Source organism: Clarias gariepinus, chromosome 5 (genome assembly GCF_024256425.1).
Source record: "Clarias gariepinus isolate MV-2021 ecotype Netherlands chromosome 5, CGAR_prim_01v2, whole genome shotgun sequence".
Taxonomy (NCBI): Eukaryota; Metazoa; Chordata; class Actinopteri; order Siluriformes; family Clariidae; genus Clarias; species Clarias gariepinus.
The window spans coordinates 3,974,174-4,046,262 of NC_071104.1; the positions used below are offsets into that span (position 1 = coordinate 3,974,174).

Here is a 72,089-nt window from a genome sequence, read left to right on the forward strand (position 1 = left end):
TGTAGCATCAAAGACAATGTCTAGTTTATACCTTATGAGAAAATAAATGTTTTTATGTAACCGGACGTTTACTGATTTTTAACCCAGCACTAGGTGGCGAGATAGAGCAATGAAACTTCATCAGTGAGAAAGTGCTAATGAGAAGGTTTTTATTTAAAATGTGAGAAGAAGGTGTGTCCAGACTTTTGACTGGTACGGTAACTGTACTGGTTCTATTATTATGCTTGATGCATTCTAGCTTTTTTCCTTACTATCTTTTAAAGTGTCCTTGAGAGCTTTGCAAGGTGCCCTTATTATTATTATACACCTGTATCCAACTGTATGCTTTAAAAATGAACATGTCTGATTTCTCACAGCTAAAATGATAGATGAGATCAGATGTGGAATCAGACTAGGAACTGCTCATGAAGCTTTGAGTCCCCCTTGTTACTGTCATGAAACAGGACTGCAGGTGTACGTGCTGATGTGAGAGGGATTTAAGTAGAAATAAATAATAACTAATTAAACTAAACACTTCTGTAATGCAAACGGACGCAATAGCCACATAAACGTCCCAGGCACCAAGCACAAAAAACACAAATCATGGGCATGGAGTGGCGTCCCGGAGTTATCTCTGGCAGTTAGATCTGAAAAAAAAAAAAAAAATACAGATTGGTATTAAAACCTTCTTAGGACTACTGTGAAATATTGATGAAAATGATAAAGTAAAAATATGTGGCACAAGCCAGAATTGACAAGATCAGGCCAAGTGCAGCACTCGGGCAAGAAGGGCCGTAATTAGAGACGTATCCAAGACTCCAATTACAGCACCGACAGGGTTACAGAACTCACCGGATGAAATATGAGAACGTGTGCTGACTTCAGGAATATAATGAGCTTTTCACAGATCCAGAGACTGTAGGTGAGTGGGCAGAGGGAAGCCACTCCCAGGAAAGGTGAGATTGTAAAACCTGAGAGCTTTTGGGAAAAAACCCAAAACAAATTGTGATCTGATGCAACTAAAGTTCAGCCATTTGATCTAAAGCCAAAGCATAATGTCTGTTAGAAACCAAACTCTGCCCAACACACAGGTAGTCTCAATTTATGGGAAGAGGGGGATTGTAACCACTCGATAATCAAAACCCGCCATTACATCATCTCCTCCCCAAATATCATTTTAAAGGAATGAATAAGAATTACTAACTGACATAATACATGATGTGTGTGTGTGTGTGTGTGTGTGTGTGTGTGTGTGTGTGTTGAGCTCAACCCCTCAGTGTTGAACCCAGGTTCTCCTGTGGCTGCGCTCGAGCATGGTGGTGGTAGTATCATGCTTGGAGGGGGGCCTAGAAATGAGTAGATCCCATTTCAGTCAGCCATGCAACAACTTCCACATAACGTGACTGAGTGGGAGAAAATCAAAATGGGAGTAAATACTCCAAAATAAACTGTTTGATTTGTAATATTTCTTTATCTCATTCTGCATAAACTCGATGTTGCAATGCAAGCAAAACAGAAAAAAAAATCACTGTGTGTGTGTGTGTGTGTGTGTGTGGAGGTGCTCTGTACATGCTGTACCTTTGCTGCCGGCACACACTTTGCAGGCCACAGAAAAGCAGTGACACAACAGCATTTAGAGAAATGAAGTATTTCTGCATCTCTCTTCCACATGACATTGTGACACCTTTCTCTTTATCTTAAGTTAACCTTAGTTTCTTTAATTGAAGCTCTTTCTCTGTTTTGTTTTAAAGCTTACAGATACAGGTGTGTCTCAATTAATTAGAATATTATCGAAAAATTGATTCATTTCAGAAATTTAATTCAAAATGTGATGCTCATACACTACCATTTAAAATATTTAGAACACTTTCGAACTCCGTGATGATTCCTGATGTTTATTTCTTTCTACATTGTAAAGGAATGCTGAAAAAAATCCAAAAAATGCATTAATCTCCTTTGAACAGTTAATGGTGAGATGTTTCTGCTAACTGTTGTTTTTCTTGTTGTTATGTAATTACCTAATTCCATATGTGTTATTTTAAAGTTTTGAAATCCTCAGTATTGTTGTGGAATGTAGAAAATAAATCACTAAACAAAAACAAAGAAATTTGCAAGTGTTCTAAAACTTTTGAACGGTAGTGTATATTATAAAGAAGCTAATGAAAACCCAAAATTCAGTATCTCAGAAAATGTTTAAATTATTTAAGACCAATAAAAGAAAGATTTGAACCCAGAAATGTTGGACTACAGAAAAGTATGAACATGTACGGCACTCAACACTTGGTCAGGGCTCCCTTTGCATGAATTACTGCAGCAGTGCGGTGTGGAATGGAGGTGATCAGTCTGTGGCACTGCTGAGATGTTATGGAAGCCCAGGTTGCTCTGATAGCGTTGTTGGGTCTGGTGTCTCGCATGTAACTCTTTACAAGACTGCATATATTCTCCATGCTGGTCCATCAAGCACAGGGATATCATGGTCTTAAACCAGGTATTAGTACTTTTGGTAGTCTGGGCAGGTGCCAAGTCCTGCCGGAAAATGAAATCAGCATCTCCATAAAGCTGGTCAGCAGAGGGAAGCATGAAGTGCTCAAAAAATTCCTGGTAGACGGCTGCACTGACCTTCGATCTAATAAAACACAGTGGAACAACACCAGCAGATGACACGGCTCCACAAACCACCACCGACTGCAAACTTTACACTGGATCTCAAGCAACTTGAATTCTGTGCCTCTCCTCTCTTCCTCCAGACACAGGGACCTTGATGTCCAAATGTAATGCACAGTTTACTTTCATCTAAGAAGAGGACTTTGGCCCACTGAGCAACAGTCCAGTCCTTTCTGTTTTATCCCAGGTAAGACACCTCTGATGTTCTCTCTGGTTCATGAGTGGCTTGACACAAGGAATGAGACATTTGTAGCCCATGTCCTGGATACGTCTCTGTGTGGTGGCTCTTAAAGCACTGACTCCAGCTGCTGTCCACGCCTGGTGAATCTCCCACAAATTCTTGAATGGGCGGCTTCGTTTCACAATTTACTTACTAAATTCCTTTGGGGTTAAACAAAATATAAATGGATCAACTCACCGCTGTAATCATACACTAGATTTAATTATATCTCATGGTATAGATGTTTCTAATATAGAGATTTCACCTCAAAGTGGTGATATCACAGATCATCACCTCCTGATATATACTCTACCCGTAGAACAGATTAGCTGTGTCTCTCCACGTTATCGATTTGTTAGAAATATGAATCCGACTACTAAAGACAGATTTACAAGTAATCTACCGGATCTGTCCCAAATTCTTATTAGACCCCTAAATGCAGACGATCTAGACGAAGTGACCAGCAGCATGGGTACTATTTTTACCAGTACATTAGACACTGTTGCTCCCATCAGATTAAAAAAAGTCAGAGATAAAACACTTGCTCCTTGGTACAATAGTCATACTCGCGCCCTAAAGAGAGCAACCCGTAACCTTGAGCGAAAATGGAGAAAAACTAAATTAGAAGTTTTTCGAATTGCGTTTAAAGACAGTATGTGCAGCTATAGACGGGCTCTAAAAACCGCTAGGACCGAGCATCTTCGCCAACTGATAGCAAGAAACCAAAACAATCCCAAGTTCTTATTTAGTACAGTAGCCTGCCTAACAAAACCTAAGATGCCTGCAAAGAGTACTCCACAACATTTTAGTAGTGAAGATTTTATGGACTTTTTTAATGAAAAAATCGATAGCATAAGGAAGAAAATAACAGAGGTTCAACCTCTAATAGCATCTCATGATCTAGTTCAGCCTAGAGCTTCACATTTAGATTTTCAGTGCTTTACAGGTATAGGACAGGAAGAGCTGTATAAACTTATCACCTCAGCTAAATCAACAACGTGCCTGTTAGACCCAATACCAACCAGATTTTTAAAAGAAGTAATGCTTACAGTTGGAGAGCCACTTCTAAACATTATTAATTCTTCATTATATCTAGGTCACGTCCCTAAACCTTTGAAGCTGGCAGTTATTAAGCCGCTTCTTAAAAAATCTAATTTGGACGCGAATGAAATAACAAATTACAGACCGATTTCAAACCTTCTGTTCATATCAAAAATATTAGAAAAAGTAGTATCAGCTCAAATATGCACATTCTTGCAGGAAAACAACATCTTAAAAGAATTTCAGTCAGGTTTCAGGCCCCATCATAGTACTTAAACTGCACTAGTTAAGATTGCAAACAACTTGTTTTTAGCCTCAGACCAAGGCTGCATCTCAATACTAGTCTTACTTGATCTAAGTGCTGCATTCGACACCATAGATCATAATATTCTCATAGACCGCCTACAAAATCATATAGGTATTCAGGGGCAGGCATTAAAATGGTTTAGATCATACCTGTCTGATCGATACCATTTTGTAGATCTAAATGGAGTACCATCTGATGTAATGCCAGTGAAATATGGGGTCCCACAAGTGTCAGTTTTAGGACCTCTCCTGTTCTTAATTTACATGCTTCCCCTGGGAAACATCATTAGAAGGCATGGGATTAGTTTCCATTGTTATGCTGATGATACCCAATTATACATCTCAACAAAACCAGATGAAATACCCAAGTTGTCTAGATTAACCGAGTGTGTCCAGGACATAAAAGATTGGATGACCAATAACTTTCTTTTACTAAATTCAGATAAGACAGAGATATTGCTCATCGGCCCAAAAACCAGCACACAACAGCTTTTACAATTTAGCCTGCGTTTAGAAGTACGTACTGTTACTACCAGCTCAACAGTAAAAGACCTGGGCGTGATATTAGACAGTAACTTGTCTTTTGAAAATCATATTTCCAATATCACAAAAACAGCCTTTTTCCATCTTAGAAATATTGCCAAACTTAGGAGTATCCTATCCGTATCTGATGCAGAAAAGCTAGTTCATGCATTCATGACCTCCAGACTGGACTATTGTAATGCATTACTAGGTGGTTGTCCTGCATCCTCAATAAACAAGCTACAGTTAGTCCAAAATGCAGCCGCCAGGGTTCTCACTAGATCCAGAAAATATGATCATATAACACCCATATTATCATCCCTGCACTGGCTACCTGTTCAATTTAGAATTAATTACAAAATAGTACTACTTACATACAAGGCTTTAAATGGTTTAGCTCCCTCATACCTAACCAGTCTTTTGATACGCTATAATCCACCACGTCCCTTAAGATCACAAAACTCCGGACTTCTGGTATTTCCCAGTATTTTAAAATCTACAAAAGGGGGCAGGGCATTTTCATATTTGGCTCCAAAGCTTTGGAATAGCCTTCCAGACACTGTTCGGGGAGCAGACACGGTTTCCCAATTCAAAAGTAGACTCAAGACGCATCTCTTTAATCTGGCATACGCGTAACTCATCCCATAACCTCATACTCCAGTACACCTATCCTGAATGGCAACTACGCTAATTCTCTCCATCCTTTCTGTATTTTTCTACCCATCCCGAGGCATCTGGAGATTGTGCCAGCTTTAGTAGACAAAGGCCAACCCTGCGAGGTTTCTAAGGCATCTTGAGAAGGACCAGCTCCAGCTAGATTCTGCTTCATGATGGCTGGAGCTACCATCCTGCTCCTGTGCTTCCAGTGATCCAGACCCCATCTGCCCTCTGCACCTACTGCTGAACTGAATCTACACAACTTCTGTTATATTGAACTTTCACCTGCACAACACACATGATGTTATTTCTATCTGTTATCACCCAGATGAGGATGGGTTCCCTGTTGAGTCTGGTTCCTCTCAAGGTTTCTTCCTATTGCCATCTCAGGGAGTTTTTCCTTGCCACTGTCGCCGTCACCCTTGGCTTGCTCATCAGAGACATTTCATTCATTTTCATTCATCATTCATTCATCATTCATTTCATTATTATCTAGACACATTTTTCTCACACATACACACTTCCAAATATTTTCTTTTCTTTTCTAGAAAAAAAAAAAATCTTTAATTTTTTTTTTTTCTTTGTGAAGCTGCTTTGAGACAATGACCATTGTTAAAAGCGCTATATAAATAAAATTGAATTGAATTGAATCACAATCCTCTCAGGGCTGCGGTTATACCTGTTGCTTGTGCACCTTCTTCCACCACATGAAAGCAACCTGGGCTTCCATAACACCTCACAATTTTTTTTATTGATAATAAAGTATCAACTATTATGGTATCAATTATTTTATTTATTGAAGTAATATTCTGAGATACTACATTTAAGGTTTTTATTAGCTGTAAGCCAAAATCATTAAAATAAAAAGAAATTAACCCTTGAAATATATCAGTCTGTGTGTAATGAATCTATACAATATATGATTATATATAATAAAATGAATATATGATATAATTAAATTACTGAAATAAATCAACTTAATAATGATATTCTAATTTACTGTGATGCGCCTGTCTATGCCTGTCAATATCAAGCTCAACTGGTTTCTTCTGCACAGCTTATTCTTTCCGTTTTAAGTCATTGGCTTTGCTAGACAAAGAACACAAGGTCTCAGGAGTACCCGGCTCTTCTACCTATTAGACTGATAAAGAAGAATGTCAGAGTCTTATCGAGGACAGTCTGTCAATAGTATAACCCTGTGTTACTGCTATTGCTAATGCATTAATGCTCTATGAAACACTGTGTTACTGTATGTATGCAAAATCTAAAACCACAAATGTCTACATGCAAAAAAATAAAACACTCGAATGAAGGACAGCTGAGACTAAGAACCTGCTTAACAACGTCCTTGGGTTAAAAGCTTGTCTTTAGAGCTCAGATTACTCAACATTGTTCATATAAGGAGTAAAAATTGCTGATGTGTTCAAGGGATTTCAGGCAATTCAGGAGGACGGTGGGGAAAAGTGACATGAAGGAAAGTGTACAACCAGAACATCACATACTGTATATGTATGTACGCCTGACGCTCACTACATCCCTGTGCCAGTAAAGACAAGGTTTACCCTTCTTTCCCTCTCTCAAAATCCTTCTTTTTTTTCAACTCTTTTATACAGAGCAGTGGTCATTTTTAACTTTTAGTGACCTTTCATGTACTACTAGCACTGCCATAAATCTGGTCACATTTAAATTAAATAGTGATGATTTCAGCAGAGGTGGTTATACATTTCCTCATTGAATAAATTTTAAGGGTTACCACGTCTTCCGCCTCCAGGGTTGAAGTTTTGAGTCTCGCCTCAGGTCTATGTGTCGGGAGTTTGCATGTTCGAGATCCTTGGGTGGTTTTTATCCCACAGTCCAAAGACATGTAGATTAATCTGTATTGCCCGTAGTGTGTGAGTGAGTGTGTGAGTGCTTGTGCCCCGCGATGGACTGGCCTCCTGAGACCCTGTGCAGGAGGAGAAGTGCTACCTCACAAAGTCTGTATACAGTAAGTCCCCTACATATGAACAAATTCCGTTTCGAGAGCTCTTTCATAAATCCAATTTAACCTCATTATTGTCGACATCATCGGCAGAGCAGACTTCACATGTTCCATGATCTTGTCCTGGTTCCTTAGAACAGCGCAGGTGGTTGAACGGTTCTTGTTAGAAGAACGAGCATCGTTTCTCGTCGCTACAATCTCTCAATTATTGCCCTGCGCTTCTTAACAGTAACAGCTTCATCGCCACTGCTTTACCCGGACATCCTGGGATGCATGTGACGCATGTGACAATGTAACTTCCGGGATTGAGATATGCCTGTTCGTATCTTCGAAAGTTTGCAACTCGAATGTTCATATGTAGGGGACTTGCTGTATATTAAACCGATATTCTGTTGTTGTTGTTTTTTTTGTATAGGCAGAGACATCATCAATCTTGACGTCATACTCTGAGCGTGTCACATCGGAGCAGCTGCGAGTTGCCCTCAGACGCTGACGGGTGAGTGGGTGGGTGGGTCAGGTGTCGGGATCTGCACGCGGACGGAGCTGAAGGAAAACCTCTTCTAGTACCTCATGAAGCAGGATGAGATGTGCTTGTGACACTGGAATGGAATGAGTTGCACACTTGTAGAGATGCTGATTTTTATTTATTTTTTTTTATAAAAAAAAAGCAGTGATCTCTTATTTATTTATTTATTTCCAGAGCTGTGTGAAGTAAATATTACTTTTGATATTTATATAAACTTGTAAGTGCGCCCTCTGCCGACCAGCCATGAGCCACAGTCGGATTTTTATCTCCAACTTCCGCGTGTGTGTGTGTGTGTGTGTGTGTGTGTGTTTATACCTGCGTCACACAGCCGAGCCTTGTCGTTGAGCGAAGCCGAGAGCAGCGGAGGTGAAACGCGGTGTTATTGTTTCTTTTCTCTCGTCTTTAATCTTGTTATTTTCCCGAGTAAACAACAAACACTCCGTCATGGTGAAAGTGAGCTTTAATTCCGCTCTGTCTCAGAAGGAGGTGAAGAAGGACAGCGAGACGCTCATCCCCGGTGACAAGGTAACGATCTGCGGCTCGCACAACAAACGTTTTCACGCGCAAACATCAAAGACAGGCGCAGACTAAACAATAAGCTCGCGAGGTTCTCATCTCTGCCCCTTTGATCTCCGGATCTAAGCGTTAACTCTGGAACTCTGGAACTGTAACACTGGACTTTGATCCTGTTGGGGGTTTGATCTCATTCGGCTTCTCTCTCTGTAGGGTGCTTTCACTTCACAGCCTATCTAGTGCAGGTGTACAGGGAGGAGGTGTGATTTGGGAAGCTGCCTGTCAGACTTCTCTCTCTCTCTCTCTCTTATTTATTTCTTTGTTGTTGTTGTTGCTTCACTAATTGCAGGCTGAATGGTTCTCTAGTTAAAATGGCAGACTGGTGAAGGACGGCTTGTCCTCTCAAAAAGACAGGAAGGAAGGGCACTACACACTGGAGTACTTTGCTTGTTACTAAGGATATACTGTATATCTTCGATGCCTTTTATTCTGATTATCTTTTACAGTAATCAGATGAGTTCCACCCCAGCAACACGGACAGTACAACACTCTAGAACCTTGGCCCTGGTAGTGTAAGGAGAAACTCAGAACCCTTTATAGACGCGGCCCGGCGTGGAACCAGACTTTTTAAAGATCTATTCAGGAAGCTATCTATTATCCTGAATTATACAAAGAAGCGTCGAGGAACATTAATGAAAGATTAACACAAAGTAAACGCTCCTTATTTAACAGTTAGGAGTGGGACTCATAGATTTATATCATTAAAAAAGGGTTCTGGCTTTCAGAATTTCTCTTTCTTAGAAATGTTACTGAAAAAAAACCCCACAAAAATCTTTTAATAAGAGTGTTTAAAACTAACGCTTTATCCACTAAAGTTCTTGCTTTATAAAGTTCTTTCTTTTTTTCCTTTGGTACTTTACTTTAAAAGAAAACACTTTACTTTCTGGGTTTTTTTTTTTGTTTTTGTAAAGAAAAGCCTTTAAATCTACCTTTTTAAAGCTAAGCTTTCACAATTAATTTTAATAATAATAATAATAATAGCCTTTCAACTTAATATTAACTTTTGGTAAAAAAAAAAAGTTTTTAGTCATGATCATATTAACGAGTCTCATAGAAAGGAGTTCTACACTGGTTCTGTTTTTCTGAAGGAGTCTGTAAGTTTTAGGAACTTTAAATAAATCACATTTTAGAATCTTGACTTTTAAACCTAGTCTGTTTATAAAAATAAAAAAAAACTTTTTTGTATGTTTTTAGACCTGAGTGTTTTTATATTTGTTAGATTTTTTTAATAAAAAATTAAAATATATATTACATTACAGTACATTAGATTAATTTTTTTAGACATTTTTAAAATATTTTTTAGACTTCGGTAAAAGAGTGTGTGTGGTATAGTAAGTTCTTAGAAGAAAAGGTTTGAGTTCTCTAAGTCTCACACACACACACACACACACACACACAGTTTTTGAGGCAGGTTTAATGTGTGATTTAACATTCTCTTATCTGGGTGTTAATGTTTAACGAAATTCCGTCAGGAAGTTTCTGGATTGAGTTTCTGGATCCTGATTTCAATCCGGATTATTTTTTATGGTATGAGTGTGTAAGATTGTTGTTTCATTACAGCTGTGTGTGAGTGTGTGTGTGTGGAGTTAGGGGTAAAATAAAATAGATACATTTATTGTCTATTAATTCCTGAAACCGCCATTTTGACGTGTGTGTGTGCGTGCGTCTGTAAGGGAGCACTGTTTATACACACACAGCAGTTTCAGTTACATGCAAAGCAGCCGCGAGAAATACCGAGGTGAATACAAAACCTGTTAGGGCAAGTTTTTCATGCACATACAGTATCTCTCTCTCTCTCCTTATCTCTCTCCATCTCTCTCTCTCTCTCTCTCACACACTCATAAACACAAATGATGTAACACTTTTTCTGAAACAGTAGAGAAGAATGCTGATGGTATTTGCATATGTTTCTGTTTTAAACTTTGAAGTTTGAGTGTAATTAACCATCAGAATAAACACTCGCAGTTAAAGATAAAGTGAAGTTAAAGCAGCTGTGAGGAGAAGCCTGTGAAAGGATATTTATGAGAACGTTTTACAAAATAAAATGTCTGCTTCTGTTCACACACTGATTTGAGTCACTATAGCAAAAAGTTCAAATCTAGAACAAAAATATATAGTTACAAACACTATTGTGAGTTACACAACACAAATATCCTGTACACGTTTATGTACAGTTCCATTGTGGTTTCCTCCACATGTCCTTCCAGAAAAGACCATAAAATATGTACAAGACCTTTAAAACAACAAATCATTGTCTCTGTGCAGCTTCTCAGGCAAGAAATGTTCTTCCAGCCACTGACCATCCTGACTTACAGCTAACTAATTTCTGTTTCGGTAATCAGTAGACGCCGTCGAACTTTATCTAAGTAATAATTACAGACAGTTTCATTGCACGTGACTTAGGTGTTATCTGACATGATGATATCGAGGTGTAACAGTTCATAACCAGCTGCATTGTGCAGGAACGGGGTTTAGATTCATTACAATGTTTAATTACAATGTTAGCCTGATGCTAAGCATTCACTTTATAACGCTATAAATAATTGATTATAGACACATGTATTGTGTAGTGAGTAAAAAATTAAGCTGTTTTTTTTTTAAATATCTGAAACGCGATTTGTAACTCAAGTGTACAGTTTTAAATAGAGGAACTAAGTAATTGTACTTGGACACTCCCACCTTTAACACATCACGCATGAGAGAAGCACACACACGGTGTGATATCAGTGAATTATTCTATTCTGTTTAACGTACTGTATTTTTTTAACATTACGCAAAAAGTTACTCATCTGCTAATACTGACATGACCAGAGTAGGGTTTATTCTTTTACTACTGGATGATGCTTCATCAAATCAAGTGTAGTTTAATCAGAAGTTTTATTTGGTTAAAAAAAAAAAAATGAAATCATTTAAACAGTTTTGGGGCAAAACAGAAGCTAAAATACAACTTGTTTATTATCTTTAATATACATGTTTTCCTAAAGAAAAATTTACTTCTATAATGTGTTAAAAAAAATACACCCTAAAACTCAGACAGCTATAGAGCCATGTGTGTTTGTTTGAAATTTATTAAAATATTAGATATTTAGTTTTTAGCTGCATTTAGCATTGGCACTGCATTTGATTGCATATGTTAATATAATAATGCACAGATTGGCATCGTGTTTAGGAAAATAATCAACAAAGAGCATGGTTAAATGGTTAAAATAATTCATTTTCTTTCGGCATATCTGAAAAATACTGTTAAAAAAAAAGTCAAATAAACAACATTAAATATAGTTGCAAGCAGCGATGAGCGGGCCCAAGCACCCTGCGCCATTGCCACCCGGAGCACCAGAAAGACAGTGGGCACAGTGGGAAGATGCATTTAATAACCTACCAATACCATAATGACGTAATTTTATAAAAGTGGGAATTTTATGTTGAGACCTCCAAAACGCCTCAGATGCTGGAAAAAGCCTCACACTATGATGTCACTTATTATGATGTCACTCGGAAAGTCACTTTTCAGCATTAGTTTAAGGCGTCGTCATGGCTGACTTATTTAACATATCAAAAATCCCTCTAACATTTCGCATCCACAATGTCTTGAGATCACATCGGACCGGTTTCCTGGCGATCGTATAAAGTCCCTAGTAGGAGTAAATAAAAATCCATAGGGTGCGTTTTGTCAAATGACCCAAAATAACTGACTTTCTGTTGAGTTGAGCCCAGGACATGCATCGCAAAAGTTGTTCAGTTCAATGAGCTCTAAATGTGTATAATATACATACAGCAGATTCCAACATGTCTGCTGATTTTCATGATTTTTTTGAGCATGGTAAAACACACTAAAGGCCCTGGATGCTGGGGGGAGAAATACATTGATTATTAGATTATTAGACAAGAGGGCCCTTCACACACTGTGACGACATTGGGCTGATGTCATTGTGCTTGGGGCCTAATAACATGCATGAAAGGGTTAATAGACAGTACTTTGCGTGTTTAGTCCTTTATAGGTTTGTTACACTGTGGGATTTTGAGACACAAGTTCCGTGTATTATAGCAACCGCGTAAAGTCGTTGCCTCATCTGCTCTGCTCTTCTCTATTTTCTTACTTTTGAAGTTAATGAACGGGAGATTGTGTAGTGTTGTTTAGAGTTTAGTGTGTGTGTGTGCAAGCTGTACTCCGCCCTATTCTCAGGAATAGTCTCCAGGATGCGTGACCCTACTCAGTATAAGCAGTATAGGATGGCACGCTGCAGGCAGTCCGGATTGTGACAGGAAGGGCATCCGGCATCAAACCTGTGCATCAAAGATCAGATGAGGCTAAGTGGAATCCCCTCAGGTTAAAGGGACAAAGAAATTCTAAACAACAGTGTCCACCTGGATGCCCTAAAGATTAAAACAAAAGCATCCCTAAATCTTAAGACTCACTCGTTCTTCTCTATTTATAAAAAAAACTCCGGATGCTCAGATGGAACATCCTTTAAACACATTAGTGTTCTCTACCATCATGCGTAATATGTTAAAGGGGCAACAATTTATAATCACATTCACGTAAGATTCCTCCTCACGCAATCTCAGGGAGTTTTTCCTTCCCAGTGTCACCTCTGGTTTGTTCATTAGGGATTAAAATCCAGTCATTTGCATCACATTATCGATTATGAAGGGAGTAAACTAACAACATGGACGGAATTATCATGCATGTACGTTTTTGGAACATTTTGTTTCCTTTGCTAATAAAATGAACACACTAGTTTTTTAAGTCTGATGTTGCAACACACTGTATTGAGATGATCCTGAACATCTCTATTATCAACTATAGGTATGTTAGATAACCAGGGATGACAATATCTGTTTTTTCCAGTATTAAAAAAAAAGGACAAATGTGTTATAATAGTTATGCATAAAACATACGAAAAAGAGAGAGCGATTTAAATCTTAAAAAAAGCTACAAATAATGTATTAACTACTGAAGCACTCACAGATACAGTACCTCATGCATCTGAACAGGACGTGTGTATATGTGTGTGTGTGTGTGTGTGTGTGAGAGATTAGGTTGGGTTTTCTGAAGGATGTGCTCCGTTAGGTTCCCCATGTACAGACACGCTTTCTGTACAGATTGCAAAATGATCATCGAGCGCTTTAATGCAGATTCCACAGGGACACATAATTACTCATTGTTTTTAATCCAGCCTGTTTACGGGCGTGTCATCCTGTTCTGCCAAACAAAGCTTCCTTTTTCAGCCTCTCGTCCTGGAGCCTACACACACACACACTGTTATATAACCACTAGAACACTTTTATTCTACATGCACTACTTATGTTTTCTTTAATAAATAGATCAACTGTATAACGTTCAGTGAGTTTCAGGTGCGAGTGAGCTCTACACCCTGGCACCAGACCTACAGGAATGTGTTGTGTGTGTGTTTATGTCTCCAGGACCCCGAGGCGGCGCAGGTTGTGGGCCAGCCTTCACGGGCGTGGTGCTGGTGCTTCTACCTGGGATTGGCTCTCATGCTGTCGGGCGTGATCGTGGGCGGAGCTTACCTGTACAGATACTACGTGCTGGAGGTGAGGACACTGTGTGAGACTTTTAATATTCTCAGAAAAGAGAGAGAGAGTATGGCTATATTTTTTTAAGCACAAGTTTGTCATTTTGGTCTGTCTACACTATAAAAAAAATATAAAGAAATAAAGAAAGTAAAGAAGAAGCTGGCTCAAGATCTCTCGGGATACTGGATGTGTGCCCGCAGATTGCTGGTGGTTGTGAAATGTCTGATCTATTATTCATTTAAAACGGTATTGTTGTCTGTGTATCTGATGAGTAACTCTGAATAACGAAATATCACATACACAACAGTCGAGATGATAAAATGTGTGGCAGCTTTAATCGTTTAAAGGCTGATTCATGATTCTGCTTCAAGTCCACACAGAGCCGACGCCATCGGCCTCTGCAACTGGCCTACAGCGTTGTGAGCATTCATACGTGTGCAATGGTGTGTTTGTGTCGCTCTGCAATTACCTCACCAAACGGCTAGTACAATCCAACTCAATTGAGTTTTAAGCAGCTTCACACAATCAAAAGAAAATGATGGAAATGTGTATGAATCAAAAAACCTTGAGAGGAGCCAGGAACCCATCCTCATCTGGGTGATAACGGATGGCAGGGATTGATCTGCACTCATAGTGTGTGTTAGGAGGCTGGAAGTTCAGTAGAACAGGAGATGTGGAGAAGTTCATATGGAGTCTAGTTCGTTATTGGAGGTTCAGGTAGACTGTAGGAAATTCCAGTCCTGAACTATTGAGCGTCTGCAGGCACGAGTCCTCGGAGACACAGCTGTCTGTATCAGCCGAGGACAGGACCGTCTTCATGGAAAAGTGGAACCGTCCCCAGTCACCACACGCATCCCAGACAGACCACATGGGGCGTCCATGTGACGAGATCTCCAACCAGGAGCGGGACACCAGGACAAATCAGACAGGTCCAGAGAACATCTTCGACTTCCTCCATGTTCGGTTCGGATTTCAACTCGTTGGAAACACGTTGCTACCATGGAGACCGATCACAGTCCAGTGTTTGGGGAGGTGCACATCAGGCTACGCAAGACCCCTGGCATTTATTGAAACAATTCTGAAACAAAGTCTTGTTGATGCACCATGTGTGTTGTTAATGTAGATCTCACTTAAATTGAACACAAAGCACGTCTCCTAACATGTTGCTCCAAGAGTGCTGCAACTTTTTAACACATTACACCACTGTATTGTTAAATTCATAATTCTAGGTTTTTTTTTTTTTATAACAGCAGCTCTGACAGCGGCTCACGCTCTACTTCAACTTCAACTTGTCAAAATGTTTCCAGAGTACAGAATAAAACAGAAACAATGCCATGCTTGTGCACGAGTGTGCTGTAGCGCCCGTCCACTTAACACAGCATCTATTCAATAAACCAACAGAGACGGCGCGCACGACAGGGACATAAAGGGACACAAAGCGGTTGCACAAAGAGGGAGAACAGCACAAAGTGAACGATAAGAAAAGCAAACCGTGATGGTGTAGGTGTACGAGGACGAGCAAGACCCAACTAGAAAAATAGTTTGTTTAAACAGAAGTATGCAAGATTTAAGTCTAATATTAACGCTTTTATTTTAATATTGTTATTGTTTTTGTAGTAACAACTCAGTCATATTTTCACATATATATTATTTACCATAATGTGATACAGATTTGACTTTAAGATCTGTCTGTGTGTCTGAGCGCACAAGTCTGATGTTTCATCTGATCGGATCTGAGTCACTCTCATATGCATGCGGTGCTACTGTAGATCTGATACGTGGTCATGTGACTCAACCACGCAGATCTGATTTTATACGACTGTCTCTGCACACGTGCGCGGCGCTCGCTGACATTGCTGACGGGATTCATAGAAAACGTCTCTAAAACGGCTAAAGCACTGCGTTTGGGTTTCTTCCTCAATCTGGACCTCGGCGGATACAACCGACTGACTGCTCGCCGTCCTCCAGAGCAGAAAGCAGGTTTTTGCTAAAATCATATCCGTTATTTGAAACGAATAGGCGTTCACACAAACCTTCTGAAGAGGTGTTTGATTAGCATTTATGGAAGGAGTCTCCAGTGTCAAAACTTTACTGTTACAGTCTGTAATTTTTCACCATGGGAGCGTCTCCAGGACCGAAGAGTCAGTCACAAGACGAGTCGTGTGTTTCTTTAACGTCGAGAGAGAAGCAGATGACTGTTTATAGATGTGATAATGTAAGTGAGAACAGAAACTCAGTACAGTGTGACGATAGTTAAAATTAGTAATGACTGGGAAGGAGGCGTTAAGGGTTTAAGAGGAAATAAAACACTTTCTTTATTTTGGTGTGCTGTTACAGGACGATAACCAGAGTAACAGTCCCTCACTACAGAATCATTGATTATTTTCCTAAAACAGTATGCCCACAGACGTGTTCCTTGCATATGTTTTATTATCACATTATTACGTCTTACACGTTGTGTGTGTGTGTGTGTGTAGGAAGGCCAGGTGTTTGTGTGCGGTGTGAAGTACACTGAGGAGAACTACAGGATCCAGGAGGAGAACGATTACATAGTGGAGGAACCTGCAGTGGGTCTGCGTAGGATTGATGAGATCGTGCGCGTGCTGCAGGATGAGGAGGTGGCGCTCATCAACGTCCCGGTGCCCAACTTCAGCGACAGCGACCCGGCCGTCATCGTGCACGACTTCAAACGGGTGAGGAACATCTGCATGCGATAACACGCTTCAATGTTTTATTCAAATTATTTATTATTCTTTTTTTTTTTATTATTAACTACTACAGTGTTTTTTGGTGCGATGAAAAGTGATTGTGTTTTTAACATTTTATTACGCCATAGATTGTCATAACATAATGCAATAGAGAAACAATAGACATATGAAACATTGGCAAATATAATGTATACCTATTATAATTGTTTTAAATTAAAATTGTAAATTTATTCAAATATGTTTTGATTATGAATTAATCAGATTATAAAATATTAATAATTGATTAGCACTATAAGAATTATACTATTAATATTATTATTAATATACCCAGAATTCTATTATACTGTATGTTATACTGTAGTGTCATTCATTTAAAATACACAGTCATTTCTCATAATAATGTCCTGAAAAAAAAAGGATTTCTATGAATGAATCTTTAATCATCTAATTGGTGTTAAGAATGAACCTGATTATAATTTATTAACGGAATATGTTTGTTTTGCATCATATTTCTTTGTAGTTTGTGTCTGTTAATGTGTACACCACACGTACAGTTAAATGTTAATGTGTTTAACTATGGGATTTATCAATTCTAACCCTAATATACTGTGTGTGTGTGTGTGTGTGTGTGTGTGTGTGTGTGTGTGTTCTCAGAGGCTGACTGCATATCTGGATTTGAGTCTGGATAAATGCTACGTGATCACTCTGAACACATCCGTGGTCATGCCTCCTCATGACTTAATGGATCTTCTGGCCAAGCTCAAGGTGAGAAACTAGTTACCTCCCGTTTGTTTCTTCTCATTCTCTGTGTATTTCCTGGATTGCACTGCCACCAGCATGTCTGGGGAAAAAAAAAAAAGTTAATAAAAGTGAGCATGCGCTGTAATTTCTGGTTTACTAAAGAAGTGGAAGGGAACTTGGGCAAACTATGAAGACGGATTTTATGCTCTTTTTCATGATTTTATATTTCAACAAAGAGCATGACGTTCCCACTGCCTCCTGAAATATCACGGAACACAGCGTGAGTGCTGTCCAAATGGAAAATGTTCATTTATCAAGTTCATACTCCTTCCTGGCCGCGTCCTTGTCAGGTTCTCAATGCGTCCATCACGTAATCACGTGCTCACCAGGTCCGGTCAGACGGAGCCGAGGTACTCAGTTATTGGATACTAAGTTCTCTGGACGTGACAGAGATGCGCTGATAACCTGCTGCATCAGGAGCACGTAGTATGAACGTGATAGAGTCCTCTGTAACGTTGCACGAGCCTGAAGAGGTCGTTGTGAGAACTTCATAGACGTGGCAACAACGCAGTGGCGTCCCGATGACAACTCGGTCTTTCCCGTCTGCTGTGTGCTTGTAGTGCGTTAGTGAAGTCCCTAAGAGGCGTTAGTTACACAGTTTTTTTTAAACTTACAGTGGAACTCGTTGCGGAAGCGTAAAATTACGCGCGCACACACAACACACACACTCTGCAGTGCAAGAGAAAGAAACACACACACACACACACACACACACACACACACACACAGAGATATTAATTATACCAGTAAGAGATGAGCACTAAGACCCAGCAGGGGAGATGAATACCCGCAGTGCTAGAGAGAGAAAAACCTTTGGCTCAGTTTTGATCATGAGACGTTCGGCTTTAAATCAAGAAGCGCATGCGTGATACATGATCCTCGGTGCTTGTAAACCAAGACAATGCTTGTTTTCCAAGTCAAAATTTATTAAAAATCTTCGCTTGTCTTGCGGAACACTCGTAAACTGCGTTACTCGTAATCCAAGGTTTCACTGTATTTTGGGGGGACCTCCAAGGGAGACAATACTGCGTCCTTACCGGTTCCTACTTTGTTTCTGCCAAGTTATACAAGTTCCTACTGCGTTCACTCAATTGTTTGACGATGCAGGAAGACCATGGCTGAGTATGATGGGGTTTATAATATAAAAACATGTAACTTTGGGTGATTTGACCTAAAGTGTAAATGATGTTATGGTATTAAATTGATTAACTTGAGTCCCTGCAGTGTGTTTTAGTTCCACTTCCAAGGACGGGTACTAAACAAATAACGTTGCAATTATATTTAAAGTGCAGTAAGCAGTAGTGAATGTAGGTTTATATGTGTGTGTGTGTGTGTGTGTGTGTGTGTTTCCAGGCGGGCACCTACCTGCCTCAGACGTATCTGGTTCACGAGCAGATGATTGTGACGGAGAAACTGGATGACATCGAGCCCCTGGGGACCTACATCTACAAAGTGTGCAGAAACAAAGAGACGTACAGACTGCAGCGCCGAGACACCATACTGGGTAGGAACACACACACACACATACACACACACGATATGACTATATAAACCACAACACTCCTACATTCTTGCATTTCCCAATTTCCTGAGAGTCCACCACCTCCGCGCTAACGTTGTTGATAACGCACTCAGAACGCGGTGGAGTAAACACACTGTTATGTGCGACCATGACGTGTTCGCCGTGACGTTCAGCTACAGATAACACTGTGTCTTAGTGGAGATTTGTAAATGACTATATACACTTTATATACACTAACGACATTAGCATCACGTCATCACGACGGCTCACAGACGTCAGGACGGAGCCCGTAAAGCTCACAGCAGTTCAGACGGTAATACACGTGTATGGAGCTCAGGTTTGTTCACTACAGACTGATGTATCTCGCTTTTTTAGCACAAAAAGGCAACATGATGATGATGAACATGAGGATTTTAGCTCATCTTAACCAACTGTGAAAAACAAATTTGAAACTGGGTCACACGGGACAAAGAACCAGCGAGATCCACACGGTCTCGTGTTCTTATGGTTGTTTTCAGGTTGTTGCTTTGGCCCAAAAATGATAATAATCTGATTATTATAAATTCTACATGATTTCATCTTGCAATAATGAGAATTTGTTTCTGATAGTAAAGAAAATTTCTCTTTAGAGTTTTTTTTTCCCCTTTTGTAACAAACGTTGATCCACATAGTTGAAAAAAAAACTTTTTTTCCCCGATTTCTTTCTCGTAGTAAAGTTTTTTTTATCTTGTAGTAACAAGAGTTTTTTTTTCTTTCTCATAGTAGAGTTAGCAGTAGAGTTTTATTCTTATACTGAGGACAATTCTTTCTTTTGTATAGTAACCAGTGTTTTTGCTCATAGTAACAAAATTTGTCAATGCTTTTCTTTATAAGCCCATCAGCAATGATCATTTTTTTCTTAGTAACAAGATTTTAAAAAAATTGAGACTTTTTTGCAGTATTGAGATTCTCTTGTCTTAGAGTAATATGTGTGTTTTTGTTAACAATAAATTGTTACTCATGTCATGACGTGCTAAAGGGATTTAATTTTTTAAAGAATTAATTCTAAGTTGCTTTACGTCTTGTTTTTTTTTTTATTTATTACTCGAGCAACGTGATCCTCTTCATTCATTCAGCATGGTTTGAGTTCAGATTTCATTGCAAACAGCGATCACAGTGACGCACAGCGACAGGACGAAACTCAGCCCGGTCCTCCTGGAGGAAACCATCTGATGTCCAGTTAAAGGCAGAGACAGAAACTGCTTTGAAAGAAACTCACGCGGGTCATTACACAACATGTGTGTGCTAAACTTCTTAGAAAAAAAAGGAGAGACGTGTGTGTGTGTGTCTGGAACACGCCAGCGATACCAGTCAACCTGTGTCTCTAGCAGTAAACACTTCAAAAGTATATCAAAGTAATACAGAGTTATTTGCATGTCTTTTTCTGGTAGAAACACACGCGCAGACAAAAAAACACACACACACACACGTACAGTATGATACCTGTGGTTTCTGTTTCTGATGAACAGGTCTGCAGAAACGTGAAGCTCTGAACTGTCGCACCATCCGGCATTTCGAGAACAGCTTCGCCATGGAGACTCAGATCTGTGAGCTGTGAGAGAGAAACCGGCGGAGAGAGAGAGAGAGATACAGGGAGAGAAAGAGAGAGAGAGAGAGTGGTGTTTATTTTTCATGACACTTTCATTTTTGTCCCTTTTCTGATGTTCATGTTATGGGCTGTTTAAGATTTGCTTCAGTTTCCATTTCACTTTAAGCTTCTCTATTCATGGGTCACATGGTAGAAAATAATGTGTGTGTGTGTGTGTGTGTGTGTGTGTGTGGATAAAGAGAGCGAGCATGCATGTTCCATCAGGATAATATAATCTTCATAATTTTATCATTTGTTTATTGTTTTTCGCTGTTGATTTTTTCCTCTTTGCTCTGTAACAAGTTTAATGTTTTAGGAATTAGAGAAGAAAAAAGTAACTTTGTAGAAATCTATATTCATATACAAAACTCTAGATCAAATGTATATGTATATTTTCAAATTAACAAAGAATATTCTATCATGAAGGTTGACAAGAAAGTGATTTTGTACATCACTGTAACCTGTGGCTTTAACAGATGAAATAATGATGAATTATTTTAAAGCAGAATCAATTCTAGATTTGTTAAAAACATTATAAACACATTAATAATCAGGAAGTAAAAGAATTAAACGTGTGTAATTAAACTCAAAGTGTAACCATAATTTATAGTAGCCTTTCTGTAACATTAATAACAACAATAATAAAGACTTTAAACTGTCTTCAGGCTGTGTGTGTGTGTGTGTGTGTGTGTGTGAGAGAGAGAGATAAAAGAGTTGTAACTTCCTTCTTTTTATCAGAGAGCGTGCACATGTTCACATGTTTATATCAAATATATAAAGAGCAAATACACTCACCGGCCACTTTATTAGGAACACTCAGGCAGTTACCATACCATACCAACTTTATTTATAAAGCACTTTACAAACCCACACTGGACCAAAGTGCTGTACAGAATCAAATAAAAGACATAATAAAAAATAATAATAATAATAATAATAATAATAATAATATTAAAAAAAGAAAAAACAGCAACTATATAATAAGAACAAATGACACAAAGTAGAGTAAATAAGATAAGTAAAGTAAACAAATAAATCAAATGTCAGCATCTCGCACGTCATCAAAGGCTATGGAAAAAAAATGGGTTTTGAGAAGAGATTTAAAAACAGCAAGGGAAGAAGCCTGTCTAATGTGCAAAGGCAATTTATTCCACATTGTTGGAGCTGCAACAGCGAAAGCCCGATCCCCTCTAAGCTTACGCTTAGTTTTCGGCACACACAGGAGCAGCTGATCAGCTGACCTAAGAGAGCGGTAGGGCGAATATGGGTGAAGCAGCTCAGACAGGTAGGTCGGGGCTAGACCATTTAATGCTTTAAAAGCAAACAGGAGAATTTTATGAATATAAATGAATATAAATGAATCCTCAAATATACAGGGAGCCAGTGAAGTGAGGCTAAAATTGGGGAAATGTGCTCATACTTCCGTGTGCCAGTTAAAAGACGTGCGGCAGCATTTTGTACTCGCTGAAGTTGAGCATTGGAGGAAGCATTAACCCCCACATAGAGTGCATTACAGTAATCAATTCGAGTGGTGACAAAAGCATGAATTACTGTCTCAAAATGCTCCCTAGGGATAGCAGATTTTATTTTAGCCAGATTTCTCAATTGAAAGAAGCTTGATTTAACAACATCCCTAATCTGACTGTCAAACCTAAGATCCGCATCCACTTTGACACCTAAATTTGAGATGACTGGTTTCACATACTGGGACAAAGAACCCAGATCCACAAAAGGGTTCTCAGAAGATCCCCCAAAGACCATCACCTCTGTCTTTTTTTCATTAAGTTGTAAAAAAATTGAGGGTCAACCAGGACTTTATTTCCTCAAAACACCTAAGTAAAGGTCTCACCGAGTAGGCATCTTTCTTTTTAAGAGGAAAATAGATCTGACTATCATCAGCGTAACAGTGGAATGAGAGAATGAGTTAATCTAGTTTAAATGTTCTCACACACACACACAACCATACATGGTATGACATGGAGTAAAATGCTTGTTTTGACTTGAAAAATTTAGTTATATTTATCAAAAAAAAAAAAGTACAGAAGTGTAGATTATATTAGATTTCTGTATAACGTTATGAGACAGTAGTGTAAGTACACTCTGGGACGGCCGTGTACATCCATATATGATGATCTGTCCTCAAATAAGTTATAGTATTACCTCAGAGTATGTCATGAAAGATGATGATGATGCCTTCGATGAGGAACTGCCAGTTCTTTAGCCAGTGTTCCTATCTCAGATGCTTCCAGAAATGTGTTATGTACCCATTTATGTCAACACGAATAATGCTTTAAAAAATCTGAATATGTTTAGCTTTATATATTGTATTATGTTATAATATCTCCCTGATGCAGTTTCAGCATGACAGAGTGCCTCGAATTGATCAAGAAAACAAATGCACAAACCAGCAGCTGTGTAAACACATGTTAAAATAGAAACCTGTCTGTCAGTAAAGAATGAAAACTACACTTCCGTAAATTAAAATAAGATGAATCTTTATTAATTCCAGTGGAAATTACGGCTCTGACGAAAACACGCGCGCACACACATTCTTGTAATTATTGTGTGGACAGGAGTCCATCCCCATCAGTTTTGGGAACACCCCTTTCCAGTGAACCTTTGGGTGTGAAAAAAATCAGGCATGTACAATTAAATTCTCTAAACACAAATATCACTTTACAGTAAAAAAAAAAATGTGCTTGGTTTAACAACTTATGAGGACATATCAAGAACCAGTCATTAGTGGGGACCAAATTTGCATACACAGAAAATTAACTGGTTTTCATAATGTTGTAACCTAATTTGCATATAAACATATAGCTGATGTTAATGATGAGGGAACATCACTAAATAGCTAACTTGCATACACATTTATAATGTATATTGTATACACTTATAGTGTATAATATATACACACACACCTAGCCAAACCTGCTTTATGGGGACTCTGTATAAAAAGTATTAATAGACCAGATGGAAACACAAAGAAGAGTCTGTTTGCACTTTAAATGTCTTATAGGTAATAACATTTCTCTTTTGCATTTGCTCTCATGTACACTGGAGATGTATTGACATTATAGAGGGTGTTCATAACCCAGTCAGCAGGTGATTAAGGGGATGAAACATACTACTGAGAACAACAAACAATACTGTTGAGATGATGGAGATTTACCTGTTCAGCTGCTGATGATTGTGTAGCACTGTTGGCCTTTTGATGGTTGGTTGGTGCTGTGTCCTCTGGATGTTGTTAGCATGTTGTTGTTCCATATTCTGTAAATGTATTGGACAATTAAGAACATTTAGTGCGCTAAAAGTTAAACATACAACACAAGAATGTGCAATTCCTTATAAGAAGAAACATTGATTGTAATGATTAGGTTAGACACAGGTGCCTTTGAAGAAGCAGTGAGGACCAGCTAGTGAGGCGTTGGTGTGGTGCCATTATCCGCTTGCTTAGGCATTATACTAGACCGCAAAGTTTGTTGGTCCCTGGTCAAGCTGTCTGTGCGTTACAGAGGTTTAAGGTTTTTGCCTAAGATCAGGCCATGCAAGTCAAGCGGTGACTCCGAGTGTGTGTGGGGGCTGGGCGTGTTCTGGTCCTGGTGAAATGGCCACCTAATACAACAGCTTACCCTCGCTATTAAAATACATAGGAAGCACTGCGTCAATCCAGGCATTCTGTCTTGAGATCCGTAATCCGAGAGCTTAGCTTTTTTTGTCATCAAGGGGAATGTTTAATCTTACTAGATATTAAGCTTTGTGTGTACTCCTAAAATTGTGGTTTTAGAAAAATACTCTAAAGTATATTCATTTCAATAGGAATTTTGATTTCCTGTCAGGTCCAGAACAAACTTTTAATAACAATCTGACCAATCCGCTCCATTCTTACTTTCCCAGGAGTCAGGAGACCTCTCCATTATGACACAGGTTAGAGTGGTGTGTGCAAAAATAAAGAGGGATTGTGAGAGAGGTACAAAGGTGTTTTTTTTTTTTTGTTGTTGTTTTTTTTTGCAAAATACTTCTCCCTTAGGACACCCATTCATTTTCAACAGGCCATGCATTTTTTTTTAATGGACATGATTCTTTTTGAATTAGTTGAGATTTTTGGCCAGTTTTCAAAATAGCGTCTCATTTTCTGATGCAACACAAAAAGCCAAGCCATGGTGCTTGAAAATTTTGTCCCTATTCATTATGAGAAAAATAGGTCCAAAATCTTTATTTATTCATTTTTTTAATCAGTAGGAAATTATTACAGATTTTGAATATTTTTGTTTTCTTTTATTCAACAGATTATTTGACTTTCAAAACTGCAACCCTGATGTTAAAACAACTAAGGATGAACCATAACTATGATTCTAAAAACCAAACTAAAAAAGAGTGAAAATTAAGAGATGATTTAGGAAAGTAAAAAAAAATCAGTTAGACTGAGATGCATGAATCAACACACACTGCTCACACACACCTTTATCTGGACCGATGTGTTCCAGCTGTGATGTCTCGTCACTCTGAGAAGTTCCACACTGCACGGCGTCTGTGAGACGGCTGATCATTCGTGGCATTTTACCTTCACAAGAAAATATTCATATATTAATGTTAATGTTCAGTTGAGGTTTCTTGAGAATATTCTGTGTAAAACCCGTCGACGGACAGAAAACAAGTGAGCCTGATCTTAAAAACAGTGTGATGTCCACCAGGCCAGCCCTTTAGAGATGATAATAAAGGTCAGTATAAAAGCTGCTCTACTGAGCTGTGATGCTCCTCTCCGGCCCTGAGCTCCATCTCACAGACTTTAAACTCAACTCACAGCTCAAATCCTCCACTACAGACTTAATTCACAAACATTCTGCTGCTGGTTATCACCTGACATTAACTGTATGACGAGGAATAACCAGTGTTACATTAAACAGTAACTAATTCCAACTACAGGAGCCAATTTAATAGATTTAATCTGTTTTAAGAGTTTAACTCACCCTGTTACAAGTGTATACTAAACTGTCTCAGTTTGTCTGCTAGCATAAGTCACTCTAACATCGCCATTACTTTTATAAATCACACAAAAACAAACCTTAATACATGTAAATACTGACAATCACAGCTGTTTCCGTGGGTCTTCCGCGTTGACTAGGTGGGCGGGAACATCCGGGGCAGATGGGAAATGTAGTTCATGTCTAAATCCCACTCGATGTTTCCAAACCAGGTTGTTATCGAAAAAGACTACAAATCCGCCATGACACCGCTTATGGGTTTTATTCCACCGTCTAACAATAAAAAAACAATTTAAGGATTAAAGTTTGAATTTCCGTTAAGATAAATAATTAATAAATAAAACACGATAATTATCTGTTTTAACTTATCACTCTTTACCTTAATTTAATTATAATTTAATTATCTTTTTTGACAACATTACTGGTCTATGTGACTGGTCAATAAAAGTGACTTTTATTTGCACACCTACAGTTTCTGTTTATTTTTAACTTAACTTTAAAAACGTTAATATCTTACTAAACACATTTAAAATTAATAGACTCATCACATCACTGTGAGGGGAGCAAGTCCGCCGGCATGCGCGTGCACGCGTTTATTATATACTATACCTACTGCGCATGTGCTGATCACCCAGAGGGCTCGAAGTAAACGCCCGTAATGCGCGTGCGCAGTGCCGTAATTTGCATAAATTAGGTTCGCAAAGTGTGTGAAGCGGGTGTAAGCCCCGCCCCCTCGAAAAATACTGGTTCAAGGGGGGGCGACGTGGAGCAAACGATCACACAAACACACCTGTCGAGTCCAGAGGGTCATTTAATAAACATATACATATAATAAACATATACATAGGTTTATTAAGAGAATAAAGGACCTTGCTCAAGGGCAAGGGGATCTGGGGATCAAACCGCCGATCTTCCGATCAGTAACTCAGTGCCTTAGCCCTTTGAGCTACCACTGCCCCTCAGACCTATTTAATTAAAACTCTGAAAAATATTATAGTTAATAATTCCAAACTTTAGAATCATACAATTCACAATGTTTTATTTATTTATTTATTTATTTTTATTGCTGAACTGCAGGTGTTCCACTTTCTGTTGAGGTGACTGTTGGAGGACCTCCATCCAAAAAGTAAAAGCGGCATATGATTTAAAAAAGAAGTCCTGGCACTGTCCCTGTGCCAAAGCATGTCTTCATAAATTAATCGCAAAATGGCATCTTTTTAGTACTGACCGACATCTGTTCATGACTGCAGTAGTGACATCAGGCCAGATCCAGCTGTGAATAATCAAGAGACAGATTGTGCATCCAAGGCAAAGCCAGGTGAAGATGAAGGACATGCATATCCTCCTGATGATGCAGGCTTCGAAGGATGGTTCAGTATTTAATGGAAAAAAAAGCTCTTCCTGGCCCAACTACCTCTTCATTTGGTCACTGGTTCCAAATCTTTGCAGGATTTTCCAAGGCAGTTGATACCAAAAGAAACATCATGCATGGATTGTGCAGGGGAACTTACTGAACCACTGCTCATAACAGCAGATGCCAAACTTATCACTTATACTGGTGTTGCAAATGATGAGACATGTCAAAATATATAATCCGTATCTTCTTAGCAACACCAATTTAAGTTATGATTGACTGATGATTGAAAGCAATCAATAACAATATTGTATTTTTTTTCTTTAATTTTTTAGGCTTTTTTACATACTGATGGCAGATTTTGAGGTACAGCTTTTTAACTTCTCTGCTTGTGAACTTTTCATATCTGTAGTTGAGTGTTAAGAAAGAATGCGGTGCACAGATGTCACAAATAACCCGCTATGGGTGAACTGAGTTCAAAGTGCACTTTTTTAACAAAACTATAAACAAAGACAAAACAAAACGAAAACATTTACCGGACATGACAGCTATATAATGTATTTATTGAATGTGGTCTAACTGTAAATTGTCTAAAATTTACAGGGTGCCCCTCTTCAGCTTGGAGGAATTGATTGGGGGTATTCATGTTGATGGTAAGTGGTCCTATAATTGCTATGCAGCTGTGTTTGTGTGCTAAACACCACATTTGTTAATAAAGTTTTGTTTTTGTTTTTTAGTATGCACTCCATGTTACGCTCTCAAAGCCATTTGATTTTGCTGCGGTGAGTTTGCATCAATTTATGGTTATTTATAAAGCAAAAAGGACGGTGAGAACATTAAAAAAAAAAGACTAAGCCTTTCAATTGCTATCTTTTATCAGTCTGACATGCCTATAATCAGGAAGTGGTGGTGTTATCAGTTAATTTAGACATTTTCTCTGACAAGGTATGGTACTGATAATCATACTTTTGATTTAAACATCCATACTGTGGATTTCCAGTGTGCAGACAATATATAAACAATGCATGCCTAAAACCATGCCTAATGTTTGTCACTTGGCACAGTCAAGTCCAACAACTAGTCACCCAGGAACAACTACCAAATCCAGATGACATGATGGAAGTCACTCCAGCTGAGTCAGATAGCATGGAGATCACCCCAACCACAGGAATCTATGTATGTAGACACAATGTTTATGTATTGCTTGAATCGTTTATGCATTTACCTTTTCTGTTTTATATAGGTGTTTATAAGCAGAACTTCACTAATTACATTATTATTGGAATCCTTATATTGCACACAGGACTCAGCGGCGATGAAAAACATTTTGCTGGCCTGTAAGTGGATGGAGGAGAACCAACACCAATTTGCTGGGAAGATTGAACTGCCAAAGATCCTGAAGATGAAGGAGGAAGATGCATTGTTGGCTATCACAATGCGAGACTTGTTCCTAAACACCATGTTTTATGAAGGTGAAAGGGATGAAGAAGAAATTTGGGCTCCCTTTCTTTTTACTTTTCAGAGAGTTGAGGACATGGACATTTTCTTGCAGGAAGTACGAGACAAAAAAGACATCCGTGTGTCTTGTTTACACAACCCTCACTTGTGAATGTACTAGTGGGGTACTGTAATGTAAATATTGATTTCTGTTTTGTAAAATTTCTTTAATATTTTGTGTGAAAATAAGTGTTGTGTTCTTGAAATATATTTATAATTTTATGACTTCTTATTATGACATTTTATCTAAATTTAAGATTTATTTTTGTGTTTAGATGCACATTTCCCTGTTTTAGGTTAACAGAAACAAATAAATCCAGCTAAACACTTGTAGGACAGTGGAGTTTGTGACCATTAAATGAAGTTGCATGGCTGGTTTTAGGCTACTGGACTGGTCACTTATTTACATTTTAAATAATAATAATAATAATAATAATAATAATAATAATAATAATAATAATAAAATATAAAAATAGCATAATGTGTAGCCTATCACACGAAGGTGGAGTCTGCCTAAAATTATAGTCAAAATTCAATTTAAATGAACTTCATTATTATTATTATTATTATTTATTACATTATTAATCAGATGCTTTCGAATAGTTGATGAATTAAAGAGGGGTGCACAGATAGTTAACAAACGGTTTTATCCAAAGCGACTTAAAAAGTGAGGAAACTATTCATCCTTATAAGTAGTAAATAAGACAAGCTTACATAAATACACGGTTTAAAAAGGTATTAGAAACACACACACACACACATTTATATAGTGTGAGTAATGTTCTTATCAAGTATTTGTGTAAAACTACACTATTTGTGGGCAATAAAGCATTATTAAAATAAAGTATTTACGTAGTTTAGTCACAAAAATGGTACTGGCCATGCTGAAAATAATAAATCATAATCATGAGAAATATTAGAGACAGATAAGCATTTACCTCCATTATGGTTGAACTTGCACTGACATTAACATCCACTTGGTAGCGCTTGATACCGTCTCAAGCCCCGCCCATGGGGGGGGGAGCTAGAGCTCCAGCTCCTCCCATTTGGCTCTGCACCGAGCCCCGCCCTCGGATAAAGCGGTGTAGGCGATGCGTGAGTGAGTGAGTGAGTGAACTGTTTCCGGGTAAAAACTACAAGTCCCACAGAGTCGCGTAGTCACGTGGGTTCAGCGCGTCCCGCTGGCGCCTCGCTTGCGTCATCACGTACCGTGCTGCTCTGTTAGTGTCTTTTTTTCTGACAAGTTTATTTGTCTCTTGTTTAAAATGAATTTCTCGACATTTTTCACATTTTACAGCGAACATGACTCAGGAGTCTGACACCACAGGAGGCTCGGTGAGTCACAGCGTGCGGTGAAGATTCAATTCCTTAGAGTTTTTACTTCATCTGCGAAAACTGTCGGTCCGTTGCCATGGTTACGCACCGCCACGCTTCTAAAATGGAGCAAAATAACAATGAAATGTAAACTATTTTAAAAATTATGTAATTTATGATCGTTATATACTTTGTTTATGCATTAATGATAACAATAATAAAGTAAATAATTAAGCCTTTTCTGGTTTTTCTTCTACATAATAATAATAATAATAATCTTTTTATAATATATTTAATAATATATTTTCCTAGTGTTAGTACATGTCATTTATGTTTATAGAGTTTGTAGTTAAAAGGTTTAATCTAATAATAATTTGATCTGATCTTTGATGTAATCAGTGATATTATTATTATTATTATTATTATTATTATTATTATGAGGTTGAAGCCCACGTACATGTCTGTGTGTCTCTCTGTACAGCAGAACTCTCTGTCTAACTTATTAATACAAAGAAATCCCATTCTGTAAGGTTGAGTATCTTACGCCTTGTTTACACTAAGTTGTCCTTCTTTGGTGCTCAGACAAATACACTCCCTGTTCGGTAATCGGAGAGTGAATCACAGATGAGAAATGGAAAAAGGAGATAAAAGGATAAAGATGAAGTTTTGTCTTAAAACCACTCCAGCGTGTTAAAATTCACTTATACCACTTCAGCGCTGTTATTTCAGCCAAAGTGAAAATATGAACTAAAAATATTCACTTTATCTTTTCTAATTAATATCTATTGGTGCAGGTGTTTGTTTACATTGAGACAGTAGCGCATTAGTAGATTATCATAAAGTAGATTATTAAATCCCACACATAACTGTTCATAACATCACTTTTACTCCACATTTAGATTTCACTTTAAGTTAAACTTCAGGCTTTTTACCAAGTTTTACTAAATTCTGTCCAGCAGAGAGAATAAACAATCATTAATCAGTGTACAATATTCATCATACTGTAGTTTCCTTGTATTGGAGTGAGACATGCTGAGTTGTGCTTTCATTTGCGTTCAGTGAGGATTCGCGTGTCTTGTTTGCTGTCGCTTCTGATCGGTTCTGACCAATGTACAAACAAAACCTTTCTTCTATTTACGTAGATAATAATAATAATAATAATAATAATAATAATAATAATAATAATGGTAATAATATTCATTATTATTATTATTATTAATAATTAAAAAATCTTTATTATATAAAGACATTCAGTTTGTGTCTTTGTGTGTTTGTGCGAGTAGTTCCATCACAGGTGTTCCTCACTGAATGTAAGAGTAGGCAGCATCATCTACGGAGGTAACGTGGACGTGAGGTCAAGCTCCGAGCTACAGAGACCCCGGATCAGACTGCAGAGCGTCTACAGTGACGGCGAATATGACAGGCTACAGGTAATGTTAGCAGGTTACTCTCTAGTTAATGAATAATAATAATAATTATAATAATAACAATAACAATAATAATAATAATAATAATCTTTTTTATTTAAAGTGACAGTATTGTTGTTAATGATGATGATGATGATGATGATGATTAGGGCGATGGAGGACTACATGGTTCTGGGTCAGGTTGGAGAGGGTGCGTTTGGGAAAGCGCTGCTGGTCAGAGAGAAGGCAGGCTCAGGACGCCGGTGTGTGATGAAGCAGGTCAGCCTGTCCCGGGTGAGAACACACACCTCTTTGTTTCTATTGACACTCCTGTAATCTCTATACAATAATATTTTACATAAAAATGTATTAGATATGTCATAAACGTTTCTGTTTTTGTGGTCTGTCTAAATACACTACTATGCCTCTTTTCTACTATAGTGTATATCGAGGTTTTCATTATTTATAGCAAGTTTATTACACATACATTTCTATATGCATTGTAACAAATTGCAGTCTGCAACAATCAGATGCTAAAATCTCTCCTCAGCATCTTTTTCTTTCAAGAGCCAATATTAATGTAAAAACTAATGCAATTACAGTATGAAAGAACAAATCTGACTTAGGAACGTGGCTCCTGGAAGGGAACTGGTTCATAAGTCAGGGACTACCTGTATGTGATTACAGATGTACTGTGATTAGTCTAAATGAATAACTGTCACTGGAGGGTGAATACTTATGCAAGCGATATGCATCATATATTTTGCAACTCTAAATATTCTCACTCACTCGCTCACTCATCGTCTATAGCGCTTTATACTGTGTACAGGGTCGTGAGGGGCTGGAGCGTAACCCAGGATACACACGGGCACAAGGTGGGGTACACCCTGGATGGGGTGCCAATACATTGCAGCCTCTAAATATTCTCTAATTCAAAATCTCTCTCTCTCTCTCTCTCTCTCTCTCTCTCTCTCTTTCTTTCTCTCTCTGTCCTATAGATGTCCACTCGGGAGAGAGAAGCAGCCAAAAAGGAAGTGACTTTACTGTCCAAAATGAAGCATCCGAACATCGTAGCTTTCTTCCAGTCGTTCCATGGTCAGTGACACGGCCTTAAGCTCTAATGAAAGATTAAACACACACACCTTACTCTCTGTGTAATCATTTCGACAAACATGTATATTTTGTACAATCAGAAGCAGACGATCAATGCCTATACAGTACGTACAGTCAGGTCCATAAGTATTTGGACACCACCACAATGGATTTCAACTGAAACACTCATGTAGACGTTTAGCTTTAGCTCAAAAGCTTTAACATAAATATCACACTCAACATTTAGGTTTAATTACAGTTTCTTTATAGTCACAGACTCAATAGTAATCGGACAGCTGACAGATGGCAGTTTGATGGCGAGTGTCTTAGTAAGTTTATGATAAGGAGACGTGAGGTCTGCACTCGATCCTGTGTGCTGGATTTGCATTTCGTAGCTGTTCAGGGAACTCATGGGCAGGTGAAGACATTAGAGATGCAAGAAAGGTTTGTTTAGTTACGTATATATATCACGATTATCAGCAGCTCACGTATCGCCTCCCTGACTACAAAATCCACTTTAAAAAAATAATGTGCAAACATCTTAGGAACCATTTTATCTTTAGTAAAAATGTTGTTATATGCTGTTTGTTTATTATGTCTGCATTATTATGTACAAAACCATAACTTAAATAAAAATTAATAAATAAAAAATATTACAGAAGAATATTTGCATGACTACTGTATAAAGAAAGCAACATATTACATGACAGACCAGTTTTCTATGGAAACAAACAGAAAAATGTAGGCTCCATGTAGGGGTTTTGGACGAAGTGTGACTGAGTTACCAGAAAGTCTCATATTTTCAGTTTCATAAAACAGTTGTTTTATTAATAGTGCTGTACAAACGTCTTGCGCACATACAAACTCATGCCATAAGTAAAATGCCTTTAATTTCTAATTAAGATTGCCTATCTATATCTATAAAGAGCATGAAAGAGTAATAATATAAACGTTTGCAGATCTGCAGACTGTTAACCAGCGGAGTTCTGAACAGGGTCGCGGTCACCCAGACGCAGCACGTCACACATTGTGCCTGGTGACGTGTTTATTAAAGGGCCCTGATTAACTTGCACACTTTGTGTGATCATTAGGTCACTCCGGTAAGGTATCAGGTCCAAAGACAAATCGCGCATCATGACAAAGACAAAGACCCTACACGAGAAGGCGGCGGTGTTAAGAGAGAGAGAGCCACACGGCATCCATTTAGCGTGCGCTCTCGGCCTCAGTTTAAAGTGTTTAAGGCACTTAAATAGCACATAAATCCTCGGGAGGTTGTGGGTTTGCCCTGAGAGTTTTCAGAGACTGGTTTAGTCTCGAGGAGACGGCAGACCTCTGTTTATTTAATATTTGCAGTTCTCTTTATTTTCTCTCACGTTTACTAATTAATAAACAGGAAGGTCTTCCCCAGACTCCTATTCCGCTGACCCCCTCAGAAGCCCTGCGCAGGGGCTCCTACCGATATTCTTCCATCCCCTGGTGGGGTTCTCTAATCCGCACCATGTAACATTCAGACAATATTTGGTGTGAAAACGTCTTGCTTTAAAAATAATTAGCAGTGTCAGATACAGATGTGTGCAGTTTTACAAGTGAAACAGCTGGTAGGTTCTACTGAGTGGGCTGAAGAACATGCCAGAGTTCTGCTAGTAACTTGTGATTCTTCTGAGGAACAACTCCCTCGGGGTGCTGCTGTTACAGGAATATAATGAACCACAGGGTGGTGTGATGAAGCAGAGTTACTGTTTCCATCCTGAACTTGATTATTTTCTCACAACAACATGTTCTGTCCTGTTTCATTCCTCATATCACAGTTATTATAATATGATATACTTTTTAATTAACCTTTTAGTAACACTTAATGTCGTCCCAAGTTTAGGGAAATGTTTTCCACACCAATTATGATTGTATAAATATTCTAATATTACATGGAAATAAGCTGGAGTCTAATGCAAAAAGCACTTTATAACGTGTGTGTGTGTGTGTGTGTGTGTGTGTGTGTGTTAGAGAGAAATAGTCTCTACATAGTGATGGAGTACTGCGACGGTGGGGATCTCATGAAGAAAATCACTTTGCAAAGAGGACAACCATTCAAAGAGGAGCAGGTACACACACACACACACACACACACTCATCATGGTTAGAATGAATGCCTTTTTCCTCAGTGAACGTTTCCCGTGTCTCCTCTGTACAGATAGTCGACTGGTTTGTTCAGATCTGTCTGGGTCTGAAACACATTCACGACAGAAAAGTTCTGCACCGAGACATCAAAGCTCAGGTACACGCTTCTTATCCGGCACATTTAAGGTGCGCAAAATGCCACAGTAATAATAATGATCAGCATATGTTTTTCAGTTCTTGATATACTGTCTGGTCTTCAGATACACAGCAAAACCATAGAGCGACAGATAACACACTTGGCGGCATGCTGTTTTAGGAAAATAATCAGTGATGTGGTGGCCAAGTTACGCTGTGATGATATTTATTGCATTGCTTTTCTGAAATCTGCCAGAACATCTTCCTCACTCAAGGAGGGACGAAGGTCAAACTCGGAGACTTTGGCATCGCAAGAATGTTAAACAAGTGAGTGTGTGTAGTCTGCTAACTTATGGATATGTGTGTGTGGTGAGGATTAGATGCGTTTTTAATTCCATAATGAAACATAATAAATGAATAAATGATAGACCTACAGTATAAACACTGGTGTATTCATATTAAAATAATAATAATAATAATAATAATAATAATCGAGTGTCAGATCGGATCATTTTTCAGTGAAGCAAATAAGCGAACACAAATATGAATTTAATTTCCATTTGTTACTTTTAAATGTAAAGAAGTGCAATATAAAGTGCGAGGATTCAGTTGTTGTTGTTTTTACTTGTTGTTTTTAATGATGCAGATACAGGCTGTATTTTTATTCACTGCTATTTAAAGGAAGAAGGTACTGACAGCCACTCAGAAACTGGAACAAGGTAAACTCTGATCGGGTGTTTCAGATTGGAGAGGAAACTGGCTAATCAGGTTTAACCCACCTGTCTGTCGGAGTGGTTTCCCCCCAACTAATCTAGTTGAGCGTTTTTGGCTAAACACGTCTTTGTGGGTAATAAAAAAAAATTAATTGCGATTCAACTATTTGTCACATATACCTCAAAGCACAGTGAAATGGTTTTTCCGATCCAGGATACAGCGCCCCCTGCAGGACATCGGGTTGAAGGCCATGCTCAAGGGCTCAACAGTGGCAGTGCTGGCGCTCGAACCCCCACCGTACCGATCAGTAACCCACAGCCTTAATCATTTGAGCCACAACTTCCATTCGGCTAGTTTTAATGAAACAAAATGTGAACATATGTGTTACGTTTAAAAATAATTAGTACTTGATGCTCCTGCCTCGCCTACAATACACTTGCAGCTGTCGGACTAAGACAAAGCCAGGAGACAAAGAGACAAAGAGACAAAGCCAAAGAGTTTTTTTTATGTTTGGCCAAACACCTGGTGTGGTGTACATCTGTCACATCAAAGAGCATCAACTGTCCCGGTGACACGTGGACGTTCATATTCACATTTTATAAAATACTTCAATAATTCTTTTGATTGTGTAAAGCTGCTTTGCAACAATGTGAATTCTTAAAAGCTCTATACAAATAAAATTGAATTGAATTGAAGATGTCCATCCAGAGGCGAAGCAGGAAAACTTAACTCAAGGGAGGAGAAAGAGAGCGTGGGAGAGTTAACACATTAATATCAGAACAAAGAAGAAAAGAGGATCTTGTAATTATGCAAGATGTAATAATCTATGAAGCTGCTGTCTTGGTGGGATTCTCAGTGTGATCTGGCAACCCTGGTGAACACAGAGTGTGCATGCCTGAAGGAGAAGGCTTTAACAAGACGTAGAAGTTATTTACAGAAGTATAATGTTTGCCTGAGCTCAGGATTGTGGCCCAGCATTTTATTTCACACTCTGATGGTTAAACATGGGCAGGGATCAGTACGGATCAACCACGGACTGGTACACCACGGCTGCTGATCTTAAAGTTAACGATTAACGAGCAGACGTCCTGCACTTAAACATTAAACATGTTACTGGAAGCTGTATAATAATTATCTTTCCCTCAGGCACAGATTCTGTGTAACTTGGTTCTTGTTGTTCAGAAATACGGGAGATGTTCGTGATGTTCTGTAGAGACGCGTGCTCACTGTAGCTACGCAGAGTTATTACCAATTCACATATCTGAGCATCGTGTATGTAATTCGTGAAGCCCACAGTGAGGTTCTGAGCATAATCTGACTATGTGTGAATATTGTAGATATGTAATGGTTCCTCTTAGTGTTTGTAAAGCTTCATGTCTTTCAGCACAACAGAGATGGCGAGAACGTGTGTCGGGACGCCGTACTATATTTCCCCAGAGATCTGTGAGAACAGGCCTTATAACAACAAAACGTATGTACACTGATGTGACACACTGCATGATGTGTGTGTTATGTGTCTGCTTTAAAATAACATGTAACAGCAAATGTGCATTAATTAAATGTAGCCTGTTTTATTCTTGTTATCATTATTATATTAGTTTTCTCACTAATGCAGCATTTAAACACTACAAACTAACTTAAAATACAAGCATTTAACATTTAAAATCAAATGAAATGAGCAGCGTGTGTAAAATGATTATTTCCAAACAAACTTATTAAATAATTCAATGTCAAAAGAATTTTGAAAAAAAAAAATGGATTTTGGAGTCAGTGTGGCGATACGTGAATCAGACACAGAAGAATCGCGTTTCATAACTGAATCAATTTCCCCATCTCTAGTGATACATACCCAGGGTCATCCCGTTACGGGAAACTAATCACGTTCACCATGATAGGGTGGTGTGATGAAGCGGCATCACCGTTAGCACACTGATTATTTTCCAGGGTCCCAACGTATTTTAAATATGATTATTTCTCTAACTCCACTTCTGTAATGGTTCAGCTACTGTATTAAAGAGCAACACATCTTACTTTTCATGTGTTCAGTTATGTTTATTGATGAAGTGAACTGTGAAATGAATAAGCATACTCTGTGTGTGTGTGTGTGTGTGTGTGTGTATACTCTTTCTCAATGCCACGTTGCACTTAGGAAGGAAGTTGGCAAAGTGGAGAAACCACAGAAACTTAGCAAAGATGAAAAACTAGCTCTGTGGTTTACTCTCTCTCACACACACTCTCTCTCACACAGTCTCTCTCACACTCTCTCTCACACAGTCTCATGTCTGTCTCTCCCTGTGCCCTACAGAGATATCTGGTCTCTCGGCTGCGTCCTCTATGAGCTCTGCACACTCAGACACCCAGTGAGTGTTACAGAACAAGCGGCTATTTGCATTCGCGTACTGTACACACATTATCATCATCATCATCATCATCATCCATACAAACACAAAGTGCGACACACGTATTATAAATGATCTATAATCCTCTCCTCCGTTGTGACCCAGAGCAGTACAGGATCTGTTAGGAGTTTTTTACTCACCATCCTCACGGCTCTTCGTTAGAGATTATAACTCTAAATCTGATTTCTTCATAACAAAAATAATAATTTGATATGCAAATATAATGTAACTGAGTAAATCCTTATCATTTAGTAGTACATATTGTACACACACTGCCGGTCAAAGGTACACACAAGAATCAACTTTTTTCTTTTATAGAAATATATATTTTTGAATTAATCTGGGAAAAGTTTGTTCACAAAATTTATGTAAATTGTGTATTAAAACAAACTTCCTTAAAGTTAAATTTCTCCCCCAACCCCAAAAAACTCTTTGCCAAAAAACATTAAATATCAAAAAATTGCGTTTTATAAAATATAAATAGGTTTGATTTATTTAACACTATTTGTGATTACTGTTCCATCATTTAGTTTATAGTGGTTAAGTCTACATTAAAAAACACACACTCACAAATACACACACACATAGGAGCTTACACACATTTGCATTTACTGTACCTTTATTTGTTTGTGTATTTAGTAGAAGTTTTGAAACAAAAGTTGAATAATCAAATAATAATATAATTTAGATCAACTTTCAACTGTTATTTTTATTATTACTGGACCAGTGAATGTACAGTACATGTCTGTGACTCTGTGTGTGTGTGTGTGTGTGTGTGTGTGTGCGCGTGTGTGTTCGTGAACAGTTTGAAGGCAGCAGTTTGAAGCAGCTGATCATGAAGATCTGTAGGGGGCACTACACTCCAGTATCGCAGCGGTACAGCACTGAACTCAGGCTGCTGCTCTCACAGCTGTTTAAGGTCAGTCCCCGAGACCGGCCCTCGGTCACCTCACTGCTGAAACGTCCGCTCCTGAACAAACACATCAGCAAGCACCTGGAGCCACAGGTAACACCCACACACACCCACCCACACACACACACACACACATACACAGAGAGAAACACAGGGCTGTTGTGTTATACTACAGGTAGTTTTAAGGTACTGATGTCTTGGTGATATAGGGAATACATAAAGGAAAAACTTCAGTAAAAGTGTACAGGTAATCCTCCTAACAAACATTTAAGTTAAAAATTTCCGCAGATACGAACAGACTGCGGTTCTACGATCATTTTAAGATGCGAACAAATCACTGAAGTTGCTCACATGTATTGTACAAAAATAGACACTGCAGTGGACCAGATACCAATATTTACAATTATATACAATATTTCCACAACCCACGTTAGATGTTTTGGAGATAAAGTCAGAGAGGCCAGATTGAGGTGGTTTGGACATGTTCAGAGGAGAGATGGTGAATATATCGGTAGAAGGATGCTGAGGTTGGAACTGCCAGGCAGGAGGTCTAGAAGAAGACCAAAGAGGAGATTTATGGATGCAGTGAGAGATGAAGTTAATTGGTGTGAGAGAAAAGGATGCAGAGGATAGGGTTAGATGGAGGGAGATGATTCGCTGTGGCGACCCCTGAAAGGGAACAGCCCAAAGACAAAAAAGAAGAATTAAATGTACTAAATGTCTAAAGTCTGGTATGTTGTGTGTGTGTGTGTGTGTGTGTGTGTGTGTGTGTGTGTGTGTGTGCGCGTGTGCGGGAGAAGTGACTTGGCCTCACTAGTTTCAATGAATATGTCCAAGAGCACAATGATAGAAAAAGTCTGTCCTGTAAAGATGTCCTGATGGTAAATAATCATAATTTTGGAAAATCCTCAGTGAGTTCACGGTCCAATACAGTGGAAAACAGGTGAGACAAAAAGGCTTCCGGGATTCCCCTCGTGATTTAAAGGCGCATTAAATTACATTGTTACATTTCGCAATTCACTGTGAGATTAATTTCCTTAGGTGCGGTTATGTTTTTTGGTCACATGGTGGCTTTGTGGGGAAGGGAGGCAGAGATTTATTCAAATGGATTGGCATACTTTACATTGTCAAAGGCGTATAAGACTCACTTTGTTGGACTTGAGAACAAATCGGACTTACGAACATGCTCCTGGAACAGAACTCGTCCATAAGTCAAGGACTATCTGTATTAAGTTACTGACAAACTCCTACGGGCTGGGGTTAGTTCTCAGTAGTTGAGTGAATCAAACCATACCACACTGGTAAGAGTGCCACCTGCTAGCCAGTAGTCCACCAAGGATCCTAATCTTACATAGAAAAAGATTATACATATCTAATGCACTTTGTAACTCCTCTCGGGTTAAAAACTCAGTAGAAGCATGAGGAGATGTTACACTGTTATGGAACTAATGCTGAAATGTGAAGGCAGGCCAATGAGGGTCACATACAGAGTCGCAAACTGGTCAGAACACAGTCAGGAGAATTACATGACTTCGCCAACATAAACTGAAGAGCATCTGCTTGTGTAGTGCCAGCTTATGATTGGCCTCTGATTATCTTTAACCCTGTGTTCATGTGTGTGTGTTGTGGCTTTCTGTGGTCTCTGCTTGCGTCGCAGTTCATGGAGGAGGAATTTAGTCACACGATTCTGCACAGTGACAAACCTGTAGCGCAGCATTTGGACAGACGGAGTGCAGGTACTCGTACTGTTCGACACGCATCGCACATGCTGTACTCTACCCTCCGGGGGTCTAGCCCACACAGCCCTTGTTCTGAATTCAATTGGATGGTAATTGTGTTAAATCTAGTAATGAGCTAATGTCTTTTGCTCCACTAGGGGGCGGCATTAGCAATACACTCAGGGCTACCAACAAAATGTGCTTATGATGTTCAAGTTATTTTTCATTACCGAGATTCTGCAGAAACAGTTTCGAGATTGTAAGAGTAGATAATGTGTAGTAAATATGTATATGGAATATATAAAAACCTAATTTGTAGTTTTTTATTGGTCTAACCTGCTGAAAAGAAGCACACTATGGCCTTAAACACCAGCTTAACTCGCTTGCTCTAAGGTTTTTTTTTTTTTTTACTATTTCATGGAAGCACTGTTTCCCATGGGTATAGGACATCTTGTAAATTCACTGACACATTTTTTTCAAAGTTGACACAGAAAAGCACCAAAAGACTTCCTCTTTTTCTTTTTATTGTAATTCCTCTTTGGTTAAAAAGAAGATGATGATGTCATGAAGTCTAAAAATGTTCCTGTGGTAGAGAAGTGACTGTAGTCTTCCAAGTACCAGTATTACAGCACAGACATTTAAAAGTAATTAAAACCATGTTTATTTGAATTTTTACTAAATATAATGTAAAGTGGAATGTAATTCTTTCTACATTTATTAAAGAACCTCGCTCCATCCTTAATTTGTTTATAGTTATATTTAATGATGTTAAAATGGTCTGTTCCTAAACCGTCACCAGCATCGTTTTGGCTCTCTCTCTCTCTCTCTCTCTCTCTCTCTCTCTCTCTCTCAGTTACACCCAGACCTGTTCCAGCATTAAAAGCTGAGCATCCTTTGAGCAAGTTTCCTCCTAGACCAGAGCAGAGATGTGCTGTACCCAAGCCTTACAGCACACGGAATAAAGTAGGATTCTTCTTCTTCTTAATCTTAGGAATAGCCTAAAACTAGGTATAGTTTTATTTAGTACTGTCCGGGATGTAGGTACTGTAAAATCCTTCCTGCAAAAGCGTTCTGCAAGGTTCACAAACTCCTTCGAACTACAGAAGGTGCTTTTGGTTATAATTATAAATTTGTCCAGGTCCTAGTTCACTTAAGTAAGAGAATACTTTAGGTAGAAGGTAGACATCTTGACTGGTGTCCAAATGAAGCAAATCTTTTTACTCTCATTTGCCATACTTTAGCGAAGTTGATCGTTATAAAGGTGACATTCACATCTAAGTCCGGTCCAGTTGTCCTGAAGTTAATAGTGGAGGGCCACTGATGGATTTCCAATGGTAATGTCACAAATCCAAACCCAGTCCATACTCATGTAAATACCCTAATCTGCCACAACACCAGCACCATAACTGGGTGAATTGATTAACATTAATTATCAGTTATAAACCAGCAAACTGTTGACAGGATTATGGGCACCCAGGACTCGTCTGCGCCCGTGCAGGCCAAAGGCCATTCAAGCCGGTGGCACAAAGGAAGCCTAAACAATACCGATCTTTGAGTTATAAAGTTATGGTGTATATACTCATACTAGTAAAAGAAGTGTCATGTCATGTCATAAGTGGAATTCAAACCCATGCTTTCATTCAGAGACCAGAACCCTCACATCAGAGGAAGGTTTGAACCTTGTGTCTGGCGCCTTAGACCGCTCGGCCATCCTGACACCATAGGGTGGTTGCTTTGCTCTTCCACTTATTGGCCAACACCAGACTAAATAACCAGACTGGCTAACAGAAAACCAAAGCTGTAGTATTAATTATTTTTTAAATGCCAAGCTTTTGCATTTAGTCTCATACTTTAGCTAAATTGTTTATCATAAAGGTCATGTTCACGTCTCAAAAGATATGACGTTGTCCAGAGTTGAAGGTTTATATAATGTATTCTGTTTCAACTGTGAACAACATTATGCCTTGGAACTTGGCTACCAACAAAATGTGATATGATGTGATGATTTTTTTTTTTTTTTATACATGATGCAGTCTGCACCTAAAGTAGAGCTAGAAGTAAAGTTGTGATGCAATATGGGTACAGCATTTAGACTGAACAGATTATGCATTTCAAATGGGAACAAATAGAGACATGAACAGGGCTGGTCTGTTGGGGTTTGTCCCTAGGTTCACATAGCTTCTGTCTAGGACTACAGGTGTGCATTGGATCTGAGTTCATTAATAAGCAGTTTTTACTTTCATGATATTAAGTCTATGTTCATTAGCATCATATAAGCAGGAAACACAGCCTCTTTTGCTTTCATCAGTAAGCTTCCTTCCAAAAACGAAAATGAATTTTAGCACAAACTGTCATACAATCCAGAGATCTTTTGTTAAAGCTGCTAAGGAACGACCTTTACCTGTTTGAAACATTAGCCCACTGATTAGAAGTTTGTGAGTGCAAATCCCAGAACAGCCAAGCTGCCCTTTAACCCTTACCTACTGAGTTGTATAAAAAACGGTAAAGTGTAATGTCTTTTTACTTTTGTCAGTAACTCTTGATAAAGGTATCTGTCCAGTGGTGTAAATGTTATGTAACTCATAGTGGAGGGCATCACATCTTAGAAGTAGATTCTGATAGTGTGTCCATTAAACTCGAAGTTGAAGATTGGGGGCGGATCAGAATGCCCAGACTGGTTGGAGATCAAATAACCATTCTTTACAAGCGTTAAAGCAACTTAATACATTGTAATGCCTATATACATCTGAGCAGTTGAGATTTAAGGGCCCGGGAGTGGCAGTAGGATTTGAACCTGACATCTTTTGATCAGTAGGCCAATGCCTTATCCACTCAGCTACTCTGGGCCTTGGACTACAACAGCACAAGACATTGTCAGCCAAGAACAGGAATCTGAGGCAACAGAAGACAAAAACATCCATTTCTGGTCAAACATTTAAAATATATAACAAATATTATTTCAATAGTACATTAGTTGGGCTGGTGTCTTCATGCTATGGTATAAATATTTTACAGTGGAGCCTCGGATTGCGACTCGCAAATTTTTTAAATAGATTTTGAAAAACGAGCAAGGCACAGTGTTCAATGATGCGCACGCACACAAAGTGCAAGCTGATACAGAGAGGGAGAGAGAAAATGGATCTTTAACCTCTCTAATGAGACTTGCTTTTGCTTTACACGTGCACACACACGTGTGTTATGATAAACAGTACACGGATGTTGATTATACCAGTGAGGGACACGCGCTAAGACCCAGGAGGGGAGACGATTACCTACAATTCTGCAGCGCAAGAGAGAGAAAAACCATCGGCTCAGTTGTGATCATGTGACGCTCGGCATCAAAACAAGAAGCGCATGCGTGATACATGATACTCGGTACTTGTAAACCAAGACTTGTTCGTTTCCAAGTCAAAGTTTATCACAAATCTTTGCTCGTCTTGCGGAACACTCGCAAATTGCGTTACTGACAATCCGAGGCTTCACTGTATGGGGAATCTGTTTTGCTTTTGTGGGCCATCATTTCACTGTAGTTCCACACTTAAAACTGTATTTATATACTGTTTTCTTAATTTACATTAAGTAAAAACTCAACTTACTGTAAATAAAATGCTTAAACCATTATAGCAGTAGTCCTTATATATTTGTATAAAGCTATATGACTTTATCTTGCCATTTAAACTCAAACAAAACCCTGCTGACTCCTGTCTACCTCTTATGCTATAAAATATGACTGGAGCTGTGGCCCTGAATTCCCTCGTTTCTGCAGTTTGTGCTGCTGGATGCACAACTGACACATTTACATTTTCAAACAGTTGACTACAGCTGCGTCCTCGGTGTATGAACACATAAATGGTAAATGTGGACACAAATGGTAAGCGGGTGTGTAGAGCCCCGGGACTGACCGTAGTGAGCAGTGGAGGGAGGTGCCACTCACACAGAACCAGAGTGGGACATGACGTCTACATAAAAGATGCTAGAGCCGAACTTCAAAACTGGTTTGAGAGTCTGAGTGAAATAAGAAGACTTGTGATTCGGTGTGCGAGGTGGAATGTTACAAATGCATTATTTGGTAAAATATTCCACTTCGGAACTTTGGAACTGTAGTGGGTAGGTTAAGCAAAATACACATTTATCAAGTGCTAAAGTTCCAATCCTGCTTCACACAACTACACAAGCCACCAAGTAATCAGAAGAAAAGACTCCTTACACATAGCTAGCAACAGTTAATGAAATACTGACTAATACACAATTTTATAAGATGTATTTTTCTGAAAACTGTTGCATCCAAAGCTAACATGCACGATAACTACGTAGCAAATGACAAGCTTTGTTAATGCTTGTCATTTGCTACTGTAGGTAGTTATCGTGCATGTTAGCTTGTCAAGGAGTCTTTCAAGTGGTTATCATGTGTTGTCATGATGTTGCTGCAGATTTCCTGCAAAGGCATTCTTCGTATGTGGGACAATTTACTCCATTTTAAAAGATATTCTTAAGAGGCTCTGTGCATGTGCACAAAATTTGCCATGTGATCATGTCCAGCTGACATGTCTTTGTACGGAAAAGTCAACATTCTAATTGTCCATTTTGTCTTCATGCTATCATGCCACATTTAGACAATACTAGCAGAGAGACGGCCATCTGAATGCTTCGACCTGATGCAACGCTAGCAGGCGGTTTGGAGTTGCAAAGAACACAATTTCCAGGCTGTGGAAACGATTCCGAACAAGTGGTTCCACTGCTGATTGCCCTAGGTCTGGAAGGCCATGAGTGACCATGCTAGATTAGACAGACTAATACAATGGGGTTATTTGAGAAATCATACAAAAAATCCTACTTCTGCTGCTGCTGCTGTTGGTATTCCAGGGTTATACATGATCGGCAGACTAGTGAATGATGTGTGGCTGCAGCTGGACTTGCTGGACATGCAAGGAGGCCGAACCACGGGACAATATTTACTCTGTCATTGTCAACATTGTCTGAATTTTTCATTTCTGGTGCTGATGGACACAGATTGTTGTAAAAAAAATCTAACTTTGTCATTGATTTGACAAAAACAATTCAAGATCCTATTTTGTCTCATTCTAAGAAAATGGTGGGCCACCAAGCAGAGCTCGAGGTGGGAAAGGCACTAAGAGGAATGCCCGCTCAGTTTGAGAACAGGCCAAACGCAAATCTGCAGCACTATAGGCAGCACCGTGACCATCGAGACCAACTGCAGCACCAGCCAGGTCTTTATCAACCTCCTCTTCCACCTCGTCTTGCAGCACAAGAACCCATGGAGGAGAGCCTGGCCTACAGGGGGAATGCTCTGGAACCATACCAACTGTGAGTGTGTCCGTGTGTGTTTGGTGTGAGAGAGAGAAAGAGATGTATTTTATTATCTAACTGGAAAACAGCTGTGTTTGGATGGAGATAGGTTGATTAGAGTTATGACTGTATAGGGTTGGAGAGATTCTGTTCATAGGAGATAAACAGATGATGAATAGATGATCTTCTTGCTTCTGTATCTTCTTTTTCTAGTGTGGCAGCAGCAAGGGAGGAATATCTGCAGAGAAGACAAGAAGCCAACCAGTACAAACTCAGAGCAGAAAAACAGCTGGTATGTTGCATGCTCGCACACACAATCGTTTCCCTGTTTGTCTTTTTGCAGAGAGCTCATTTAGCTGTATTTGTATGCAGGGTCTAAGGCCAAGTACGGCAGATGCTGAACGGTACAGATGCCTGGACGAGAGAGACGCTCCACCTCAGCAAGCCGCACAAGACAAATTGCAGGGACAGCAGGTCTTTAGGAGTGCCTTATGATTGTGTCCTGAAATGAATGTTATTACATTTTACAGAGTGGGTTTATGCTGACAAAAATGTGTGTGTGTGTGTGTGTGTGTGTGTGTGCGCGCCTAGGAGTATGTCAGACAATTGCAGCAAATCAGGCAACGTTATCAAGATGAGATCAGAGGGATGAGGCAGAGAGCCAAAGCTGAGGTGACACACACTTACACATACATACATAAAAGTGGCCCAATAAAAAAGACACACATTCAGTAATTTTCTTTTTTTTTTTACTCACCAATAATACATTTCAATTAACAGCTTAGTTTATTAATTTAAACTTGAGGTTTAACTTGATGCCTGAAAGTCACCCACCCACCCGCCGTATACGCCTCTCTGTAGACACTCTGCACTCGGCCTGACATACTCGTTTTCACCGCGAGGTTTACCCATGGCTCCCCCCGAAGTGCAAATCTAATCCGGGATTTCAGTAGATATAAGCTCGGCCTGACGTACCCGTTTTTATCTTGAGGTTTACCCGTGCAGATCCTGACAACTGGGTGCTACCATTACCTGCAAATGGAGTGTGTGGTGAACTTCCTGCTGCTCCTCATGCAGCTCCAATATAACACAAAATCTCGAACAAATGTACAGATGTACCACCTGCCACATAAGTTTCTCACTCATCCTGATTAAGGTTCCTGATCTGATTAAGGTTCCTCACCAGGCACAGCCACATGCAGCAGGTGCACACTTGTTGGAGTGTCCGGACAAGCCAAGTGAAGAACAAAAGGTACGTCCACACACACACACACACACACACACACACACACACACACACACACACACACACACACACACACACACACACACACATTAGTGTTTTTCTCTTTAGCCCACAGATATGGAAAAAGCTCTGAGGCAGATTCTTAAGCAGAACCAGAAGGAAAGGAGAGAGCTGCAGAAAAAATACAATGACAAGGTATCTACAGTGCTTGTTAATGTACACAAAGAAATCTGCCCTGTTCATCAGCACTTAATGTCTCCACTCTGTTACACAGAAGGGAGTCATGTTTGAGATCAAGCTGCAAGATGATTTAATAAAGGATGAAGGAGGCAAAGAACCACAAGAGACGGATGGAAAGAATGAGGTAAAACCACGTTTCCCAACCTGGGGTCCACAGATCACCAGCAAGCGCAAGACTTTGTCTTTTCTGAGGCTGTGAGGTTGTTGGAATTAGATTAGCAAATTTTAAATAAGATCATATTTAGGAAAAAAGAAAAAAAAAGGCTTGAGGTGAAATGCCACCTATAAGAAAATACCAATGGCATTGAAAAGGTATTTATTAAAATGAATTTAAAAATGTGTGTTTGTGGCTGTTCGTCAGGAGGATCCTCTGAACCAAACACTGAAATTTGATGCAGAGCTCAAACTCTGGGGACCTGCAGGTGAGGCCGAAATCAAGCCTGATGGAAGAGCTGAGGAAGAGAAGAGTGTAGAAGCAGAGAAGCATGGGAAAAGAGGGGTGTGGAGACAGGGAGCTCCTCAAACCCTTATGAATGCTCTGGCTAACATGGAGGTCTTATCCATCTGCTCCACGTACTCATGTACACAGAGTAAGTGGGGCACGAAGAGCACACACACACTCACACCGACACAGAGAACAGAATAAATGTTTCATTATACATAATAATGAAATTACACAAATCTGTCACAAGACTGGTATACATCTACTGTACTACTAATTTCTTCTCTTGCGTTACTGCTACCGCTGTGAGGAGGTACAGACTGACACATGCTTTGCTGCACTTTTCCTTCTAAACCCTGAGCATTTCAAGTCATCAAGCAGTTGAATGTTCTTACAGTTGACCAAAAAGTGAGAACATAAGCCTTGAGGAACTCTCGACCGGCTCGTGTTGCTCTTTTTCCCACTCAGAGGGTTTGGTCAGTTATGGCCTCTCAGTCACAGAGGTTCTCATTAGAATTCAAATGATACTGTTTCCCACTCAAGACTCACAAAAATAATTAAAGACGTTGGAGTTCAGAACTGATATAAACACCTCCACGTTTGTGATTGTTTTTATTGAAGCCGGAGCTCAGGAAGAGAAGAAGCAAAGTCCAGAAGAGAGGAGAAAATGGACAGACCGCCGTCCTGATACACTCCTCAATGCTCTGGCGGAGGCACAGCTCACCTCCTCCACACTGGGTAACAAAAGTATAATTATAGTTCATGCTGATTATTATAAAAGTATACTGACACTGGAGACCCCTTTTATAAACACTAAATGAACACCATTTCACCATTTCAAGTGTTGTCAGATTTTCCCTAAAACATATCACAAGGTGCTTACAGTATAAGTCATCTTATACCATAACATATTGTTTTTAAAAGGGTCTTCTGAAACAGTGTTTACTCAGCTTTCCAAAGCTGTACATTTAAAAGGTGTCGTTTTTTCTTGCTCTATGTTTTTGTCGGGTTCAGGTGTACCATTGGATGACGATGCTGCACAGGAGGAGGTGAGGAACAAGATGGTGGAAGATAAGAAAACAGGTGATGTTGGCGATGGAAAAGAGGTTGACTCTGATGTGGAACTGGATGAAGAGCGCTTGGAGCCTAGATCAGATGATGATGACACGTGAGTCGTGTCAAAAAAGAAAAAAAACAGCAAAACTATTTATAAAATGTTGATACTTACAGAATTGCAATACAAATCGAATTGGCACCTAGATACAGTATTGTGATAATACCGTATAGTATTGGCACCCACATGCACTCAACCACTCGCAACTTTCAACTTTTTTTTGTTACCTGGTTTCACAAGATCTTGATGTTGTACTGTATAGTCTATATAATTACACTTGAAATGTTTAGCAGAATTTGATAAACATCAACCCATTCCACCATCCATTCCAGCACGTGTATAACTCTACTCTGAGTACGTGTAAGTCAATATGGATACAGCTCTTACTGTACATGTGCCAGGCCACAGGTTCATAAGTTCCTTCATATCTAAATATGTTATTTTAGTCATTTTCACTTTCACTTGAACTGTTATTTGTCCTTCTCTTTCATGTCTTCTCAGGAACTTTGAAGAGTCAGAGGATGAGCTGAGGCAGGAAGTGAGGGACTCTATGAGAAACCTTTTTATCACAGAGGAGGATGAAAAAGTGCAGATCATGAAGGAGATGGAGGAGGATATGCATCCAGAGACTCACACACTAGCAGCCCTAGGACATAGCCAGGCTCAGGCTGAGCAGGAGGGAAAGGAAAAGCCCCTGAACACAGATGAGGGCCAACCTTCGGAAACATTACCGTAATGAGTACTGCGTTATTGCTGCAAATGCATGAAATCGATTAAAAGTATACAGTACTAAAACCCTGTTAATAAGTGAGTTCTGGAGCGTATTTACTGGTTTCGATATATATGTGTGAAATAATTTTAGAAACACTAATTAGTATATATTGATAATTTTTTAATAAAATATTTCCTTCCTCTGTTCACTACTGTATGGACGACTATAACGTGCCTATGTCATTTAATTGAGCATCAGGGCGATTCTCATAAACCCTGTAGTAAATGTGTTAATATGTAAGTTTAAAATAAAAAGTTGCAAATAATAACAGCTATATTTGGACCATTAAAACATTTCCTTAACATTGTACCAATTTCCTTATGATGATTAACCCTCTAACATGTTCTGTAAAAAAGAAGCAATGGCAACAGCAAAAAGTATTTGGCAAGTTGGAACAATTAAATGTCTTGTTGTATGAAGCAATGCTGCATCAAACTCTTGTGGATGCTTCAGCACTGCATACCTTAACTGAGTGGTGGAGATGTTAAGATTAACCAAATCCAGCATTGACCGGTCTAGCATGTTATGCTCTTTTTTCTTTTCTTATTTAGCACATTTTGAGTCTTATTATCTTATTGAAAAATGTATCAATAAGATAATAAGACTGAACAACTTGGACACAGGAAATCTCTGCAGCTTCTGGGTCTCGGCACTAGTGTACGATGTTAGTTATTACTCTGCTAGGTCTTTTGTAAATGCCCCTAACCAGCTATAACATTTTACCCGAATTGTCACAACATAAATGTGTCATGCTTTTAACATGTTAATTGTTTTGAAAAGTATGTATGTTTATGGTATTAATGAAATGTCTATAGTATTTGCTTAAATTTCTATTTTCTTTACAGAAATAAAACTATAGACACACATAGAATAAAATAGAATTGCCGCTATACCATTGAATATAAAAAAATCTCTTATTTGGTATCTGACTGAGCCAGTAAGCACACAGCATGTTAATTACAACACTCAGATATGGGGCTCACATGTGTGTGTGTTGTATTTTGAGAAGTTCATAGGTGTAAAAAGATCTATACGATCAAAAGTATGATTGAGTATATGATCCATGACAATTTTATTGTCAAGTTATGCAATATGGCCAGGAAGGATATCACTGTCCAGACTTACAACATGATGACAATAGAAACAAATTACAGCTATTATCATCTCTTCATTCGAGTTTTTTATGTTATAAAAAGAACTTCACTAGCAGATTTCCCTCTTCATACTGTATATTAATAAGCACTGGCCTATGATGGGGATTTAGATAACATTTAGCACAAATGTTTCCCAACTTACCAGCTTGTACAAAGGAATTTACTAAATTTAACATTACTGTATAAGGTTGTGCTGCCGGTGACGTAAACTAGGAGCTTCATATAACTTCATATAACATAAGAAGACAGGAGATAGAGGACTGGAGATAAGGAGAAGTTGAAGCTAGTACAGAGGGAGCATAAGATTAGGATCAAGAAGGCTACAGAGAAATATGAGGAGAAAAAATACATACTGATCTGGGTGGATTATCAAAGACGCTATCCCAAAATGGTGTTGCTATGAAACGCCCCACCACGAGTCAACCCCGAAAACTAATTCTTTACTTTGGTCGCGTGGGGCTACCCAAGGAGATCACACTATTCATGTCCAAACTCATGTCCAATGTCTGCAGGCTGCTGCAGATCTAACGGCTATGCACCTTCATCTATCACTCACAGATTGAAGGCTTATTGGGTTGCTCCGATCAGACCTTAAAAAAATTTTTTTTACAGGATCAACTACACCCGTACGTCTTCTTTGTGAAACACCACAAGTGTCTACTGGCTTTATGCCTTTACTAAAGGCCAATATGAAGTGTCTCCTTTATCTCTTAAGCTCCTGTACAAAATTCTGATCACATAGGAATGACATTCATGAAATATATCAGTCAGGATTTAGGTCTCAACTTAGCACAGACACAGCACTGAGTAAAGTAATAAATGACCTCCTACTGGGCTCTGATAAGGGTTGTGTCTCCTTACTTGTCTTGCTTGACCTTAGTGCAGCTTCTGATGCCATCGATCATACAATTATTTAATTCTTTTTTATTTGATTAAATGGCCTTTCTGCCCTGAATGGCTTTTCTGTTTCATCTGATATAATTATTGACTTCAGTTCCTTATTAAGGGATTAAACAGTTCAACTTTTGTTATCTCTGGGATGTTTAAATGGCTCGAAAGCCATTACTGCAAATCCACTTTAGTTATTTTAGAATAAAAGCAGCCACTGTGATCAAAGACAGCATCAAAAAAACAAAAAAAAAAACAAGAATTAGACAAAAAGTTCAAACTGGTTAAACTAGAAAAGTATTTTCAACTGATTCCAAGAAAAAAACAACAACACTATTGTCAGTGCAGATGAGTGAAACTGATTTCTGGTTAAATATTTACATTTTGCTGTGAATTAACTTGTAGTGAGTCCATAAAGATAAGTGTTCTTTGCGGTTTCTTCTGTAAGTTAGGACTCTAACAGGTCATAAAGTTTCACTCCTCCTAATAAGGAAGTACAGAGTCTTTTCCAGCCCTTTTGATCTCAAGCCTTGGTGAGTTTAGATTTATTCAAAGTCCCATTTTTCAGCTGTGGGAAAGGTTCTGACTTTCCGAGATCGTCAGCGTCGTGCCTTAACTTTAAACAAACCTGATATCAGGGTGCGATGACTTTTTTCCCAAAGTTAATGTGAAACTCTGAACATTTGGATTGTAGAGAGCATCAACAGCAGCGAAACACAATGGCTTCTAAGGTTTTGGAGGAGGATTTGTCCTGTCCTGTGTGCTATGAAATCTTTAAGGATCCTGTTGTTTTAAGCTGCAGTCACAGTGTGTGTGAAGTGTGTTTGCAGCAGTTCTGGAGGATCCAAGAGTCCAGACAATGTCCTGTTTGTAGAAGGAAGTCTTCACTGCTAGAACCTCCTATAAATCTGGCCTTAAAGAACGTGTGTGAGACTTTCGTGAAGGAGAGAAGTCAGAGATCTTCATCATCATGTGAAACAGTCTGCAGTCTGCACAGTGAGAAACTCAAACTCTTCTGTCTGGACGATCAACAGCCGGTGTGTTTGGTGTGTCGGGATTCAACGAAACACACCGACCATAAATTCTGCCCCATCAATGAGGCAATAACGGATCGGAAGGTATGTTTCTGTGACATCATTGTAACATATTGTATTATAAATATAGTTTCAGTTGAACAAAAACATAGTATTGTATTTGAACTACTGTAATGAGTTATAATTGTCTTGGAATAAATCTAGTAACGCAGTAACTATCAAATATGAGTCTGCTTTTCCATCACACTCAGATTTTCATCATCTGAAGTGTCACCTGTAGAAGCAGAAGCAGATCTTTCTGACAGACTAAAGCAGTGTACACAAACAAACCCACACCTGCACTTGACATCGTTTTCTTCTGTACTTGGTGTATTCCTAAAGCTCTAATGAGTGCTTGTGAGAGAGAATACAGTTATTACTGAACACAGAGTCTCCATGCAGTGTGTTGATTTGTTACAGGAGAAGCTCAAAACTGCACTGAAGCCCCTACAGGAGAGACTGAAGATCTTTAACGACTGTAAACTGAACTGGAGTCGGACTGCAGAACATATAAAGGTTAGAATCAATAACATGGTTTCAATATTGGAATTATATTCTGCATCACATATAATCAGTTATATTTCATTTAATTTCCTCTTCACTGCAGATTCAGGCCCGACACACAGAGCGTCAGATTAAGGAGGAGTTTGAGAAGCTTCATCAGTTTCTACGAGATGAAGAGGCAACAAGGATCACTGCACTGAGAGAGGAAGAGGAGCAGAAAAGTCAGATGACGAAGGAGAAGATTGAGAACCTGAGCAGAGACATATCATCTCTTTCAGACACAATCAGAGCCACAGAAGAGGAGATGAGAGCTGAAGACGTCTCGTTCTTACAAGTGAGGATCATTTAGTCAGTATTTATACTGTGAGAAAGTCAAACTTCTCTCCATCATCAGAAACGTCACATTTCAGTGGTGTAAAAATGTAAATCATATCCACTGATGTTTGCTTTGTTGTGTTACAGAACTACAAGGCCACAGTGAAGAGGTGAGTGATGTGCTTCCTGTCTCTCTCGTTCTCTTTGTTTCTGAATCCAAACCCACAGCAACACTGACTCCTGAATGTTTTTGCAGAGCCCAGAGCACACTGCAGCATCCAGAGGAGCTTTCAGGAGCACTGATCCATGTGGCCAAACATCTGGACAACCTGAAGTTCAGAGTCTGGGAGAAGATGCAGCACACTGTCCAATACTGTAAAAATCTTTCTTTCTTTTTTTTCTGTGTGGGTGGTGGAGGATATACAGTGGTGTGAAAAACTATTTGCCCCCTTCCTGATTTCTTATTCTTTTGCATGTTTGTCACACTTAAATGTTTCTGATCATCAAACACATTTAACTATTAGTCAAAGATAACACAAGTAAACACAAAATGCAGTTTTTAAATGATGGTTTTTATTATTTAGGGAGAAAAAAAATCCAAACTTACATGGCCCTGTGTGAAAAAGTAATTGCCCCCTGAACCTAATAACTGATTGGGCCACCCTTAGCAGCAATAACTGCAATCAAGTGTTTGCGATAACTTGCAACGAGTCTTTTACAGAGCTCTGGAGGAATTTTGGCCCACTCATCTTTGCAGAATTGTTGTAATTCAGCTTTATTTGAGAGTTTTCTAGCATGAACCGCCTTTTTAAGGTCATGCCACAACATCTCAATAAGATTCAGGTCAGGACTTTGACTGGGCCACTCCAAAGTCTTCATTTTGTTTTTCTTCAGCCATTCAGAGGTGGATTTGCTGGTGTGTTTTGGGTCATTGTCCCAAAACCGCTATCCCAAGCTTTCACCCAAGATCGCTTCAGCTTGAGTTGACGAACAGATGGCCGGACATTCTCCTTCAGGATTTTTTGGTAGACAGTAGAATTCATGGTTCCATCTATCACAGCAAGCCTTCCAGGTCCTGAAGCAGCAAAACAACCCCAGACCATCACACTACCACCACCATATTTTACTGTTGGTATGATGTTCTTTTTCTGAAATGCTGTGTTACTTTTACGCCAGATGTAACGGGACACGCACCTTCCAAAAAGTTAAACTTTTGTCTCGTCGGTCCACAAGGTATTTTCCCAAAAGTCTTGGCAATCATTGAGATGTTTTTTAGCAAAATTGAGACGAGCCTTAATGTTCTTTTTGCTTAAGTGGTTTGCGCCTTGGAAATCTGCCATGCAGGCCGTTTTTGCCCAGTCTCTTTCTTTTGGTGGAGTCGTGAACACTGACCTTAATTGAGGCAAGTGAGGCCTGCAGTTCTTTAGTTGTTGTCCTGGGGTCTTTTGTGGCCTCTCGGATGAGTTGTCTCTGCGCTCTTGGGGTAATTTTGGTCGGCCGGCCACTCCTGGGAAGGTTCACCACTGTTCCACGTTTTTGCCATTTGTGGATAATGGCTCTCACTGTGGTTCGCTGGAGGCCCAAAGCTTTGGAAATGGCTTTATAACCTTTACCAGACTGATAGATCTCAATTACTTTTGTTCTCATTTTTTTCTGAATTTCTTTGGATCTTGGCATAATGTCTAGCTTTTGAGGTGCTTTTGGTCTACTTCTCTGTGTCAGGTAGCTCCTATTTAAGTGATTTTTTGATTGAAACAGGTGTGGCAGTAATCAGGCCTGGGGGTGACTACAGAAATTTAACTTTTAACTGTGATAAACCACAGTTAAGTTATTTTTTAACAAGGGGGGGCAATTACTTTTTCACACAGGGCCATGTAGATTTGGAGTTTTTTTTCTCCCTTAATAACATAATCTTCATTTAAAAACTGCATTTTGTGTTCAATTATGTTATCTTTGACTAATAGTTAACGGTTTTTGATGAGCAGAAACATTTAAGTGTGACAAACATGCAAAAGAATAAGAAATCAGGAAGGGGGCAAATAGTTTTTCACACCACTGTATATTGTATGTTAATTGTTTTATTTGTGTGTGTGTGTGTGTGTGTGTGTGTGTGTTGTATTTTTTTCTCAGCACCTGTAACTCTGGACCCCAACACTGCTCATCCTAACCTCATTGTGTCTGATGATCTGACCAGTGTGAGACTAAGTGAGAAGACACAAAAGCTTCCAGATAGTCCAGAGAGATTTGATAAATATTGGTGTATCCTGGGCTCTGAGGGCTTTACCTCAGGGACTCACTGCTGGGACGTGGAAGTTGGAGACTGTACATGGTGGACCCTGGGGGTCATAACAGAATCTGCTCAGAGGAAGGGAGAGATATACTCCAGAAATGGAATCTGGTGTGTGTGGTTTAATAGCGGTAAATATAACGCACATGCTCCTCCATATCCACCCACTCTCCTCCCAGTATCACAGAAACTCCAGAAGATCAGAGTGCGGCTGGACTGGGACAGAGGAACACTGTTGTTCTCCGACCCTCTAACTTACACACACATACACACTTTCACACACAGATTTACAGACAAATTGCTACCAATTTTAAATGTTGCTTGTAAAAAATCTTCACTAAAGATCCTTCCAGTGTAGTGCTCTGTAAAAGTGAATCAGATCAGTTAGGGCAGTGATATTGTTTAATACAATTTATTAATAAAATTTGCTGATTTAAAGATTTGTATTCTTTGTAAAAGTGTTTTGACAGAAACACTAAACTGTTCATTTCGAATTTATTTTATATCATTTTCTTTTACTCATCTCATCAGTTATATTAAAAACCCTGAATATAATTATAATATTAATAGATTTACATTTTTTATACTCAAAATAATAGCATCTTAAATATAAATAAAATAAAATAATATTAATGTTTTAAGTATTAATGTTACAAATTTCTAATTGAATTTTAATTTCTAAAATTCCAATTTAGTTAAAAATAATTTTGTTTTTTTAAATCAGAATAATGAGTTATATAATAGAAATTATGTGAACAACTACATAGTATTTTTCCCACACAAAGTTTAGTGCTTTCACAAATAAATGAATCACAATATCCATTCAAAATCAGAAAACATATTTGTGCAGTGGCGAAGAAGCCGAAGTCAGTTTCCCTTAACCCGTTTGTGGTTTTGCCAAGATCAGACAGTTAATTGATTTAAGTGATTTACAATTACTATTTTATAATGTATATTGAAATAAAATGAATTTGTTCACACAAAGAATGAACAGCTTCAATCTTCATCAGTCGACGTTGTAAAACACTGAAATAAATATTGTGTGAAATTTGTGAAATTGTAGATTAAAGAGTTAAAACATCAGTGATCTGAGTGTCCAGTTATATACTGTATAAGTACAGATGTGTGCAGTGGTTGTTTACAGGATACATATCAGTGATGTGTTCAGTTTAATGTGTCTGTGTAACTGATGACAGAGAGGATGTGGAAAAGAGTGAAGGAGAGAGAGTCAGGCATTAACAGTGCAACAAAAGAAGTAGCACATACTCCCATTGCATTACAAAGAATGTTGGATCAGCTTAATTTACAACTGAAACATTTGTTGTACCAACGCTATTCATTTATGTTAACAGTATTGAATTATGTTGGACGCAGATGTAGTAAATAAGTTAAATGAACCTAATAAAATTAATTTGACTGAACCTAAGCACATTAAGTTCGGCCAACAAAATTGCTTAATGCTGAAAGAGAGCCACTAAATCAGGTGGAAATTCTTTCCATAATTTAATTATGTTCATTCAACAAGTTATTTTTTTGAGTGCTATCTCCAGACCTAAATCCAATAGAAAATCTTTGGAGGAAGCTGAAACTCTGTGTTGCTCAGCAACAGTCCCGAAACCTGAGAGATCTAGAGAAGATCTGTATGGAGGAGCGGGCCAAAATCCCTCCTGCAGTGTGTGCAAACCTGGTGAAGAACTACAGGAACCGTTTGACCTCTGTCATTGTTATATAGGCTTCTGTACCAAATATAAAACATTTTTGACTTAAGTGATCAAATACTTATTTGACACAGTAGTCTCTCACCGTGGAAATGCACCTATGCTGAAAATTGTAGACCCCTCCATGATTTCTAAGTAAGAGAACTTGCTAAATCACATGGTGATCAAATACTTATTGACCTCACCGTATATAAAATGAAAATATTATGTATAAAGAAAATCTAATTTACCCTTCTTGCTTTTCCAACACGCCAGCGCGCTCCGATGTAAGCCGATTTGTTCAAGTCATAATTAGAGAATATATATAGAGAGAAATAATATAGAAAAAGCATAATACGACTGTCCATACAGTAAATTAAAAGAAAGGTATCAAATCCAAATATTAGGTCTGATTTAATTGCTATCATTAATTATTTTAATTTTGTTTTAACTATTTTAGGCAGAGACATCCGCTCTCTTCTTAATTCATCTAAACCCCCCTACAGTATTTGCCAACAGCGCACACAGTTTGATAAATTCACACTTATCGTAAATGAAAGGTGAGAAGAGATTCCGCAGAATCTTCTGACAGTGCTTGCTCTGAAGGACTATACTTGACAAGAATATAGAGAATAAGAATCATATTTATAATAGGATAATTAATGAAATAATAAAATTATATCAAATAAGAACTTTATCTAAATACCAGACTGACCAAATTTCTCATTCACTGCTGAAGTAGTTAACACTAGAAGCGTGCAATATCATTTGCCCGCAATGAAAAAAAATAATAATAATACTTCACACTCAACTTCCAGGACCCTCCTTTCATTACTTTTCCTAGATCTGTGAGCTTAATCACTATGCATGCTTACATTTTTTAAATCGCACCAGTAAAAGCCAGTATAAAGCTATTTTGCTCTTATTTACATGAAATTCCTGACAGCTGCGCGGCGGCATAACCTTTCCTACCTTTTCCAAGCTGCGATTCTCATTTCTCTCAGCAGATGGCGCAAATAATTGCATATATATATATATATATATATATATATATGCTTCCGTGAAATATCGACAATTCGCCATTCATTCCCGCATTGATAATAAGTGATCAGTGATATTTTATAAGGAGAGTTAGGAATTTAACTCTACTTAATTTTTTTACCATTTTGAGAAAATTCATTAGTTCGTTCATTCTATTTGTAGCTTTTGAATGTATCGGATGATTTTTTCAGTGTGACAGTGCTGTAGATGGGGCAGGAGCAGTGATTTAGTTCTGAACTCGCTTCCATGAAATTATCGCTAAATCTACAGTATGTAATGACCCCTCCTGAGGATATAAAGCTTTTGTTATTATTGCATTTGAATAAATCAGATCTACCACAGCAGAAAATAAACTATAAACTATAAACTGCCGTGAAACGGCAGCGCACTTTAGTAGGGAACCACCACCCCCACCCCCACGATTAGCACTCTGTTTACATGCAAGGTTTCGGTCAACAACTGGCCATTCCAGCAGACCTCACTGTCCTGTTGTCTAGAGAATGAAGCCTATTGAACTTGGTCATTTTTAAACGCATTTACTGTATGCAAATAAATAAATAAATAAATAAATAAATAGCTTAAATGGAGAAACAAAATTCCTTAATGACCATTATTGTAACATATATGTAGCCTACATATCAGAAATAAAAATACTTATGTTTTAATTTAATCTAATGAACACAAATTTGACAAAATGGTCATCTCTAAGCTTTTATTTTTTATTGATCAGGGGTGCGTTTCCCAAAAGCATCGTTAGCCAACTATGGTCGCAAGTTCCGTCGTTACCAACATAGTTCAACAATTCGGTGTTTCTCGAAACCATAGTTCAAACGAACATTCGCAAACAGCGTCGGAAACTTACGTGGTTAGAACTACAGCCTTCGACCTGTGCTTAGAAGCATAGTTCCCTGCCGCGGCTGGATGTGTTCTATTCACAGTTAACGACCCTACGCACTATTAGTTTCTGAAAACTTAATGTTTTGGTGCTCAGATATTTGGCTATTCATTTTTCGGTTATTTTGATTACAAATTCACTTTGAAACGATATAACAGCGATACCATCGCAATTATTCTCCCTTCGAAGTGCCCTACGAAAGCATTATTTATGCCGGTTGGAACACAGCCTTGGTTTCGTTTGTGCAAAGAAAAGGTGACTTTTTAAGTGAGTATCTTTGTTGTGCTCTCAGAAGTAGAAGTAGAATATGGACTATTCATAGGTAAAAAAAAAAAAAAAAAAAAAAATATATATATATATATATATATATATATATATATATATATATATATATATCCTCATCAGAAGTGTCATCTTCCTCATCCACAGTAGCACCAGAAAGACCCCCTCTTCCTCATCAAAAAGCGGGACATTTTCCTTAACTGCAATGTTGTGGACAATTGCAGTAACTACAATTACATGGCAGCTTTTGGAGGGGTTCAGTTTCAGGCCACCACTGGACTTGCTTGTTTGGTCACACTTGCAAAGTCTCTTCACTTGTTTCTGACTTCCTCTGTACTTCTCTCATACCCATTTCCAGAAGCATAATTTTTTTGTTTTTACAAAAAAAGTTCAGTTTCTAAACTATATTTCACTTAAATACACAGATTAAAATGAGCAAAGAATTGTGATGTGGACAAATGGAAGGAGGAAGGAAACAGAGACATCAGTTTTCGTTATTTTACCAAATCTGAATATATTCAGTAAATGTATGAATTATACTTAAAGTATCAAATCCAACTATGAAGGCTGATTTAATTGGTACCACCTAACATTTTATTTTCTATTTATGTTTATGTTTTGCTGGCAAAATACATTTTAGGCAGAGACATCTGCTCGGTCTTGTTATTTTGTTTCAAAACCCCCAATACAGCCAATTATCCTATCAGAGAAACCGGTTTGATAACTTCACACCTATAGTGAATGAAAGGTGAGAAGAGGCATTAGAGTAACTGGGGGGTCTGGGGGTGTTCAGCTCGAAGCGCGCTGTCGCATTGTATTCCGCGAATAAACTATATATTTGTTTGCTGCATTTCAGGGGGAGTATGTCTGCAGTTTTATCGAAAAATCTGCTCATATCCGCGCACGTTTATCAGCCTTTTGATCAACGGCACTCACTTTCGCTTTGCAAAAGGCAGTGTTTATTGTTTACTGTATATTTAAAGTGCATACACACACTCATCATGAAAGATCTTTTTTTACCTGAAATTTGCCTGAAACACGATGGGGCGCCGTATAGGGCTTAAATCAAACTTCACTCATGCACACACACATGAAACACTTGCATACACATATATAAAACAGTCACACATACATATATACTATTAACTACACCTATAAGACGCGCGCACATACACACCCACCTCTACGTGCCCCCACGTCTATGAGATGCACAGACACACACCTATGAGACTTAGAGACAGTGGCACTGAAGAAAAGACAGGAGGCCGAGTTGGAGGTAGCAGAGCTGAAGATGTTGAGGTTCTCCTTGGGAGTGACAAGGATGGATAGGATCAAGAATGAGTTTGTCAGAGTGACAGCCCATGTTAGACGTTTTGGAGATAAAGTCCGAGAGGCCAGTTTGAGGTGGTTTGGAGATGTTCAGAGGAGAGATGGTGAATATATCGGTAGAAGGATGCTGAGGTTGGAACTGCCAGGCAGGAGGTCTAGAGGAAGACCAAAGAGGAGATTTATGGATGCAGTGAGAGAGGACATGAAGTTAGTTGGTGTGAGAGAAGAGGATGCAGAGGATAGGGTTAGATGGAGGCAGATGATTCGCTGTGGCGACCCCTGAAAGGGAACAGCCCAAAGACAGAGAAGAAGAAGAGGACGACATCAAATAAATAGGACACAATAATTAAAATTTTTACTTAATTTAGAAACCCTTAGTATTATATGGCTTGTAATCTGTAAAAAATAAATAAACAAATAAAATAAATACATCTCCGTACATCTTGTAAATTAATCGAATAATTTTTAATAATAAACGTTTCAATATGTTATATATTTTATAATGGTATTAGTTTTTGTTTTAATAAATATTCCATATTTAATATCCGTGGCGTAATTTTCCACAGCAGCAGCGACAGGTACCCGAAGTGCTTATGTTACCATAACGGCATAGTGAAGTTGTTCAGCTGTTTAGTGTCACTATGCAGATGTTACACCCCGTGTAGTTACCAAAATCTTTGGTTTAGTTCTCATTGAGTGGCCACACATCACTTCCACATTTCACATCCCTGAATAGGCGCGTGGTTCGTTGCCTAGCAACACCAAACAAAACGAGGCATAATCAAGGCGTTTGCTTCGGTTATGATATTGCATAGTTTATTATCTGCTGTGGTAGATCTGATTTATTCAAACCCAATAATAAAGCTTTATATTCTCAGGAGGGGTCATTACATTGTTTTAGCGATAATTTCACGGAAGCGAGTTCAGAACTAAATCGCTGCTCCTGCCCCATCTAAAGCACTGTCACACTTAAAAAACTATATAAAACTATATGTTCCGAAGCTTCAAATAAAATGAATAAACTAATGAATTTTCTTAAAACGTTATAAAATTAAGTAAAGACTTAGTGACTCCCTTTAGAGACTCTGTAGTAGGTTTTCTCAGTTGAATATATAAAAAAAACACAGCTGATTATCAACGCAGGAATGAATGCCCAAGTGCAAGTTGATCTTGGAGCTAAACTATTTGCTTTGGGTGAAAGCGCCATCAAGCGATCATTGTGTGTCAGCGACAGCTTCCCATTTAAAACAATAGGCGGTCAAAATGACCGCTGAACCGCGTTTTTAGTAGGTGACACTGGTGAGGCGCTTCTAGTGTTAAATATGCTTTTACTGTAAACACTTTAAATTTGAGAATAAGGTACAGTATTTATGCTGTTTAAAAGATTGCATTGTTCTGACTGAGATCCAGTAACAGGAAATAGGCGACATTTCCAATCAGTCCTAGGTGGTATCTCCTAGGAGTGTCTCAAAAGGCACGCATTTTTAGCTGAGGCTTGCGTTTCCTGTCCTTTACAAGTTAACCAGATCCATCTTAGCTCTGATGGGTCTTCTTGGTTGATGCTGGATTAAGGTGTGTTGTTACCAGAGATTGCGCTTGTTCAGTATGCAGGGTTGGTTCAGTAAAGAAGAAGATCTTTAAACAGTATACATTACATTTACTGCATTTCGTTGCCTTGTACTTGTACATGTGTAATGACAATAAAGTTGAATCTAATCTAATCTAAAGAAATCTAAATAAAATTAAACAAAACTTCAACAACATCTGCTTTTGCACACAAAATACTTTGGCTGATTCTTAAACATACATAAAAAGACTATAAATAGTTGCAGGATGACATTATTGTGCTGAGAACAAAAGACTTGGTCCCTTATATAAGTAGTGATTTTTGTTGTACTGAAGTTGTTTTCCAATTAACATAGAGAGTTATTCATATTTTGCTCAATTATTTTGGGGTATGGATAACTTTACATTTGTCAGGGCTCCTCAATCGGCGCGTGTGTGGCATAATTGCTGGAGGCGAGATGGCGGTTCAAATAAGGTTTTTATTAAATATAAACAACACATAAAACACTTAAATAAACACCGACATAAACCATACGATCTGAACCAAAGCTAGACGCCTGACTGGAGTTCAGTCAGGCTATTTATAATCCTTAATTTAATTACTTTCCCTCGGTTCAGGTGAATGTCTGTGTCACCTGACCGAGGTGCAGTCTGGGACTTGAAGTCCAACTAACCAAAACTACAAACATAAAACATACCCAGGCGCTTTGGCGCCCTCTAGGGGTTAACCGTTACAGTACCCCCCCCTAAAAAACGCTCCTCCGGAGCGTTCCCGGAGGACCCGGACTCCCACCCCAGCGGTCCCAGTCCGGACCCCCAACACCGAGGCGATCGATCCCCTCTTGCGAGCAGGGCTGGCAAGCCTGCGTCATCCACGCCCGCATGCAAGGCTTAAGAGCTGGAGCGACGCTCGGCGGCGGCGGAGCTGGAGCGACGCTCGCTGAGCTGGGCGGCGGCGGAGCTGGAGCGACGCGCGCTGAGCTGGGCGGCGGCGGAGCTGGAGCTGGAGCGGCGTGCGCTGAGCTGGGCGGCGGCGGCGGCGGAGCTGGAGCGGCGTGCGCTGAGCTGGACGACGGCGCTGAAGCGACGTCCTCAAAGCCGGGAGGCGGGGGAAGAAGCGTGACGTCCCCGAGGCCAGGCTGAGGAGCTGGCATGATGTCCTCGAAGCCGGGAGGCGGGGGAAGAAGCGTGACGTCCCCGAGGCCAGGCTGAGGAGCTGGCATGATGTCCTCGAAACCGGGAGGCGGAGGAGGAAGAAGCGCGCAATCCTCGCTGTCCAGCGAAGGATGCGCGACGTCCTCACTGTCGAGGCGAGGCGGCGGAGGAGGAAGAAGCGCGCAATCCTCGCTGTCCAGCGGAGGATGCGCGACGTCCTCACTGTCGAGGAGAGGCGGCGGAGGGGGAAGAAGCGCGAAATCCTCGCTGTCCAGCGGAGGATGCGCGACGTCCTCACTGTCGAGGAGAGGCTGAGAAGGAGGAAGCTCAGAGCCTGTTGCTTGGCTCTCGTGGAGTCGGATGAGCAGGTGTTGGAGCTGTTCCACCTGCTCTTGCAGGCCCCTAATGCGCTCCCCATTCACCTTTGCCCAGAACTTGAGCAGTTCCCGGGTCCCATCCTCCTTTTTACCTCGCTCCTCCTCGGGCTCTTGTTCCCGTTCGCCTCCGATGTACCCGACCTCCCTGGCCCGTACTTCCTCGTCGGAGCGTGGGAACCTGCTTCCCTCAGCTGCCTCACCTCTAAACGGCGTCCGCCAGATGGCGAGCCTGCAGCCTTCCCAGCTTTGCCGCGCCTCTGTCTCTCGCTGCTCCTCGCTGTTTCCCAGCCAGTCCGCCGGTTCGGCGAGCTTGCAGCCCTCCCAGCTCTGCAACAGCTCCCTCTCTCCTTGCTCCTCGCTGTCCGTTATCCATTCGGCCAGCTCGGGCGAGATGGTGATTGCTCCCCCCCAAAAACAATCTAGGGGAGAGACCTCCGCTATGCCATTTTTAAGGTCTAGCTTTCTGTCAGGGCTCCTCAATCGGCGCGTGTGTGGCATAATTGCTGGAGGCGAGATGGCGGTTCAAATAAGGTTTTTATTAAATATAAACAACACATAAAACACTTAAATAAACACCGACATAAACCATACGATCTGAACCAAAGCTAGACGCCTGACTGGAGTTCAGTCAGGCTATTTATAATCCTTAATTTAATTACTTTCCCTCGGTTCAGGTGAATGTCTGTGTCACCTGACCGAGGTGCAGTCTGGGACTTGAAGTCCAACTAACCAAAACTACAAACATAAAACATACCCAGGCGCTTTGGCGCCCTCTAGGGGTTAACCGTTACAACATTGGCCAAAATTGTGTGGACATTGTTATTGCAGTGGTAATTAACAGGGAAATCCCAAGAAGCATCTACTGTATTGAACAGAACCTAATGACGAGGTTAAAGCTGGAGTTGAGGCATGCGCCTAAGCATACAGGCAAAGTTTCAGGAATGTGGTCAAACCAAATAGCCAAACATATGTTGAATTTGCTCTTGGGAAGTGCTTTCTCTTTGAAAAATGGGCCGAACAGCTTAAGGAATTGATCCTACTGGAAGCGTTGAAGTCTTGTGTTCCAGAGCAACTACAGTAGTTTTGTGTTTAGGTGAACCGAGGACTGATGAATTATCTAGAGCGGATGTCTTAGCTGATTAATTAGTTTTGAATCAGTAGACTTTGTTTTACATGCCCATGACATGGAACTCTCCTGTTTTTTTTACATCTGAAACTGTATGTGAACCGATTGAGTTAAAGGCTAGATTTCTTCCTTATTTCCTGCCTGTGTATTAACACATCCTCAGCAAAGGAAACGGGTTGATGTGATGTGATAGATTTGTCTGAATCATGATGCAGGATTCATTTTTATAATCAGATTAATGTTTAAAAACTATATAATAAAACTATATAAGCTACATAACCTTTATAGGACTCTACTTTTTGTAAGTCCACTCACAATGACGACAAAACCCTCTGATTTTGTAAAATAATGAAAGCAAACAGGGTGTGCCATTCTGTATCGGTTTCTGTGAACTTGAGCGTGTCAGAAAACTAACCGAAGCTCCGTGTATACTCGCCTCACAGACGTGGAAAAATATATATCTTTATAAAAAGCAAAATGTCTGCTTTCATATAAACTAATGGAGAACAAATTTCAGATGAAACATGAATTATAGGCGCATCCACTGCTGCAGAGATGACGAGTTGACATGATTACCTTCATCACTATAGCCAAAACCAAATAAATCATCAATTTATTAATGAATTATTAAAATGGTCAGAGTCAGTCTCCTGACTGTTTTTCCCAGACGCATTCATAATCATTAGTTTACTTCTGCCGGGTGCTCTGGAAAACTTTGTGTGCGATTGAGCACCGATTAAACTACGTAAGAAATTAAAAAGGAGGATGACCTTAAATTACATTGTTAAATTTACAAATATTTTAAGCAAACATCAGTAACTCAGGTTTAGATTTACTTTAACATTTTTATTTAGATTATAAAAATGAATCCTGCATCTATTTTTAGGTGTGCCAGCTGCCACTGTTCTTATACATCTCTTTGTCAGGGTAAATCGTTCAGTGACAACCCGCTAAATTTCCATGTAAAACATCTGCATAAATAAATTGTTTAAATGTATGTATCATGAGCTATCTTGTTGAAGATTTCACAACACACAGGGCAGGAGAAATCCTCCTCTGAAGCCATTGTGTCTTGCTGCTGTTCTCTCTTCAGTCTGAATGAATTTCACTCCACTTTAGTAAAAAGTAATTCATGTATTGATTTTAGGTTTGTTTAAAGTTACTACATGACTCTGTAGGTGTAAGCGATCTCCACTAGAGGTCACTGTTTTGTTTGTAGTTTTTTTTTGTTTGCAGACCCAGTTTCCCAGAAGGCACCTCGGTCAGGTGACCTGATCCGAGGCAGATCATTAAAACCATCTATAAATAGCTGTTTAGTCTGGGAAACTGGGTCGAGCATTGTTAGTTACTGTATACTACTGTCATTTATGTGCACATTTTGTTTTTGTTCAGTTTATATTTTGATTTAAGTTTTGTAGGGTTCTACTCTCATGTTGGCAGTGTTAACTGTATATGTTCTGTGTGTGTCTAAGTTGGTGGAGCTGACCCAGTCATGTCAAGTGTGGTGTCTTTAATGTGTCTGTAAGTATTGTTGCTTGTTTCCTTGTGTGTTTAGCTAGTTAGGTAAGTAGCTAGGTGTGTGTTTGGCTAGGAGCTTGGTTAGTTAAAACCCACATTAAGCTAACTGTCTTGTTTCTAGCCTTTCCGTGTCTCTGGTCTCCCTGTGTCTCTAATTTGAGTGTCCTTTAGCCTAGCCTTTGAGTGTCCCCTAGTCTGGCCTCGGTGTTTCTGTGTCCTGAGTCCCTAGTGTGTGGTAAGCTATTGGGTAAGTGTAGCTATGTGCATGTAAGCCTAAAGACATGCTTAGCTAGATGTATGTGTAGCTGACTGCCATGTTTAGCTAATAACCATGTTTAGCTAAAAGCCATGTCTAGCTGATTGCCATGTCTTTAGCCTTAGTCCTGTCTCTTGTCTCCCGTCTTGTCTCTAGTTCCTCAACTCGTCGTGTCCCTTGTCTCGTTGCATCCCTCGTCTCTCGTCATGTTTTCCCCCGTTTCAGCTCCATGCGTAGTTTGTGTTTCATCCTTCAGCCTGTGTTTCGCCACAGGGCGTTTGCTAGGTGTCCAGGGCTTAGACTTGGTGTAACAGGTATCAGAGCCTGTCTGTCTCCCTTAGTCTGTGTCCTGCCAGTGAGCCCATGTTGGACCCTCTGTTAAGTATTGTTTGAGTTGTTTGTTTTGTGTTTTTATTATTTATCCTCCTGGGACTGCCCTTATTAAAAGACTCTTTTGTTTACAAAACCCCTCTGCATCTATGACTGCTCTTTTTGCCCATGGCGACAACATCCGCCACTACACCCCGTTCGTGACAGTAGGTCCAGTTAGTAATCATAACTTTTTCCAGAGCTAAAAAGGTTCAGAATTCTCAGAGCTCAGAATTCTCTATAAACTGAGAATAAATCTGAACTTACCAGAGCAGAACAAAACAAAAGGAATGCAGTCTCCCAGACTCTGTACTTCCTTAAGAGGAGTTTTAGAGAAACATGTTATACCTGTTTCAGTCATCACTGACAGCAGGAATGGCAGTTAATACTGAATCATGTTTAAGGACTGACACTGGACTCTATAATAGTATTTAAAATCGATCACTGGTTACATTTTAAAATTGGTTAAAATGTAACCCGTGATCAATTTTAATATTTTATTTTTATTACTGGTGTAGCACACTGGACCAGCAAAGACAGATCTAAACTCAGGAATTGTGGTAATAATTCTACAGGAGGTCAGGGTCCCCCAATCACTGACAACTGGTACCAACACAAAACAAACCTTTCGGGATACAGAAAGTAACGATTTTTTACGGATTTTTGTATGAGTGTGAACTGCCTAAATGTGTTTCTCTAAATGATTAGTGCTCAAAATGTTTAAATCTCAACTTACTTTAAACATATACTTTTTACTTTCTACTTTAAAGTGGTTGCAATTCTTTCAAACACAAGCAAACCCCTCTTTACTAAAAATAGTCACTTGATGTTGACTGTTTTTTCATAAACGGACTGGCTTGCCAATGAGGACTGGACTGGAGCAAGTGGTGACACCTGGCCCATTGGAGACATCAGCTCCAACAGGATTAGTGGAGACTGCTGCGGGGGAGCCGGACTGCTGAACTAAGCAGCCAGGTGAAGCTTCTTCCATTGTTCAAGCTTCTGTATTTCAGAATCCAGCGTCCTGTATTACAGCAGGACTGTACATTGGCCACCATCTTGTAACATCAATGACGGTGGTAAAGCAGCCACACAGTCATAAGTGTTTAGTGAGTACATCAAGATACAACCTTGGGGGGGCTCCAGTGCCAAGAGTGAGGGAGGTTAACTGTGGGAATTTCAGTCCTAAACTATTGAGAGAACTGCAGTCGTAAACCACCACAGCAAACTTTTCTGCATCTGCAAAATCCAACGTCATCTTTATAGTCACTGAGTGGAACTGTCCAGAGTCACCACACATAGCCCAAGCAAACAAGGCAGGGCCATTCTTATCAGCCGCTACAGGCCTCCATGTGACAAGAACTCCAAGCAGAAGCAATGCACCATGATAAGCCAGACACATCTAGGGGCAAAAGGGCAACTAAGGAGTGCTAAATATAGCTCAAAAAATAAAGAGAGGGAGAGAGAGTCAGGCAAGCTACGGATGTCGCCATTAAAAACTCACGTTTCGAGAAAAGGGATCCCGCAACTTGCCGCAGCTGTGTGTGGCAAGCTGTGAAAATGCCCTTCATTACCTGTTGGGGGCAGTCGTGAGACAGTCTGAAGTATTGTGTGTCTACTGAAGCTGAAAATGTTTTATCTCCCTTAGGCGGCCATTGACGGCAAACGACGGAGCTCATAAACGTGTCAAGCTCAAACTGTAAATGCTGATATGTATTTAATTTTCCTTTTTTTCTTCTCTCCTTCAATGATACTTTTTTAACTGCGCTTTCTCCATTCAGTATTATTATTATTAGTGCTCCGAATTTATTATTGTCATTATTCTTATTATTATTGTAACGCACCTGCGTGTGTGTGCAAAAAGTTGAAGTACAACTAATAATACAAAAATGTATGATATGTTAGCCTAAAACAATATTGTTTTATTGTGTTTATGCGCTTTAAATATACACTAAACAATAAACACTGTCTTTTGCAAAGTGAAGGTGAGTTGCGCGTGCGGCTTTTTGATTAAAAGGCTGATAAATCTGCTTATATCTGCGCACGCATTTATCAATAAAACTACAGACATAAAATGAAACAAACACAGAAATATATGCTAGTCGCTGAATACAACGTGACAGCACGCAGAATCCCCGGGCTTTGACTGCGCTTCCTCCATTTGTTAGTACTGTAGTAGTACACACACAAAAAAGAAATTGCTAGGTTTCTGTAAACACATCGTTGGGTTGTTTATGCTGGGTCAAAATTCTGTGTTATTTCGGGTACTTTTATCACAAATGTTGGCATGCTTTTGCTATGAATACTAAAAGTGCTGCATGATTGAACTCTGCAAAAAATAAACTTTTTTATTTCCTCCCTTTTGTTCCGGGGAATATGCAGTAAATCCATGGGTGAACACAATGATTTAAGAATTTAATCAAACACAAATATATGCTCAGCAAAAAAAGAAACGTCCCTTTTTCAGGACTGTGTCTTTCAACAATAATGTTGTAAAAATCCAAAAACCTTTACAGATCTTCATTGTAAAGGGTTTAAACAATGTTTTCTATGCATGTTCAATTAACCATAATTAATTAGTTAACATGCACCTGTGGAATGGTCGTTAAGACCTTAACAGCTTACAGAAAGTAGGCATTTAAGGTCACAGTTCTAAAAACGCAGGACACTAAAGAGACTTGTCTACCGACTGTGAAAAACACCCGAAGAAAGATGCCCAGGGTCCCTGCTCATCTGCGTGAACGTGCATTAGGCATGCTGCAGGGAGGCATGAGGACCGCTGATGTGGCTAGGGCGATAAATCGCCATGTCCGCACTGTGAGACGCCTAAGACGGTGCTACAGGGAGACAGAAAGGACAGCTGATCATCCTCGCAGTGGAAGACCACGTGTAACAACACATGCACGGGATGGGTACATCCGAATATCACACCTGCGTGACAGGTACAGGATGGCCACAACAACTGCCCGAGTCGCACCAGGAACACACAATCCCTCCATCAGTGCTCAGACTGTCCGCAATAGGCAGTCCATGAGGAGGAGATGCACTGCAGTACTTCAAGCAGCTGGTGGCCACACCAGATACTGACTGGTACTTATGATTTTGAGCCTCCCTTCATTCAGGGACACATTGGGAAACATTTTTAGTTTATGTCTTATGGTGTTGATTCTTTTAGTGTTCATACAAATATTTACACATTAAGTTTAGAAAGTAAAAACAATTGAAAGTTTGAGGACGTTTCTTTTTTTGCTGAGTGTATATATATATATAAGTGGCATCTTAATTCAAATCCAATATTTTAATAGTGATCGGTGCATGGGCGTCAACTCGCACGTTTTGTACTATTCCATTGTCATTCGTACTGTCGTTGTTTTGGAGCTCTTTACTAAAGCATTCTCTAGTTAGTAAGTAAGTAAGTAAGCAAATAAAAGAGAAATGAATAAATAGCTTTAAATGGTACTTCAGTGTAGTAAAAGTACCCTAACATGAGTTTATATATAATAAAATATTATGTATAAAGAAAATCTAATTTATATATTTGTGTTTAATTAAATTCTTAACATTTTAATGGTTAGTGTTTGTTGCAGACATTCACACTATTTTTGGGGAAGAGCTTGGCTTGTACAGGCTACTATACGCTGATCAGCAGTCGACGCCCCGCCGTAACCAGCAGATTAAAGGAGCAGTTATCGGCTATGACATGTAGCTTCTGAGTTTGGAGGCCAGGGTTGATTGGTTGGTTGGAAGCATGTTTGTAGAAGAAGATAACCAACACGCCAAGAAGAAAGTTTCCAACACGCCAGCGCGCTCCGATGTGAGCCGATTTATTCAAGTCATAATTGGAGAATATATAGAGAGATAAATAACATAGAGAAAGCATAATACAACTGTACATACAGTAAATAAAAAGAAAGGTATTAAATCCAACTATTACGTCTGATTCTATTGCTACCATTTTTATTTTTGTTTTTTATCTATTTTATTTTTATCTTTATTCATCTAAACCCCCCTACAGTATTTTCCAACAGCCCACACGGTTTGATAAATTCACACCTATCGTGAATGAAAGGTGAGAAGAGATTCCGCAGAATCTTCTAATACAATGCTTGCTCTAAAGGACTATACTCGACAAGAATATAGAGAATAAGAATATAAGATAATTAATTAAATTATATCAAATAAGAACTTTATCTAAAAGCCAGACCGACCAAATTTCTCATTCACTGCTAAAGTAGTTAAATATGCTTATACTGTAGATACGTAGGTTACATTTTAAAAGTACAATCGCAAGTAAATTACAAACTGCATCTAATGTTGTAAAATGTAAATAAAACAGTATTAGACACACATATATAATATGGTAGTATATATATGAAATGAAAAAGTGCTCAAATGTAAAGCAAACGCAATTATTTAATTAATTATTTTTATTGTGTATATTTAACTTCATTCAGCTGTGTCAGTTATATGAAAAATAACGTTCCTACCAGCCTACTATTATTTTTTGCTCAAATTTAAAGATGCCCATGCGTGTGTGCAGAAAGACGAATACAAAGAATACAAAAGTGAATAATCTTTAATAAAGTTAGCCTAATACAATATTGTTTACAATGCTGAAGCAAACATGATGTTGTTTTAGTCTTTTCTCTGTATACAACACGACAGCGCACTCAGAGGTGACACACCCATACATATTTAATAAAACTGTATTGAAACAAAATTGTGTATTTTCCTTATTTAATATCGCTTCCGGGACATTGTTGTCCATACGTTGTATGGAAAACAGTGAAACCTAAGCACAAACTGAAAGGACGAACAAAGGAATGTAC

The 72,089-nt window shown here is 39.1% G+C and overlaps 3 protein-coding genes and 1 long non-coding RNA gene across 7 annotated transcripts; 3 read left to right on the plus strand and 1 right to left on the minus strand.

Moving 5' to 3' along the window:
- The first annotated feature begins 8,194 nt into the window (after positions 1–8,194).
- Positions 8,195–21,325, plus strand: itm2bb (integral membrane protein 2Bb). Its single transcript, XM_053496107.1, has 6 exons — positions 8,195–8,421; positions 13,894–14,025; positions 16,485–16,700; positions 17,370–17,480; positions 18,870–19,020; positions 20,547–21,325. Exons 1-6 carry the CDS (start codon positions 8,341–8,343, stop codon positions 20,633–20,635), a joined length of 780 nt encoding a protein of 259 aa, XP_053352082.1. The 5' UTR covers positions 8,195–8,340; the 3' UTR covers positions 20,636–21,325.
- Positions 21,326–22,285: 960 nt separating this feature from the next.
- On the minus strand, positions 22,286–25,917 carry LOC128523913 (uncharacterized). Of its 3 annotated transcripts, none has more exons than XR_008360469.1 (4): positions 25,753–25,917; positions 25,128–25,229; positions 23,838–23,935; positions 22,286–23,282 (listed from the first exon to the last, which is right to left on the minus strand). It is a non-coding gene; the product is annotated as an uncharacterized LOC128523913 (long non-coding RNA). The 3 variants fall into 3 exon arrangements; XR_008360468.1 differs by having other exon boundaries at positions 25,731–25,917; XR_008360470.1 differs by lacking the exon at positions 25,753–25,917 and adding an exon at positions 25,636–25,741.
- Positions 25,918–29,749: 3,832 nt separating this feature from the next.
- On the plus strand, positions 29,750–50,157 carry LOC128523906 (serine/threonine-protein kinase Nek5-like). 2 transcript variants are annotated; one of them, XM_053496097.1, is made up of 23 exons: positions 29,750–29,836; positions 31,099–31,245; positions 31,392–31,515; positions 32,220–32,316; positions 34,315–34,412; positions 34,502–34,585; positions 34,820–34,890; positions 36,662–36,748; positions 37,583–37,637; positions 38,482–38,682; positions 40,247–40,325; positions 41,161–41,270; positions 45,394–45,632; positions 45,828–45,906; positions 45,987–46,088; positions 46,206–46,286; positions 46,789–46,866; positions 46,969–47,055; positions 47,135–47,224; positions 47,462–47,690; positions 48,164–48,280; positions 48,557–48,710; positions 49,158–50,157. In XM_053496097.1, the coding sequence occupies exons 2-23, from the start codon at positions 31,232–31,234 to the stop codon at positions 49,390–49,392; spliced, it is 2,511 nt and encodes an 836-aa protein (XP_053352072.1). In that variant the 5' UTR covers positions 29,750–29,836; positions 31,099–31,231; the 3' UTR covers positions 49,393–50,157. The 2 variants fall into 2 exon arrangements, with proteins under 2 accessions (XP_053352072.1, XP_053352073.1); XM_053496098.1 differs by having other exon boundaries at positions 29,758–29,962.
- Positions 50,158–52,004: 1,847 nt separating this feature from the next.
- Positions 52,005–56,240, plus strand: LOC128523911 (E3 ubiquitin-protein ligase TRIM39-like). The gene is made up of 6 exons (XM_053496106.1): positions 52,005–52,588; positions 52,964–53,059; positions 53,151–53,381; positions 53,510–53,532; positions 53,619–53,737; positions 55,493–56,240. The coding sequence occupies exons 1-6, from the start codon at positions 52,190–52,192 to the stop codon at positions 56,005–56,007; spliced, it is 1,383 nt and encodes a 460-aa protein (XP_053352081.1). The 5' UTR covers positions 52,005–52,189; the 3' UTR covers positions 56,008–56,240.
- The last annotated feature ends 15,849 nt before the right edge of the window (positions 56,241–72,089 follow it).

Bases quoted from the DNA above. Each gene is read 5' to 3' on its own strand.
- itm2bb (XM_053496107.1), top strand. From the start codon at position 8,341: ATGGTGAAAGTGAGCTTTAATTCCGCTCTGTCTCAGAAGGAGGTGAAG. The intron at 14,026-16,484 runs GTGAGGACACTG...GTGTGTGTGTAG, and splicing joins ACAGATACTACGTGCTGGAG to GAAGGCCAGGTGTTTGTGTG. The intron at 17,481-18,869 runs GTGAGAAACTAG...GTGTGTTTCCAG, and splicing joins ATCTTCTGGCCAAGCTCAAG to GCGGGCACCTACCTGCCTCA.
- LOC128523906 (XM_053496097.1), top strand. The intron at 36,749-37,582 runs GTATGTACACTG...TGTGCCCTACAG, and splicing joins AGGCCTTATAACAACAAAAC to AGATATCTGGTCTCTCGGCT. The intron at 41,271-45,393 runs GTAGGATTCTTC...TCTCATTCTAAG, and splicing joins CTTACAGCACACGGAATAAA to AAAATGGTGGGCCACCAAGC.
- LOC128523911 (XM_053496106.1), top strand. From the start codon at position 52,190: ATGGCTTCTAAGGTTTTGGAGGAGGATTTGTCCTGTCCTGTGTGCTAT. The intron at 53,060-53,150 runs GTTAGAATCAAT...TCTTCACTGCAG, and splicing joins GGACTGCAGAACATATAAAG to ATTCAGGCCCGACACACAGA. The intron at 53,738-55,492 runs GTAAAAATCTTT...TTTTTTTCTCAG, and splicing joins GCAGCACACTGTCCAATACT to CACCTGTAACTCTGGACCCC.